Here is a 72,089-nt window from a genome sequence, read left to right as displayed (position 1 = left end):
TCAAATGAAATATGTATTACGTATTTCATTTTTATTTTCATGTCTTAATTTTATCTTTATTTTCGAGAAACATAACATAAACACATATAGCCTAAGGTTTGAATTAAATAGATACATTAAATTACAGTAAAATGATAATGTTAGGCCAGAGTGGGGGGAATTTTAGGCCCTTTATGTTACCACATTGCTGCCTGCCTCTCAGCAGTTCCACGTAGACCTGGCCTCCCTGCTGTAGCGACAGCAGTACTGTCTGGGAGGCGCTGATGTTTTTGGAATCCTCTCTTTTGTCTTTCCAAGTGGATTTTGTCACCTCCTTTTTTCACATGAATTGAGTCGGTCCAGAAGAAAGACCCGTGAATATACGTTGAGCACATTGCACGTCTTCATGACATTTATGATTCAAAAGTCCGTCAGCACAGCACCAATCCTTGTGTCATCAGGTGACTTATTCTACACGTAAAGCCTGGAAACAAACAAACAAACAAACAAACAAACAAACAAAAAAGGTCCCTATGACACGGCCAAAACAAAAGAAGCAAAGTCCACTCCCTTCAAATTTATATATTACAATTGTAGTTCATTTTAGTACAGTGGGGAGCTAAACTGCATTTTTTGGAAACTCATCCTCATGCCCAAACAACAGAATAGCCAGAAATGACCATTAGCACATGTACTTAATGTCACAGGTTTAAACGTGCGGTTAACACTATGAAATGCCAGGAAGAAACTGGTACTATTTTACATTGCATTTGGGATTGTCCACTCATCCGGCCCTTTTAAAGTAAAATTCTTAGACACATGAGTAAATGGCTAGGTAAGACTTTGCCAGTGTCCCAAAGACTGTGTTTATTTGGGAGACAGATCACAAGTACATAGGGATGAATTCACCGTAGCTATGGTTGGAGTCATTGCAGCTGCTAGAACAATACTCAGGTACTGGAAGTCAACGAAACCCCCAGAAATAAAAGAATGGGTCGACTATATGACAAAAACTGCCTCTTACAAATCCATGCTGACTAGGATGACAAACCGTGCCCAAGGACCAATCAGGAGGGACTTCTGAAATTATTTTGCATTGTCTGGGGGCCTGGAAGTGCGATTTTTGATTTCTGTCTATTTTTTTTTTAATTTATTCCTTAAAAGAAAAAAAAATCACTATTAATCTTCGTGTGCTTATTTATTCAAATTTAATTTTGTTATTTTGATTGTTTTTTTTGCCAGACTGGGGCTGGTGCTGTATCCCCTCTCGTATGGATCTCTATCACCCTGTATAGTATTTTTATTTTTGTTTGTCAAGATTGAATATCTAATTTGATGTGTAGAACTGTCATGTAACCAAAATCAATAAAAACTTGATTATTAAAAAAAAACCACTGTGTAATGGTTGTAGTGGAGCACTTAATACGTTTTTAGCACTCTCACTATAAAAGGCACTTGAGTCATGAAAATCATTGGAAAACATTAATAGCAAAATAGAGACAAACATCAGAAAATGTACTAATATATCAACGATTAAAATTAAAAGAATTAAAGAATTTGCAGTGTGTACAGAATACAAATTTTAAGCACTTTAAAGTAAATTAACAGAAGTAACAGTTAATAAACTCAAAGCCCTAACTATTTTTCTAATTTGGTTTATTATTTTATTGGAGCAAAACAATGAAACCATTTCTACAAATGCACTTTTACACTTAAGATATTCTTACATGACTCATTTGTCCATTTATCCAGTGCAAATGATAAGGAAATGCAAAAGATTACCATATAAGTAATTAAATTTCAAAATATAATACAGAGAAGAGGCAGTAATATAATTCAAAAGAAGATGACAGAAAGTCTACCTTGATTGTCTCTTTTTAAGACAAATATCGAATTTGTTTTATTGACAGCCAAAATAATAAATAAATCAAATATTAAAAACAATAAAGTAGTTGTTGATTGAACAATACATCATTCAGTCTTCAGTGCACTATACACCATCATGAATTCACCCCAGCTGAAGTGGTCATACTGACCATCCATGCACAGACTATGGTAAATACCAAAGAAAGTTCATCCTGTGCAGCGTGAGAGCTCCTCACACAGCTTTATTGTAAGGACATCTTCCAGTCTTTTGCAGGTAAATGAGTGGCTGGATGAACCCACTGGCAAAAGTAATGGAAGTGCAAGTATTTATGACTACTCTATGAAAACCAAGTGCTTAGATTGAAGAGAATAGCAACACACCAAAACAGGTGCGTCCCCACAAAGGACACAATGATCACTACGATGGTGAGAAGCTCCTCTCTTCATATTGTTGTCTCTCTCCTGTCTCCCCTGGCCGAGGTCTTTTTAGAGCCACAGGGAATGAAAAGAAGCACACATTCACTTACAAAAACAAGACACATCACCTGGGAAAGATATCATAAATTATAGATAAACCAATAATTACTGCCCAAACCACCCCGGAGGAGGCCACCTTATACCTCAGAGGTTTGTACCTGAAGAGCACCACAGGGTAAACCACATCCACAAACTGTTCTATACTTCCACAGAGGGGAATGTAATTTGGAAAAACTTGCCAACAGAAAGCAAGCTGTAGATAATCTCAAACACAGCCAGGTTGAGGGGGAAGAACTCTGCCGCCAGCGTACCTCCTGCTCCGGTTGCTATCAGCCACACAATGTAGTGTTGGCTAGCAGACCCAGGACCAGACTGACTGTGATGGAGGCGGCTGATAAAATGTAGGTGTCAGAGGACGATGATAAAGTATATGAGTTCATTTTCCTCGAAATTTCGTTAAAAAGCATTCAGTTCAGCCTTTCAGGGTCAAGTCTTCCAATTAGAATCAGATTGAAAGGAGAAACAGAATAAAGAGATCAGCATCATAGTTTTATCAAATCTTAGACAAAAAACAAACAAGGAATACAAATGTAATTTTATCAATAATATTATCAATGTAACGTATACAGTTATTTAACAGAAATGAACACAAACTACATTTCTGTCTGGGCAATGCAGATATACAGTACAGATGATCTCATCAGGTATGACGTCCTTAATGAAGTCTGTAATGCAGCTACGGCTCAACCTCAGTTCTCTCACTAAACATAGAAATTATAAGCAAACAAGTCCATACCCATTGGTAGCTTTGTCACCTTCTACCTATGCTAATCCTCAATGCCTATGTGCAGTTTCACATAGATTGACGTTCTATGTGAATGGACAGACAGAATGACACACTGACATTCTAATAACGTTCAATTTTTGGTATGACTTAGTCATACCAAAAATTAGAAAAAACAAACAAACATTTGGCCACAGGGGGAGCCACAAGCAATCGGTCACATTTTAGCCATTTTTAAGCATTTTTCTGTTGTTATAGCGCCACCCAGTTGCCAATTAGAGTTAAGTTTCTCCAGTCACCTTGAGGTGTCCTGTTCTACATCTACCAAGTTTAGTAAAAATTGATAAGGCCTAGATAAGAAATTAGCTCTCTAGCGCCCCCATTTTGTTTGATCGGGTCAATAATGGAGGGGTCCTCTCAGATTATGTGTGGTCATATGCCTACAAAGTTGCGTGGTGATTGGTGAAACCCTTGGGATGTTATACACCTTTATGTGATGAGCCACGCCCTCTGCAATATTCATTGCCTTATAGAAGCTCAGTTTTAGTAAGTTTTCCAACTTTTGCCAAGAGGGAACTTTAGATATTGGTCCCTAGATTATGGTCACTGAGTTTCATGCAGATCGGTCAAACTTCCTAGGAAGAGATCGATTTTAAGTGTTTTTCAAAAAATTCAAAATGGCAGAAAATCTATATAACCGGAAGTTATGGGTTCTTGAGGCTATTTCAATTGGTTGCTATAGCGCCCCCCTTTGGCCAATTGATGTAATATTGCTTCATTTGCATCCTCCCATGACCCTCTACCACTGTGCCAAATTCTACATAGATTGACCAAGTCAGTCAGGAGAAAAACGAGGAACAGACAGACAGACCATCACACCCACAGACAGAGTTTTCGTCATTATATAGTAAGATGCATACAGCCTGTCTTTCATTCATCAAAATATTGTCAAAACATTACAGAAGAACAGCCGAGTTTTGAATACTGTGAAGTCTATTGTCACGATCCAAATCCAATTTATTTGATTAAATTCACAGGCGTGTCTGTGAATTTAATCAAACAAATTGGATTTGGATCGTGTGTAAGATTGTATATATTGTATGTGTATTATTGTATATTTACTCTGTGGGGTGGGAGTGTTGGCTCTGACTGACAAAATGTGGAACTGACTTGATGCAGACTTTATTTACAAAGGACAGATATTGTCTAAATCTCTCATAGTTAATTACCTGTGTGGTAAATGGATTATCCATTCTGGTCTGAAAGACTGTGAAATTGATTGACAGATGTGATTTGATACTGATACTGATCACGCCTGATCTCGTTAGATCTTGGAGAGACCTAGCCTGATCCACGGGTTCTCTCTAACTGGTATGCAAATCGCACATAGCACTTTGAATTGCACTTATGAACTCTGTCCCCCACCCCCACCCCCATGCAAAAATACTTGTCTGACTGACGTATGCTCTTAGGTTTTTATTTTTATTTATCTGTGTGTTTTGTTTCTCATGCAAATGTACTTTTTGCAAAGGTACTTTCTGCAATTTGTTTATAATGCCTGTGCCTGCTGCAACCCAATTTGCCCATATTGGGACATAATAAAGTTGAAGTGAAGTGAAGTGAAGTGAAGTGAAGTGAAGTAATGGGAGTGACTCACACCCCTGTTTGGTAATCCCACTTCAGGTTTTCTCAAGTCAACAAATACCAGAAAATCTTCTTTGTTTCAATCAAAACAGGAACAACATGGTTTTAAACCTACGTTGATGTGCATCAGCAGTTTTCACAGTTAAGTAATCGCCTCCTAATAGAGAGAGAAATCCTTTTTTTTTTAAATGATAGAAATTATATGCATGGACATTTACATTGAATTGGCAGGCATATTTGTACCATCTCAGCCCACCATCCCTGGGAATGACCCACATATTGTGTTATGTCACACCTCCGGCATAAAGTAACATAAAGTGCCAGTGTGGGAAATAGTTTGTCCTATAGTTTTAGAAGTGAAGGGAGAATAAAGCTGTGCAGGTTGGATTGATGGATGCATGGGTGCCCTCTTGTTTTTCTCAATTTTGAAAATTCATCATAAAAGGACGTGATGGTAGAAGTAGTGCGGTAGCTTTTAGATTTGTACCTCAAAAACTGAATTATTGACAGTATTTTTTAAATTCAATCCTCATGTAAAATATTGCAGTTAATGAAATTAAGATGAAATATCAGTTAGTCACTTACGGAGCGATCAGTCTTAATTGAAGACATGTCTATGTTGTCTAGATGATGTACAAAAATTCTCAGAATTTTGTCTTGTTAACTAAAGTTTTAATGCTAGTTTGAAATCTGCCTTTTCATGCAGCCCTGATGATTCTCCGAGTCACAGTGTGAGGTCAGTCTGTGCTGTGCTTGGCAGGTAGCTCAACATGGTCCTTGATGTCCAAGGTTGTGAGTTTGAGACCCAGGTGATGCAAAATAAACATGCTAATCCCTGCTGTCCCTCAGTGATATAGAGAAGATCACACATGCTTTTATTTTGTTCTAGACTTGACTCAACTAGTTATATTTCAATCAGGAGAGACTCATTCTGAGTGAAAGGAATATTTGTTTACATATGTACAAGAAATGTGAAAAGTCTTGGGTGGTGAAGCTGTAGTAGAAAAGGGAACCCCTCTGGAGTCTGGACACTGGTGGTGGTAGTGGTGGTGATGAGATGAAGAGGGTGCTGAGGATCTGGATGTGAAGAGGAGTGGGTTTTTGATGAGCTCATCCTGGGCTCTGGATACGCTGAGTGTAGGTGAATGGGGTGGAGGAGGGTGCGAAGACTCAGCCTCAAACGACAGCTGACGGGAGCAGAGAGGAGAACAGATCTAAAGTTTGACAGTAGTAACTCAAGCAAGTCCAGTTGCCTATGATATGGCACTTAAGATTACCATGACCCGGATGACTGAGTATCTTCACCAACATGTTAACTAGAGGAGCAAATGCCCATGGTGTGTGTGTGTGTGTGTATACGACCATTTGTCTTGATGTATATACATATATATATATATATACACATTTATGTATATGTATTTGTTTTTTATCACCTTGTTTTAAGACTTTACTTTTTACAGATACCTCGTTGTTGTTTTTTTTACTCTGGCTTCATTGATCTATTTTTATTGTCTTGTGAAGCACTTTGTATCTGTTTTGAAAAGTGTTATATAAACTAATGTATTATTATCATCATTCAGGCCTAGCCCTTTTTCACAGCAGACATTTTAACTTGTCGTTGTAGGAGAAGCACAGGTGTTACTGATAACACCAAAGATGACTCTGTTCTATTCAGCTGCTCCAGGGAGAGTGACAGTGAACACACATGCAGGATACAAGGATCCTGAAATCAAAGCATCTGGAATTCAGCCATAACTGATTTCATTATTTACATCTGTGTTGTTCCTACTGGACATATCTCCTGTGAAAAAGGCATATTGTGCTGTGTGGATTAGAGACACATGAGGCACAGAGGCAATTTATTTATTTTAGATGTTATTTAAGTGGGGCGGCATGGTGGTGTGGTGGTTAGCACTCTCGCCTCACAGCAAGAGGGTTGCCGGTTCGATCCCGGGCGTGGGAGCCCTTCTGTGCGGAGTTTGCATGTTCTCCCCGTGTCAGCGTGGGTTCTCTCCGGGCACTCCGGCTTCCTCCCACAGTCCAAAGACATGCAGATTGGGGACTAGGTTAATTGATAACTCTAAATTGTCCGTAGGTGTGAATGTGAGCGTGAATGGTTGTTTGTCTCTATGTGTCAGCCCTGCGATAGTCTGGCGACCTGTCCAGGGTGTACCCTGCCTCTTGCCCAATGTCAGCTGGGATAGGCTCCAGCCCCCCCGCGACCCTCAAGAGGATGAAGCGGTTAGAAGATAAAGATGAAGATAAGTTTTAAATAGTTGCAGACCCTTTCACTGTTTTTTAGTGGGCGGGGCTTAGCTGGAGACAAAACATTAGATAGCCAGCAAGTTCTGTTGGCTTGTTTTAGACAGTAGAGAAAGATGATGTGTGCGTTGCATTCAGAAATACTCATTCCAAGTGCTGGAGCGACTCTGGTACAAACTGGACCGTTCATAAATTCAGAGCACTGTAGGAATTTACCGTTCAGTTATCCAGAGCATTGCAATCTGGACTGGCAGAGTACATGCTGGGCACTCTGTCTGGGGAGACGGAGCAGCGAAGCACTGAGTGAGTAAAAGTGCGATTCACTTAACCATTCGTTAATTCATGTAGAGATAAAACACTCTGTTCAGGGCTCTCATTTTAGTGTCAAGCATCAGACTGAATTTACAAATGCACCATGTCACTCACTCTCCGCGAGAGTTACTTGAATAAGTAAACACTGACCAGTGGGACCCGACTGGCCGACCCGTATGCTCTCACTCAGTGGATGGATGATTTGACAGGATTGCTGAAGGTGGGATGGTCGACTTTGTGGTTGGTTACTATGCCAGTCTTACAAAGGAGGACGACACTTGATGGAGAAATCCAATATTCCTCTTCATACCTCCCTAGCTTCTGATTAGGTGGACATGATAACCCTTAATACACAATGTTATTCATCCCTACAACAGTAAATACTTCTTCCCTAACCTGATATGAATTTAGATGATTGAGCTCTGTCCAGTCCTTTCGTATTATCACATTTAACCACAGTTGTCTTTGTTTTTGTTGACAGGCAGTGGCAGCTGGTATGTGATAAAATTTAAGTTTTGAACTGTGACTGCTTCTATTCTGGCCCCCATTAACACAGCAAGACAACTTTTAAGACTCCTGTGTAGCCTACAGCCCTGTGGTGGCGAGTTGTGTTTTGCCTCCAGCTAATAAAATGACATTATGTGACTTTGGCCCTAAAAGGGTCTATGTTTCAAGCAGTTTGCTGACAGACCCTCCTATATTTCTAATTTCTCTTCCTCATCAAATGCTCAGCTGCACAGCAACTATAATTTTGTTTGTGTTGCAGAATCTCAAATCTTAGAGAACTGTCAACTCATTAATAATTCCTCACACTCATTGAACCTGAAAAGAATACACTGAGTTGAAACAAGTAAAGTATTTTCACTATCACCATCACATTATTTACCGAACATTAAAATAAATGAACCAATTAAATCTTAATACAGTAATGTACAGTATACATTTATTGTACTGTAAATATGTCACAACCAATGAAAAATCACATCATTAAAAAAAAAGGATGTCACCATAAGAGCCACGTGGAATCAAGGTAGAAAGAATACAGTTTTTGAAATATACATTTTTTGAGTCATGAGCACGGACTTTAAATAAAATACAAATTCACCAGCAACCAGAAGACACGAGAACACATTACATTACATTATACAGCACATATATAAATGGGTCTACTGACAGTGATAATTAGATCTTCCTGAAGCAGAGGAGTTTTCTTGTCCTGTGGAAGTAGAGGATGGGCTGTATAATCCCAGTTAATAAAGCTAAACTCATGCAAACAGTTGTGGCTTTAAAAAACTCCAGCGGTGTCAAGCAACACTGCAGAGGAATCACAGCCATATACAAAAGGAAATTAATGGCCAAGGAAATCATAATAAGCAAAATGATTTTAAAAGCCGTTCTTTTCATTTTATTGCTCTTCTTCTTCTCTGTTTCTTTCTCTCCTGGCCCAGGACGTTTCAGAACCCTGAGAACTGAGAGGCAGCAGAAGAGCATTGCTGAGAAGAGGAGAAGATTCTGTATGAAAAACGCATACATATGCAGAGCATCTGAATAGGTGTACCAAGAGTGGATGCAGGAAACCAAGATTATTGACCAAATAACACAACAACAGGCCACCCTGTACCTCAGGGGTTTAAACCGGAGAAATAACACGGGATGGACTACCCCAAGATAGTAATCAATGCAGATGCAACATAGGAAGAGCGGACGGGCTGAAAAGAGGAGGCCACGTGAGAACATGAAGACTTCAAAACCAAAGGGTGATCCAAACTGTAAATAAACCATCAAGCCTATGCAGGACACAGCGAAAAGGATTTCAGACATAGCCAGGTTGAGAGACATTAAGTCTGAGGCCAGAGTCTCTCTGGCACCTGTCAGTATCAGCCACACGACATAAACATTCAAAGGAAGACCCAGGATGTTGTTTAATGTAGCTGAAGCCATGATTAAAGCCTTAAGATGAGGGTCAAAAAGAGGTGAGGTGTCGTTCATTTTGTGTCTGTAAAGAAGAAGAAAAGACAGCTTCAGAAGTTTTAACCTAAAATTGAAATTTTCTCTGATCTGGGGCTTAACAAGGTACAGGATGCACATTAACTCTTTGTCAGCAAATACCAAACACTTACAACAGTTTGAAAAGGCACAGGGATAACATACTGTATGTAATTTGACAAATTTGCCCCTTTAATCTAAAGAATAAAGTCCTTGATTCAAACCTGGTACAGAGTTGAGCAGTGTCTGGATTCTGGTGAAGCAGCAGTGAAGTGCAGATCCACACTGACACACAAATAACCTTCCAGGCTCTTATTACTCAGTTCAGTATTGACATAATCAAGTATAATACAGAAACAACAATAAGCAAATAGGCTGCAAAATGGAAATTTTATTCAAAACAAAAATGGTTCTAAAATTGGGATCACTGTCTGCTAGGACTGATCCAGCCACTGTGACACAGTACAGGAATACCAAAATGGATGATTGGACGGATGTTTGACTATTATCTGGCAGCGGGTTACTGTGTATGCATGCAGGTTACACTACACATTTCTGCCAGTGGGTTTATAATTAGGTTCAAGACATCAAATGTGCGATCAACTCCTCAGTGCCAAATAATAATGTGCCCTCACTGCAGTCTTCCCAAAGTCTGTCAATGACAAAACACTGGAAGACATTGTCTCCAGTCTCAGTTCTTCCACTTGCTGCCTTGATGTTTTACCCAGTATCCTGGGTATCCTGGTAAAACAGCTGACTCTTATAGTTAATGACTCTCCAATCTGGCACTTTTTTAAATGCTTTGAAAACTGCAGTCATCATGCCTCTCCTAAAGAAGAGCAGTCTTAATGCCACTGTACTGACAAAACTACCAGCCTTTTTCAAACTTAATGTTTTTTAGTAAAGTTATTGAAAAAGTTGTAGGTGAACAATTGCTTTGATAAGTTTCAGGCAGGTTTTCGGCCCCATCACAGCACTGAGACTGCACTCGTAAAGGTAATAAATGACATTCGTGTGAACATTGACTCAAAGTCTTTGTTTTAGTGCTGTTGGATTAAAGTGCTGTTTTTGACACAATGGACCACACAGTTTTGCTACAAAGACAAGAAAACTGGGTCAGACTCTCTGGAACTGTCCTCAAATGGTTCAAGTCATATCATATCTTATATCTCATATCTTCATGACAGGAAGTAATTTGTCTTGATTGGTAACCATAAGTCAGACCAGATGCCCATGAGATGTGGGGTTCCTCAGGGGTCCATTTCGGGACCCCTCTTGTTTAATCTCTGTATGCTTCCATTAGGCCAAATCATACAAAATGATGAAGTAGCCCACCATAATTATGCAGATGACACGCAAATATACATAAAGTATAACTTTCACCAGGTGATTATGGACCTGTAGAGCTACTGTGATACCGTATTGAGCAAATCAGTGATTGGATGAATTAAAATTTACTCCAACTCAACAGAGGTAAGACAACATAATTGTCTTTGAGCCACAGAAAGAAAAACAGAGCGTCAGCTCCCACCTTGAAATCTCTCTCTCTCGTATAACTAAGAGTCACACAATGAACCTTGGTGTTATCCTGGATTCCGATTTAAATTTCCACAGCCACATTAAATCCATAACGTCGCCTGCCCGCTAGCATTTAAAAAACATGCTAGAGTCAGAGGAATAATGTCAAAGCAACACCTTGAAAGGCTCACCCACGCCTTTATTTCCAGTAGATTAGATCACTGCAATGGTCTGTTTGTAAGACTTTGATAGTAAACTGTTCGGCAACTTCAGCTTATTCAAGATTGCTGCTGCTAGGGCCCTGACAAAAACTAGGACCACATTACTCCGGTTCTAAAATCCTTACACTGGCTACCTGGCACTTTTAGAATTGATTTTAAATCCTTGCTGCTTGTGTATAAATTACGCTGTGGCTCACTGCCCAAATATATCTGTGACACGCTTGTGACATATGAACCTTCTAGGACAATGAGGATATCTGGGACTAGCCTACTGACCGTCCCAAGAGTCAGAACAAAACACGGTGAAGAAGCATTTTGTTTTCATGAAGCACAAACCTGGAATAACCTCCCAGATGATGTTAGACAAGCTGCGACTCTGAGCACTTTTAAGTCAAAGCTAAAATCATTCCTTTTTTGCAGTGCCTACTCTACCCTGTAATGACTGTAAACTTATTTTTAAACTCATTTAAAATAATATTTTTATCTTTGCATCTCTTGTCTGCACTTTTGCTATTTTCTATAATAATTTTTTTTATTACAAATCATTTAGTAAATAATTTTACCTTTTATATTTTTTCTCTTCACTCTTTTACAGTAAATCTGTATCCTTTATTATGTTTTACATTTTATTGCTCTGTAAAGCACTTTGAATTGACCTAGTGTATGAAATGTGCTATACAAAAAAAGATGCCTTGCCTTGCCTTTATAGTACAGTGTGTCCTCATACAGCAGTCCGTATGATGACGTATGTTAAAATGACTCAAAGCTCACTTGGTTTCACATGATTCCCAACACTGGTCTCCTGGGGAAAGTCCTGTGTTTTGTGACCCATCCACCACCCCAATCTATCACCTTAAAGGACTGCTTCCTTCCTGTCATCTGCGCATTGGTCATGTGATTGCAGCCTTCTCATATGCGTGACTTATACACAAACTGCTGGCTCATGGTTACATGGGATATGTGCTAACTTTGGTGCATTACTGTTTTTTGTAGGAAAAGTTATGAACATTGCATGAGAACAGCCTGTGTACTATCCCACTTACGTACAGGTGGCGGTAACATTCAATGTGTAAGCTAGGGCAGCAGCAAAGACGACTGCTAGCTTGTAAACATGGATGCGGGATTTAAAAAAACATTTTAAAATCTGTTTTCGAGAACACTGAATGCAAATATAAACTCTGCAGGCCACATTTAAGTTTTGGTTGACAAATCCAACAGTGCCTCTGATATCACACTTTACATTCAGTATGTTTAAAGTTTTACACTGCAGTACACACAGTAGAGGGTAGAATAGGATAGAACAGAATAAAAATAATACAATAGAGTAAGAAATACCTGTGTATATTTAGAATGTGACCTCCATCTTATTATATATCTGTAGTCATAGGCAATTCTGCCATTGACATAAATGTCAGCTGACTCATCTGCAGTGTTTACCTTAATACAACAGTAAGGCTTGTTGTAATATACACATAATATACTCTTGCACTCAATGTGAACAATACAGCAGTTGGATTTCTACAATTATTTAGCAATTCACTGGTTGACTGCTTCCTTTGTCTGCAAGTTTGCATATAGGGCCATGGCCGTGCTTGGTGTCTGTTACATGAAAAACATGCAAAGCAGTGTTGTACGTGCCTTTGAATGATTTCTCTTGCAAATCATGTGAGCCAAAACAGGGAAGACTAATCTTTCTCATGTGGGTTGCTGAGAAGTCCACACAAATTCCAGATAGATTAAAAATATCCACATTCGTATGTAAGCATATAAAGGCAAAAACATTTAAAGATATGAAAGATGATAGTGTGTGACTCTGAGATCCTCTATTATGTCCCGCTAGCTGCTTGCTGTAACAGCTACAGGCTATCAAAGAAAAGGTGGCAGGAGCAGCTCCCAGAGCTCTCAGCAGACACTTTTAGTGTACATAAGCCTTCAGGATTTTGGCATTTTTCTGATATGATGAATGTGTTACAGCATAATTAAATTAAATTAGTAAATTAAATAGGGGAGGTCACTAAAGTTTTTTTTAAGGTTAAGAGTTCATGCTTTGGTTGGTTTAGCCATATGTTTTTAGTACATAGACTCCTATAAATATGACTAGGACACCTTTTGGGGTACCCCACCCGTATGGTGTCTCCTGCCGTACTTCTCCCCTTTTGCTGCTGTACTTCATGGGAGAGGTAAGAGACATTGCACTTGTTGTAATTTCTCTGTTTTAGCACTGTTAAGCTGTTTATAAGTTCATTTTTTTGCCTAAATGTATTGCGTAATATGCTAACATATTCCGGGACACTTCATTTGTGTAGGGGCTCAGGTTATATGTCGTAACTGACGGAGGATTTTGTTTTTACCACTTGCTGTCAGGTGTGTTTTCTGTGTTTTGTTGCACTGGATTGGATGTAATATGGCCGCCCTTCTGCTATTGTACTTCATGGGAGAGGGGCTGGAGTTATATGGTAGTAATTAAGGAGGATTAAGTTAACCTCTTACTGTCATAGTTTAGGCCTCTTCATATCAGCACATCACAGACAACACAAGAGTCCACCAGTTACATATTTTTTTGTATTCTATTTTTTTATCTGAACACCTAAGCAAATGCCTTGTATGTGAAAACCTACTTTGCACTAAACTGGATTATGATTCTGCATGTGATGACACTTGATCATTTTGAAGCTTGTTCGGTTGTTAAAATTGATGGAGCAGTTTGTTGAAGGTCATGAACAATGTTAAGGGTGCAACATGACTATTTAGAGAGTCTGTTCAGTGTGTTTATGTTAAGTGTATAAACATGTAAAGAATATGGTGATGCTGAAGGGTCAGAGAAGTGATTGAGGATTTACAATATCCAGGTAGGAGAAATGATATTTTATGCTGTTAGAATATTATTAGTAGAAAAAGTTGATTAAACAGTCCTTTTAACTCATTTCATATATAAAGTCATGGTGGGTTGAGTAGGTTTTGAAAAATGGAAAAAAATAAAATAAAAAAAAAGCAACAACATCAAAAAGCCTATGATATTTTATTTCAGATTCTTAACTTCAGAAAGTACATAATGCTGGTGCAGAATGAATGCTCTTTTACAGATGAACAGGCTTTTTATAATATGAAATAAAGTAGTAAAGAATAAGACTGTTATGTTAATGACAGTTTTGTGTTTCAAATAATACAGTTGTGTGTTTGTGTTTTCCATTGTTTGTTATTTATTGACAATTATGACTTCTACACTTTGATATTGACAATCTGTGCATTACTGTTTTATACATCATCAACAAGAATAAGGTCAGTGCCCAGTGTTGATTAGTGTTTATCATCAGGATAAATGTAAGAGAGTCACTAAACAAAGTTAAATTATTTACAAATGCAGTCATTAAAATGACTACATCCAATGACTTTTTTAGAATATTTGTATAAATATGAACACTTAAAGGTCCAATATGTACAATTTAGTGACATCTAGTGGTGAGGCTGCAAAACTGAAACTTCTCCCATGTGCCAGGCACGTGGGAGAAAATGCAAATGGTTCTATTTAGAGGAAGCATTTGATTTGTCCATTCTGGGCTACTGTAGAACAATATGGCTGGCTCAGTGGCTCAGCTTTTCTTATTGACAAGTGATTATACACTGAGGAAAACATAGTTATGAAAATCATATTTTTGTTTTTACTGTACATACAAACACAATATTTTAGTCAGCGATCTGCAGATGAATGCAGCCTTACAATGTTAATGCTCATTGAAACAACACAGCTGAATATAGGTTACTAGCATTAGGGGATTGCATTACATGCCATGTTTGTATTAAATCAACATATATTTCTCCGAACAGGAAACAGGAACTTATATTCAATGAGATCACTATCACTATATATTACAGGAACATACAGAGTGTGGATACAACAACAATAAATGAGAGTGATTTAAAAATGTATTTTTACAGAAAATAACTCTGCACTATGAGTTCTATACCTTTCACAATGGACTCCCCACAACGTCCCTGTCAGTTAGGGTGCTTTCACACCTGCCTTGTTGGTTTCGGTTCAATCGAACTCAAGCTTGTTTGCCCCCTAAGTGCGATTCATTTGGGCAGGTGTGAACACAGCAACCACGCTCAGGTGTGCAACAAAACAAGTGGACCAAAACCTTCTTAAAGAGGTGGTCTCAGTCCAGTTACAAACAAACTCTGGTGCGGTTCATTTGTGGTGAGAACGTGTTCCGACCTTGATCCGAACCAACTGCAGTCACATTACACATTGTTTGGGTTAAACAAGTATGAGCATGTTACAGTCCTGGAGGATTATTAATGTGCGCTTCCTCCTGTACTGCCTTAATATGCACATTCAGCACATCCAGTGCATCAAAACATTGTTTTCTAGTTGGAGCCGCGCCTCGTTTTCAAACTGTATGGTTTGCCTAAAATGAACAATGCAAGCAATATAATACAAGATGAGCAGTGCTAAAATCAACCTGCGTAGTTGCCCCTCCATTGTGACATTAGAAAGTGCCACATTTATCTCGCAAGTGTACTCTTCTTCAATGTTTTGTTTACTTCCTGAATTTTTCCCATATGGAAATTCTGGCCAATCAAGAGCAGCTTTCTCGCGCGAGGGATTTAAGCTGGTCCGCTAGTAAATGCTGCGGTGAGAACATGAACCAACTCTAGGCAATTATGCAACTTTGTAACAAAATTAGTCCCCGATTCGGACCAAAGCAAACAACTTAGCAAACAACCTTAGTAAGGTGTGGGATTCTGCTTCAGCTGGCAGAGGGTAACAGAGGAACCCACACCAAAACCAGCATACAAGGGCTCACTGAACTGAGCTTTGAATCTGTGGATAAGATCCATAGTCTCTGATATGGAGTAAAAGGCCACAGTGTTTCCTGCATAATCCAGGTACACACCAATACGCGTGGCCCTGCGTGCTTCAGGAAGGTCTTTGTCTATTTTGTTGTGCCAGGCAGAGTAGCCTGAGTCTGAGCAGAGGAGACTCCAAGACTTGTCGTTATAGCCCAGAAGGCTGTGCGAATTCTTCCCCTTGCGACTGATACTCTTATAGGCCACCCCGATGGAAAACTCCCCGCTCCACTCTGCCTCCCAGTAAAATCTGAAACCAGTCAGAGGCTCTTTGCACAGCACCTGGGAGAAGCCATCGAAGCGCTCTGGATGATCTGGGTAAAACTGGACTGATTTCTTCCGTGTGACCCTCTGGTTTCCATCTGACAGGACCAGCTCTTTGTAGACTGTGTTTGGATCGAAGGACATCTTGCAGGAGTCTGAGCAAAGACAACACACATTTCTCACTCTGTCTGTTTTTCATCCACAACAACTAAATATCTGAGAATGCAAAATGAATAAATATAAATTGTTTTTTTTTACTTTTGTCAAGAAAACACAAGTCACAGTTTTGTTTGTGACAACAGTGATAGGCACTGAAAAGGCTGCATTTTAAACACTTTACTCACATCTTAGGAAGTCTGTCCTGGACTTTGGCTCCTGAAAATCAACTCTGGAAGGAACTGTTTAGATATGAAAACAGGGACATGGGTTATATTCTAATACATTTTATCATAGTTTATTTTTTAATAAATCCAAAGTGAACTACAACAATACATACATCTAATCAGACATCTAATCTACATCTCCCTTGATCTCTACCCTAAAATAAAATCTATATAATCTTGTATACATATTTCAGTAAACAGACACTTACCTTTTAGGCGTTTGTCTCCATTTCTTGGCAGAAGTATGTACACAGGGGTTTCACTGACTGTGAAGATGATACAGCAATACGTTAACCTGTCACTGGCCCACTTTATAGCTTTCACAGTAAAATGATATTTTGTTAATAATATCTACAAGGCTCAAACCTGTCTTGGAGATTTTGCTCAGTTCCTTCTTACAGATGTCATCCAAATGTTCCTTCATCTCGGTGGCTGTCTTGCTCATCTCTCCAAAGGAGAACTGAGGGTTGATGAGAACTTTGGGCACCATGGCCTCAGGAGGGACGCACAGGGTTGGAAAATTCTATATGACAAGAAGATGGAGCTCCATAATCCAGTCAACAAGTCAGAAACACAAACGTAAAAGTGAAGAAAGAAAGTTCTTGGAAAGAAAGTAGAAAAAAAGCATCAATGATTTGTTTGTGGGACTCTAACCTAAGCAGTATTTTTATGTTAGATACAATAAAACTGTCTGGTCATGTGTAACTAACAAAAGATAGCTTTGAGAGTTATGCAACTCCCAGATTCTAGTGTCTGATGTGTAAACATCTCTGACCGCAGTTTAAAGTCAAGTCAAACTTCACTGCAAACTGTCCTAAACACCAGTGAGTGTACAACCCTCATCAAGTAAATGTAGCATTCCATCAGTGTCACATTATATAACAAGAACTAAGACATAAATGTTATCATTCTTGCAGCCCTGTATGATCTTAAAGCACCTGCAGAAAGTGAATGTTGTCCTCTGTTTCGAGGATCTGTCGTAGCTCTGCATCTCTGCGCTGTAGCTCCAGTATCTCCTGCTCCAGACGGTCCACATAGCCCTCAGCTTGTGACATTGCTGCCTGCATGTTGGCCGTTATCATCTGATGGATTTCAGCCTTCCAGCGCTCCACCGCCTGCAGCATTTCATGGAAGGTCTTATCACTTTCTGCCTGTGCTCGCTGGGCAGCACTCTAAAAGGGAAGACCAGTTTGTAGAGAGGTTTTAGGACAGGGTGGGGTTTGATATTTAATACCACCATCAGATGATGCCATTTAAAAAAATCTCTACATACTGTACTAAAAGGGATAGTTAAGATTTTTTGAAGTGGGGCTCTATAAGGGGGTGGGGTTCTTTTCCATAGTCAGTGTATTTCCTTCAGTGGATAACACTGTCTGCCCCAGTTTGGAGAAGCAGGCAGGAGTACTGCCACGGAAGCTAAGCAATGGATTGGGGATGGGGGGAGCAGCACATTGTATTTGTGCCATCTAAAACAAGAATTACCTAAAAAAAAATGACATTAGTTTAAGTGTATACTCTATTTTGAACAGGCAGTCATCTCCAGGGAGAACTAAAGTGGTCAAAGCCAGACTTCATTGACAAAAACAGTAATTTTACTTGCAGAGTTGCTGCTCTATCACTGCCTTGATTAGCTAGTTTGTTTATATTATCGTATGGCTTTGGTGTTTCAAAGGGTTGGTTCAGATTCACCAAGTCACACTATGACACAAATAAACTAAATGATTGAGGCAGGGGTAGACCAGCAACTCCTGTGTTCTGCAAAGTAATTTTGCTGTTTTTGTAAAGGGAGTCTGGTAGCTTTGAAGAGGGGAACAGCTTCAGTTCCCTGTCAGGAAGGGCTGTCTGATGGCAAGGTAAAGTGGTGAAAATATTCTAGATATGGTGTACACTTAAACTGACATTGAATTTTTCTAAGGTGGCTAAAATACAGTTTGCTGCTTCCCTCCATCCACAGCAGTACATTGCAATGTTTATGGCGGTACTACACCATCTAGGAAATACGTTGAATATGGACAAATACTTCATATAACCCCACCTCAAAAATATCTGAACTATCCCTTTAAGATGAAAATTTTTGTAAAATATTTTGGGTCATATTTTCTTGCCTCCCAAATACACAATGTCACATTGCATCATAAATTTTTACAGATGTAATTATTGATGTTTGGTTAGGCAACAGCTGATCTTACTTTGAGAACATCGACATTATGTTTGAGCTCCTGCAGCTCCTTCATCCTCTCCTGAATGATGTGCTGGACTTCAGATTGGGTGACCACCAAGACTTTCTGTTGGAAGAACATGACAATAAGAGGACAGGTTTTTGTCAGTCACAGTCACATAAGAGAACAAAACATAGACAGGGTCTCACAACCAATTCAGACTCACTTGTTTCTCGATGCGCTCTTCTTCTGCTGAGGTAATGTTGTGGCCACGGTGCTCTCTGACAGTACAAAGCACGCAGATACACATCTGGTCAGAACGACAGAACAGCTCCAGGCCCTTCTCATGCTGGGGGCAGATCTTCCTGTCCAGGTGGCCCGTCTCATCCACCAGCTTGTGTCTCTTGAAGGTGGACGACTCATAATGTGGCTTGACGTGCGTTTCGCAGTAGTAGGCCAGGCACATGAGGCACGACTTAACGGCCTTGTTGCGACGGCCAACGCAGAAATCGCAGAAGGATTCCCTGTGCATGTAGGGGAACGGAGTGAGCTCCGGGAGCTGGCGCCGTGGTTCGTGGTGCACGTCTGGCAGATTGCGTCTCAGCACGGGCCGTGGTGTGAAGGTTGCGCGGCACTGTGGGCAGCTGTACACACCCATGTGGTCAAACTGGTCCCAGTAGATTTTGATGCACTCCAGGCAGTAGGTGTCACCGCAGGGGATGGTGACTGGGTCTCTCAGTGCGTCCACACACAGAGGACAGTAATCGTCTGGTGGAAGAGGGAAACTAGACTCCGCCATGATGATGCTGGAAGAGACAAATATGGGACCAACTCAGGATCAGAATTTGTGTCCTGGGTGAAACCCCACTCTATTAAGATATGAGTAAGTCTGCAAAGTGATGGTGAGTCAAGTTCTGCTGTGGTCCAGAGAGAGTCCAAAATACACTCCTGTGATCCTACAACTCCTTGTCAAACCAGAGGCAAAGCTTATCTCTGGTGATATTTAAAGGGAAGGCGGTGTGTTTACTGTAAACACAGTGTCTTCCCACAGAACCCTTTTCCCAGCATTTAAAAGAAACAAACTGATACCATGAAGGAATCTGCACAACAAGCAGTGAACTCACAGTGAAGTTAAGTTGTCAGCAAAAATACAAACTAACATAGGCAGAGGCACACGGTCAGGAGAGGCAAACCAGGCAAATGTTTGGGGCTCTCCAAGATGATTTGGAAGAGAGGCCCCCAATGGCAACTGTAAGGCCCCTTCAATCCCCCTTTAAGGCACTATACGGTGGTTGCTGCCACCAAAACACCTAGCTAGCTTAGATAGCTATCAAGATAGCTATCTCAGTTAGGACAGGGCTACAATGGGCTTCTTTTCCTGGGGTTCCTCAGGGTCTAGGACTGCCACTGACTATAAGCCATCAAGAGCATGAATGATTAAATCTCATGGAACAAAGCATGATCACCTGCTATCATTGGTGATAATGAGTTGATACCATGACACTGTGATCTGTTTAGGCATGAACTTTTTCTTGATATTTACAAAACAGGGTTTGTCGTAATACCCGATGTCAGCACATTGTGAAATCACAACACTTAGAAACCAGTCAGTCATTTCCTCAGGCATTAGTGTTACTGTCTACTATTGATTTACTTAGATTTCCCCCTAAAACCAGCATTCTTCATTAATGAGGCATTCACTGTACTCGTTAGTATTTCCAATGAGGGGACTCTTGGTCCTTCACACCCTTTGGCTTTCCATGAATGACTGAGCAGTGAGTTTCATGATGGTGCATGATGCCAAAACAACTTGTTCTGTTTGTCTTGTGAACAAAACACAGAACATGAGCATCAGTATGTGGGTACCCACAGGAGCACACTGACATCCTGAAAAACAATTGCAGTATCACATGTGCTGAAACAACCAATACTTTTCTCTCATTCTGGATTTATTTAAAGGCATAATCTGTTTTTACATTTTAAAACTTCATTGACTGTCCATTACACAGACTAAGACTACTGAACAACATAATCTTAGTAAATAATATTTTTTATGCTTTTACCACAAAATGTTTGTCAATGATTTCAGTAAACCCAGGAGTAACAAGTCTATATTTTAAGACCAATGAATGGAAAAATACCTTGTTTTTATCTGCTTCAAATTGTTGAATTAAATAACTTATGCCTATGACAGTGTGGACAAGAAATGTCTCAATGGGACAAATTTGCGTGGAAACCAGTGGCAATTAGAATATAAATGGCTTTGGAAATACTGTGGTTTCAGCAAAATGAATATAGTCTGAGCTTTATTTACACTGACTCAAAGCCAGCTGCTGGCATAGGTAATATGATAAATACAGGGAAAGAAAGAAAGAAGAAGTCAGGTAGGGTTAGACCTGCTCTTGAAATCTAATATATAATAATTAATACATATTATTTAGGTTCTGCCTGGTTTTACCTCCAATGGTTTCTTCCTAAGGGTGTGACTGATTATTTTAGCTCATCCCAGTTATATTAATTCAAGTTTCTTCTAATTTTCAGTCATTCAACAAATAATCTGTTTTAAACACTTCAGTTGTAAAACAGTTGCTCTAACCTTTTAAGAAATACTGACCTTGATACTATCATTAGACAGTCAATTCATTTTCTTTGAAAAATCCCCCATCCCAATGTGATCTGTTTAATTACAACCAAAAGCATGAGGCAGGGGAGTGTATCAGCTGCTCAAGGACATGCTTATTCCTGTGAAGCTAACACTTTAAACGAACTAAACTCTCATATGGCTTCATCCTTTTCAGGTACAACTAATTACTAGTCCTTGTGCCCAAAGATCATTTACATTCAATAACTACCAGTAGCCATTAACTTTCTAAAGCTGTGGTTTCTGACTGGTACAGCCCCAGGGTCCAGATTTATCCTTAGTCATTAGTTCAAGGTCCACACAGTTTAATATATTCAGTGTCATACTTGCATTTGGCCATGTTGTTTAGCTAGTTTGCTGTCTCTTTCAAATAGTTGTGCATTAGTCTATCAATCTCAAGCAGGAAATGGCACTTCAAAATAAAAGCTCTGTGCTGCAAATTCACAATAACTAAGAAATAAAGTGTGCAAATTTGTGAGTCCATTCAGAGTGGACCCGCCACCTACTTTGGGACTGTGACCCAGCAGTTGGGAACCACTGTTGTAAAGGAACTGCGCAAAGAAAAAAGTGACAGATTCATCACTGGTAGCTGAGCCTGAATGCTATTACAAGTGCAGACTGATACTCAGACAGAAGGTAAGAAAAAAAATGCAAAAATACTTAAAATATTTTGCCTAGGGAATTTACAATTGTGTAGTGCCAACATTTCATTAAGTACACTGAGACATAAAAAAAAAAGTACACTGAACGACGTCCGTTTACAAAACTACTATTGTGACAATATGGTGGAAATGTGGTGGAAAGGAACATTTCTTTTTGAAATACACTTTCAAAATCGCTCTGTGTTACTTACTTTCCCCCAATGTAAGTATGAATAATATGTTATTGAGTAGGATTGAGTCAGGGTGAAAACAGGTGCACATACTATATTTTAAAATAATGACAGAATACCGTTTAGCATAACAGTTGTAGTATAATAATGTACTAAATCAATTGTTTGAGTAATCCCACTCTCATCAGTGTGTAAAGAGGCCTGCTCCGTTTTCCTGGTGATATTCAGTTTGATTGAAATGAAGCTGTGAGATGGGATAATCTCTCCTGTAATGTGTCAGCTGTCATGGTGCTTTGTGCTTTGAAGGGCCGCTCTCATCTTTGTCCAGACAACAGGGCTCTTGTGACAATGACAGTAAGAGGGGAAAAAAACAGACAGGGCAAGAGGGTGGGTGTGCAATGAAGAGCAGATAGCTGTGAGTTGAGTTCAGTGTTATAGAGGGGAGAATGGAGAGAAAACTAATCTTTATTGATGTTGCACCTGCCTCAAAACATGGATTACAAAAGGCAGAAGAAATGTAACACACATAAATAGACTACCGCATTGAAATAAACACCATGGTAAATCTTTCCACAGAGGGAGCAACTGTGTGCACAGAGGCGAGGAGCTAATGAGAGTGAATAGACACAAGAGAGGCTGAGTGCCTATGATGTCATTGACTGTGCTGGTCGGTACTCTCTCCCTCCTCCCTCCCTCTTCCCTCTCTCCTCCTGCCTCTCTGTATCTCTCCATCTCTGTCGTCACTGTGAGAAAGCCTGGGAGTGGCAGGAAGGAGGAGAGGCAGAGGAGAAAGACGAAGAGGTCAAGCAGCTGTACGTGAATCAGGATTTCCCTGAGTATTTACACAGCATCCTTCCATTTACGGCAGCAGGTACACTTTATTCTCTCTTTTTCAGCATCACCGTTTCTTGCACTAGCACTGTAATACAACAGAGGGGCGATGGGGACAGCAGCAGAAAACAAGTCTTCGGACTGCCATAGCTACATGTCTCATTTCATGCTCCACTAACAACAGACAATCTGTAATATTTATGTGGTCGTTTTTAGATGCAACAACACGTTGATATCAGATTTTAAAAAATGATTCAACCTCATATTGGAAAGTGCATGTAGCCACGCAGAGCTGCATTGCTGAATCTGCAGTGTGATTTATGTACATGCTTTATGTTTTGGTTTAGTGCTTGGCAACATTTGGCAGCTGTTTTTATTGTCATCCACCTGCCCACCAATAAAGTGTCTAGCCAAAGACTGTAAAATTCAGTACAAGCTTAACAAGTGTATTTAGATGCTCTTTTTTTCTGCTATGAAAAAAAGAAATACATTATGAAATAATGATGAAATAATTTTCTTTGAAGTTTTGTTTTTATTATTAAAAAATCTACTTTTTCTTACTGAATATACATCCTCACCTTTTTTTTCCGCAGTAACAAGTTATGGTCGAGTGTGTGTCAGTGTGTCTTTGTGAGTGTCAGAGAAAGAGAGATTGAGTAGAGAGGGAGAAGAAGAGAGAGAAGGAGCATGTTTGTTCATTCACTGTAGATCGAACAGCAGAGCAGCCATTTGGAAATTGACCTGATTGAATTAAATTGGCCCGAGAGCAGCTTGAGTAACAAGAATATAATGATGGATGAGAAAATGTGTATCTGTGTGTGTGTGGGGGTGGGGGCGAGAGAAAGCAAGAGAGTTCACTTAGACTGACTGATGGCAGCCCTTTTCTTGGCAGGCCCGGTGGTCAATCAGCTAATAGAGTCATTATGAATATGTGTTCTTTAATTTCACAAAATGTCCTCACAAGAAGAGAAAGTAAATGACCATCAGCCAAAGTGAGGACATTGTTGAAGGGCTTTTTAGGGGTTAGGACAATGCAACCATTGTCGACAATTAATCTGACATGTTGAACATTATCAGTTTGATGATGTGTGTATACTGTGTGTGTATCCATTAGTATGGCTGAGGGCTCAGTGTCTCTGGCAGAGGTGGAGACCTCCTTCCAGAAGTTTGCAGTCCATGGTGACACTAAGGCCACAGGGAAGGAGATGAACGGCAAGAACTTCGCTAAGCTCTGCAAGGACTGCAACATCATCGACGGCAAGAACGTCACCACTACAGATGTTGACATTGTTTTCAGCAAAGTCAAGTAAGATTTCACTCAGGCTCAACGTCCCGCAGCTAAAACATTCAGCAACCCAACAACCCTGTCACAGTCTAACAAACAGCCATGAAAGGCAGACGTCAATATCAACGGCACAAAACCATGACGACAGTAAACATTATAGGGTCATTAAAAATTCATCAATGCTAATCTTAGCATGCTAACATTCACGCTCACGTTCACACCAACAGGCAATTTAAAGTCACCAGTTGAGCTAACCTGCATATCTTTGGACTGTGGGAGGAAGCCGGAGTACCTGGAGAAAACCCAGAATGACATGGGGAGAACGTGCAAACTCCATACTTTAATAATAAAAGTGTCTAATCACACTGTTATACCCACTGTAGCCCCCTCCTGCATCAGTATGCAAATAGGTGCAGGGCATTATTCAAATAATTTTGTTATTTTCCTCAGAAAACATTTGCCAATGCTGTGTGTTTCCTCAGGGCAAAGTCGGCTCGTGTAATCACATTTGAGCAGTTCAGCCAGGCCCTGACAGAGTTGGCTCCCAAACGATTCAAAGGCAAAAGCAAAGACGAGTCGCTTCAGCAGCTCTATGGTCTCATTGTTGGTAAGGAGCCTGCCAACGTTGGAATCACTGTGAGTGTTTTATTTATCAGTTATAACCTCAAGATACTCACCTCTCACCACTCTAAGGCACACAACACGCCTTAACTAACTAAGTTTTTGTTGTGGTTTAATATGTTTATGGTTTATGATCTCTCTTTCACTGGGATTCATAACAATGTGTTCACATATCTGTTAGTTTTATTGGTCAAATCTGGTCGATATGCCATAGCCAAAAGGTGCATTATTGTCTGCCAGTGTCTTTCTTGATTATACCACTGGATGGTGCCAAAGAAATTTCAAATCCAGTGCAGTCCAGCTCTGTTACTGGGATTATTTGGAAGTGCTGGAAGAAATAAACAGTTGAGTTGAACAGAATTTATGAGAAAGTAAGGGTAGCAGATGGAATACAGGGATGTGTGTGTGAGTGTGTGTGTGTGTTTGTGTCATTACCTCAGGGAGTGAAATTACTGCTTTTTTAAATCTTCTGTTGTTTTCAGAAAGTAGCAAAGGCAGCAGCAGTGGACAGACTGACCGATACCACCAAATACACTGGAGCGCACAAGGAGCGGTTCGACGAGTCAGGCAAAGGAAAAGGAAAGGCCGGACGCGAGGACATCCCCGACAACAGTGGCTACGTGGGAGCTTACAAGGGCAGTGGCACTTATGACCAAAAAGTGAAAGAAGCATAATTCTGACAGAGTATGAAACCTTGTTTTAGTAACTTAAATTAAGCGTGTTAAAAAGCAACATGATTAAATTGGCTACTATATTTTTCAAGACAAAACTAATGTTCTGCATAATGTCTCGTGGGCCTAGCATTAGAAACACTAATTGGAGCCATGGAAAAAAGGGAAAAAACATATAATTGGAGTTTCAAGGTTTTTATAATTGACAACCAGGATGAGCAACTTAAAGAAACAATTTCCTGACAACAACCCAAAGACAATGAAAATGCCTCGGTGCAGTTAGTACAGAAATTTTCAATGGGTCATAGCATGAACGACTGATTGCTCTTTATATTTTCAGTGATTTTAAAAGGGACCAAAAGATAAAACTGTACTTGCAGACAAGCATGCTTTATAGACACTATCTCTGCTTTGCACTAACACTGTGCCTTAGTATAGTATAGCTGCTAGCGCAAATGCTTCGATATTCAGTATTGTGCTGCTATTTTCACTTATCTTGATGCAATGGATGGTACTTTAGGGGGTTTCAAATAAATGACACTGTGCTCGTGGTCACACTTGCTAAACTTATCACTTTATAGTTCAGTGCCTTTTGCTACATGACCAATCAGTGCCCATTATTATCCTCAATAAGTTTATTCATATCATGAAATTAATTCTACATTTATTGACAAACAGTGAAGAACAGAATTATTCTGTAATGATGGAGCTACAGTGCAACATACATCTTTATTCCTCTTGTTTTTTATGATACATATTGTACATACTTGTCTGTTGCAGCCATGCTACCCTTAATATATATCTCTGTAACTTAAAACAGTCTTCACTGAGCTCATATATTACTGCCCTACAAAGACTAACTGCAGTAACTATGCTAAAACTGACACTAAGAAAAATGACTTTGACATGTTTTGACTGTAAAAGGCTCACTGCGGTTTTCCTTGGCCCGATAGAATCTCAGATCTCCTGGAACCAAAGGAAGGACACAGTGACTGCATTTACTGTGGTTTACCTCGGGGTTTTGACTGGATTTTGTAGTTACTGCATTTTTTTTTCATCCGAAAAAACAAGACTGAATCGGTAAATTTTGTCACAAAATAGAACAGCTATCCAAAGGTTGTAATCCTTAGGTTGTAATAGTCCGCCTAGTCTTTTTTTGGGGGGGTAGAATAGGTGACATTAAAAACAAACAAAAAAAGGAGTGAATTTACATATCAGAAAATGAAAGAAAACTATTTCTCAGGCATAAGTTGTCAGTGAGTAACTGTTTAAAGCAATGGAGATTATAGCAAATAACCCTTGCCTCCAACCTTCCAGAAATAGCTGGGATACAATTTCCCAACATAAAGGGCCCTTGAAGAACAATAAACACTCAGCGTACACTCATCCTCCTACCTGGACCCTCCTTGTAATGTGACACTGATGGCATTTATGGGGGATTCATAGGACCAACTTTAACAATGCTCATGGTATGTTTAAAGATAGCTTACCTCCTCTGTATCTCACACTATAGGCCTGAGCTGATAAGCATCACCTTTGTGTGGATCATGCCATTGAATTCCATAATAGCCTGTATTCTACACTCATGACTCACTATAATCTCTGATATTTCAAAAGATAGTGAAGAAATAAATCAATAAACGACTGCAATATAATAGAATTTTTGTGGAGTAATCATTGTGTTTTCTGGGTTGAAACTTTTTCCTCATTCTTTAAATTTAACCCTGCAGGAACTGCTGTTTAGGCCACAACAAGCTGTAGACAACACTGACTTCATATCACCCAAAAAAGCAAACATTATCCTGCATTTGGAGTCGTGCTCAAGGTCACCTGATAAGTTCAATATTCACTCTTTACCAGGTGTCTTACTCTTTAGCAGCAAAATGCTCCACTCTGTCCACCAGCTAACTGTTAACCCTGGCATTTTGGGGACGGGCAAGTAGTGTACAGCTGGCTTCTCAGTGAGAGAGTGAAGATTTGGTCTGTAAATCCAAAACAAAAAAAAAGCCAAAAAGCTCCATGTGGGTTCATCACTAAGCAGAATCTTTCAGACTACATGTCGTAATCCAAGTCACTGTTATGGCACCATAAAGAAATATGATGATTTAAGTACTGTAGTACAGTATGATTATAGTAGCCTTAAACATTGTTCGGGGACACCTAGAATAAGAAGGTATTTTACTTTTACAGCAGACAAGACAGACAAACCAACACCACAAAGTAGTTCAAATATAAGAAAATAAATAATTTTGTGAAGGGATATAATCTGAATACTTTGAGAACAAAGATAATTTTTTTGTACTATTCTTATGTAAAAGCACAAATCAAACCCTTTAAAAATCAAACCCTCTATATAGTGTAGACACTACAGGCGAAAACATGTTTTTTTCAGGCACTGGGCAGCTTTGAGATTTTGGGCCATTTTGCTTCCATAACATGTCTTCTATAAGACTAGTGAAAGAAAATGTACAAAATACCCTTTTAGGTGTTTATTTTGTTCAGACTGTTCTGGAAGTGGATGGAAAACGTGCATTTTTAAATTAGATAACATTCATCATTTCAGAAGACTTCATAAGTCTGTGTCTCAATGTAAGTAATCAGCTGGGGAAGTTTTTATGGTGATATCTGTTAGTTAAAATGTTTACCTTGTAGTGTTTTATTTTTTTTCTCTAAAAATGTATGGACTATTACAAAACGTATCTGTAAAGGCCATTTTCTTAAAACGAGTTTTATCTCATTCTCTGAGCCAGAAATCTCCACTTCAGTAGCACGTACGTTCACCAAACTTTCCAGTTTTATTCCTGTCTATATTCTGAAGGTTTTTATAGAGAGATTTTATTCATATATCATTCATAGCCTGATTTATAAGATATTTTATTGCCAAAAGCATAGTTAAAATATTTTTTTTAAATGGCTGTTTTTTAAATTTATAGTTATAAAAAGAGATATCTAAAATTCTGAAAACTTGTATACAAAAAATAATTGTTGTTCAGTAGGTAATCACTTAGGGACGTTTCATTGTGGAATCTTTTAGGCCTAGGTAAAGGTTTTACCCTCTACACCTGCAGTGTGACACGTGGATCATTACCACAAAAGTGTAATGCCTTAATTGTAAGTATGATAGAGGACGCAATAAATCATTTAGTTCCTATAACCTAGAACATGTCTTTAAAGACTTGTTTATATAATACTAGTGTCAATATTCAATTCAGCATTTTCCATTTCAAACCATTTCCCTGCAGTTAGACAGAAAGACTCACATACACCATCAGAAACATTAGCCTTAAGTAAACTAGGACCTTCCTTGATCGGGTGTCATCTGTTTCCAGTAGGTGCAGAGGGATAAAGCAGCCAGCTTATCATAGACAACAAACTGAGCGATCCTATCAGCCAACCTGACACCTCTGACCTCATAACCAACTTACACACACACACAGGCCCTGTAAGATACAATCTTTAGGAGATTTTGATATACACTAGGGAGCTTATCAGGATGATCCCTGCTGAAACCTGCCCTCACAGGTCACACCTAGCCTGTGGAGCACGGGGTTGAAAATGCCAATGGGAGGGAAATGAATGAATTAGGGAAAAGAGCAGTGGGCTGCCAGCTGACTGGACAGTGGACACAGAGATTTCTCCACCCACTTGGAAATAAAAGTGAAGTTAAAGTTACAAGCCATCATTGTGTGTATTACTGCAAGATCCAAAGACCCTTTTGAGTGTTTATCAGGATAACTGGTGGTTTTAACGCTGGAATATAAGATTTTACGTGGACATACACTGAAGAGGACGTTCTGTGCTGGACTGCAGTGAGTCAAGACATTTGTTACTGAAATGAGACAAATACAAAGCTACATCTCAATTCTGTTACAGGCTGTTAGTGTGGCACTTTATGCAGGCTGTTCTTGTAACATTTAAACATTTGTTTTTAAGCCTTAAAAATGCAAAACATTGCTAAATTTAAATTCCTTCCACAATTAAGAACAGAAACATATCTGCTAATTGAAACATTTTACTTGACAATAAGATTGATGAAGATATTTTTGAAATCCAGTGTTATTATATAACAAATAAACAATAACATTTACCAAAATAAAATTAAAAACTGTGAAGAAGTACTTTCAGCAATGTTCATTCTCACAAGCTCTGTCTTTAGACATTCCCTTGTGTTGTGAGATGAGAGCTGTGGCGTGCACTCTGCTCGTCTTGGGCCTGCTGTGTGACAACGTGAGTGGTGAAGTCACTATCAACAGTCTACGGGTGGCAGCAGGTAAACTAAATTACCTTCAACTAATGTTCTGAGGACAACCTCACATGTTAAAAACAACTGAGGGTTATCAAGGCATGTTGGTGCCAGTGATACAGTGGAAGAAAGAGATAATCCTGCTCAGAGAAAACAAGTGTTGACATTTTGTCCCATTTCAGTATTTGGTTTTTGCTTTGAAATATCATTGCAAGACTCTGCACATATTACATCACGGAAACAGCAGCTAACTTCAAGACTCATAACCTCTTTTCCTTCCCTTTCTTCCACATTTGTAGAAGCATGGGATGGGGAGCTGCCATGCAGAATATGGGACTGTGAGTGTGTGTTCAAGCACCAGCGAGGCTGCTGCTGTGCCAGCCATGAGCTCCAAGAAGTGAAGGATCAAATGTTGGTGAGAGTGATGGACCTGTCGAGGAGCGTGGCCCAGCTGGGTGGCAGCCTTCTTGAATTCTTAGGTACTTTGGATGATGGACATTAGTAAAAACAGTCCACAATATGAATTTTGGAGACAGATGAAAGAATCATTTACAAATTGCATGTTACATTGACTTTGTAAAAAAAAGTTTTCGAGCATGCCTCCACGGTGAACAGAAAACCCACAAAAGGCAAACAGTAGCAGATCTACACCAAAACATGTATTTCCAAACTCTCACACAACTGGTGCAGTATAATCCAAGACTCATTACTTCTGTCGTATACAGACATACAGTATATTTTTACTGCATCATCACATTTTAAAAACAGCTTTGCATGCCTTGGCACATGTGTGTGTGTTTGAACTCATAGCTCAGAGGCACATGCATGCTCAGCCACGCTCAGGGCACACTACTTAAAGGTGGAAGTGTTTTATGTTGTACAGTTTTAGTGAAAATGCATGTGTTTGGGAAGTTCTGAGCATACTACTGGATACGTGAGACATGGAGTTGTGTGAGATTATGTAAAAGGATGTTTTGCTTTTTGTTGTTCGTAAATGTGGTCCCTAATGACTTAAATTCATAAAGAATTTTTTGACTTTTTTTGATTCTCTTTTCACCGTGGAGGCATGTGACAAAAATGTTTTCTTAATCAATTCAAGGTCACACGCTGTGAGTAACTGATATACCGATGGTCATTTTGCAGGTGTAGTATTTTAAGTTTACTTAGAATACAGAAACAGGACCTCTTCCGTTTCAAGCGCCATCTTGGAAGGCAGCCTGCTAGAATTGCTCATCATTGTCTTGTCTCTTTTCTCAGTCATGCCCAACACTACTTCTCATTAATATATCAGATTCAATATAACACTGATTAACAGGCATAGTCTGTTTTTTTTGTTATTTTCGTTCATTTTAGTGACTCTTTTACATCATACTCCTATTGTTACTCTAGTAGGCACTGGTTTTTGCTTTTGCTCCTAGAAAACACTTCCTGTATATTTGTATAATCTGCCAGATATTTAATACTCCATTGTTTTAAGACTGGGCCCAGTGAATGACCCTGACCCGGGGAGCCAACTGGTTATCTGGTTGTTACTGGTTGTGAATCGTTAAAATTGTGGTTACTGCACTTAGTGTTCCTGTAATTTGAAGCATTCTCTGGCACAGGAATTTTCTAAGGGATAAATAAAGTTCTATTGAATTGAACTGAACTTAATTAAATTGAAAACTTGTAGACCTGCTTTGATTTCATCCACACTTGTCGCCATAGTTATGACTCTAAAAATGTAGCTAGGTAGTTTTATGTAGAAGGAGAATATTGTCCCCAATCTTAATCCCACCTACTGAGATCTGATTGGTGAACAGATTCTCTAAATAGCCACTTATGGGCACAACAGCAGACCTATTTGAACAGATCTGAGATGTGCATTGTAACTAACAGGTCTGGAGCTATGCAAGAGAAGTCCTCAGATTTCATTTTGAACAATGTTGAAGACACATCTGACAGTAACAACATGCGTTTTTCCTTCCCTGTTGGCTTGTCTCTGTCTCAGGAGGGATGAGGGTTGCATTCACAGCCTCCATGAGCTTCACAACAAGCTGCTTTGGACCTTTCACCAGAAACAGCTCCATCCCTTTTGATGTCGTCACCCTTAACCATGGAAGGGGATATAACCCCACACTAGGTAAGTGCATGTGGTATATATATTCATTCATGTGATGGCTGGATTTATGTCTGGATTATTAGCAACTTTAACCACAGATGAGTAGCTGGATTAAGTGCTTAGTGATTCAAAGAGAAGTAAGTGAGCAATTAATCCCGAGAAGTATTGGTTCATCAGTGTAACTCAGTTTATCCAACCAATATTTGTATTATGATTATCATCATTCATTTTAAAAAATGCATATTTGTTCCAGGTATATTCACAGCTCCACGTTCTGGACTGTACTCGTTCTCCTTCTCGGTCTATTCCAAGGTTGGTGGGGAAGGCACGAGGATATACTACAAGATGCAACTCATGAAAAACGGGGAGGTGGTGGCATCTACTTGGGAAGACAACAGAGACGACTCAGAAGACAGCAGCACCCAGACAGTACTGCTGCCACTGCAGCAGGGAGGTCAGGTCTACGTAGAGCTGCTGAGCGGCAGGCAGCTATGTGGGAATGTCAAGGGCCTGAACACCTTCGCTGGCTCCTTGATTCACCCCACTCTGGCCTAACACTGATTTATTTCACTGTGGACTAACATGTCTGCCTCATTTGGTGTCTCAAAAGTAATATTGTAATTATTACAGGGTAATGCCTTATATGTAACTGCACTGTGTGGCCTTTTTAAAAAACTTTAATAAAAACGCATGAATAAAAGCATTTCTGAAACTTTATTTATATTTTTGTTTAATATGGGCCCTAGGCCTTTTTTGGGGTATTTTTTACTGCCTTTACTTTTAAGCTCATATCACAGTCATTATAATGGCTACATACACATGCTATATCTTGTTTTTTTCAGGACAATCTGGGCTAACCAGATTTGCCATCATTCCATGTCCTTCTACGTGCCTGTATTTTATATTAATTTTTATATCAATGAAAAAAACAAATCAGTGTTACTAAATTCTTACATTTTTACATGTATCTCAACATAGCAAATTGGAAAATGACATATTCTGCTATATATGAAGAGGGGAGACTCTCTGGAATCTGGCAATATAAGAACCATGATGGTGGGACATTCTGTCACTTCACAGTTGTCCAAAACATGTGGTTTGTGCCAGGCGGACATGATTACCAGTATTTTTTAATTATTGCAAGAAATTCCATTGACTCATTCACAAGTCAAAAATGTGTTTTATCTGAAGGGAACATGCAATATTCACATCTAAGAGAATAGAAAAATAGTCAACCAAGTGCAATGATGTCCTCCAAGATAATATTTGTTTTTCAGTTTCAGTTATATATTAGGGGGACATTTTGGGCATTGGGGGGGACATGTCCCAATCAATGTATATGGTGACTACGGCCCTGTCAGCATGCATAATTAGGCTGCAGTTGTCTGGGTGCACAAAGGTGAAGTGTGCTGGTCTTGTCATACAAAGTTTGATGGAGTGTCAGCTGGACAATATGGAGATATTTGCATCTTGAAAGCCGGACTACAAATGTGGATAGACAGGGAGAAACACACGCAAGCCTAAGACGTGGTAAGATACGATATTCCTCACTATATGAAGTGACTGATAACAAGATCTGTATAATGGATTGTGAAGAAATTCGTCAGGTTTTAATTTTGTAGACAATTGATCTTTAATGATGGGATGACAGCACAATGATGTGTGTGGTATCACATGAAAGCTATGCTCCTGCACTTTCATGTGATATGCGAGGCATTTCTGTGAGAGCCTGCGTTCTCGAGTAATCCAAGAGTAATGTGTGTGCAAAGCTGTATGAAAGCTCTGTTATACATCATTTTAGTGTAACTTTTTTTTTTTTCGCTGTGAAAACATTGGACTACCGACAAGTGCTTGGTCTTGTCAGAAAGCTACGGTTCTGCTGTGTCACTTGATATGCGTGGCTTCTTGCTATGACGCGGAGAAAATCAATAGAGAAGAACAGATGTGAATTTGGACGCACTATGCGTTGTTCAGGCCCATAGGGTTAAAGAATGGTCATATGGTCATATGGTGATATTTTAACAATCGTGTCTTGTGAGACTAGCCTAAGGGCCTTCAGTCTACTATGATTCAGGACTCACTTGATATTTTGCTCCTCCTAATCGTTTATGGATTGAGTTATTATCCTGCCATGCTTTCATGTGCAGTGTAAACATAATAATGTTAGCTAACAGCATTAGCCTACCTCCACTCCTCTGCAGCAGGTAAATCCGCTGTGGGAACAGCAGTTGTCTTTAAGAAAGTAAACTCTGGATTTCTTCTCTTCTTTGACAGACAGTAGTCATCCCGGTGGTCACTGCGGACCTGCAGGTCTTCATACACAGTTTGTGGACAGGAGTGTTAGGATCCATTTGTAAGGCAACTAGCCAAAACCTTAGCGCGTCCATATCCAACGAAGTCTTTGACACCTATTTGAAGTGACATCTGGGGTGCTTTGTTTGGCCTGCTGCCCCTGTGACCTGGTCTCAGGTGAGCAGATGAGGATGGATGGATAGATGGATGGAACCCTCAGCAGTTGAAATAAATAAAGGCTCGCTCCACTATTTGAGAATTTACTGTATTCAATTTAGACCACTGGCTCCATGGTAGTTTGCTGTTTGCAAATTATTATACCAGCTCACATTTTGAAGCAACCAACGGCAGATGCATGTAGAGTAGCTAACTTACAGATAGCTGGCTAACCTCAGCTCAGGTTACGGTTGGCTCTTTGGCCGCTCATATGATTTACCTCAAATGAGACAAGAATAGAAATAAGCTAGCGCAGCCCATTGACCCTACGGCATACCCTGAGTTAGATTTAGTAGAAAAGTTTGTAATAAAACATTCGAATGGCATAAAGGCTATGACACTTCTAGTGCATCACTTTCTCGTGCTTCCACTCCAGAGATTGAGAGCGTAAACGTAACCATAAAAAACTCACTACAGCTGAACTCAAGGCAAGAGCATCTTCAATACTACTGCCAGTTTCACAGATAATGCATGGAGGAGAGCAGGGGAGAGTCCCTGCGCTGATGGCAGAAGAGCCATAGGCTGCAATTGCTCCGTATATCCTGGGACTGAATTACAATAATATATTTTTCTCTTTTTCATTGATGATCTGAAAAGTCACTCAATCTAGTGAGAAGTCGCCTAGATGGCAGCAGTGTGCAAACCCCAGCTCCAGGCTTCACAACTGGCTGGTGGCTATGTTGGCAGCGTCGGTCTAACTGTGCGTTCACACTGGACGCGAAATCGCAAATTCGCGCGTCAAGATTACATACAAAGTCAATGCAAAGACGCGATTAGACGCGAATTCGCGCCGGGCGGCGCGATGGACGCGTTTAGCGCGACCTGATGGACGCGATAGACGCGATGGACGCGGCGCGATAGACGCGAAATTCGCGTCCAACGCCTCATCGCTCGAGTTGAAAATATTGAACTTTTGAGGCGAATTCGCGTGACTCTGTACCGCGAAAGCCAATCAGCATTGAGATTCTCCCGACGTCACTGGCGTGTGTCAACAACAATAAACTGCTACTCACCGGAGACAGATGGACAGGCGCACCGCAGCTGAAATGGAGCGGCTGTAATTGGTGTCCTGCCCGGAGATCCTGGCGCCAACCCTCGCCAACAGGTCCTCAAACTGGGCCCCAGTCAGCCTGAAGTACCGCTGAAAGCGGCTATCATCCAGACGGAGTTCCTGGAGGAGGTGGTGAAACTCGCCGAGCTGGATGCGCTTCTGCAGGATAGGGCGAACCCAAAAACGACGGCGTTTGGCCCTCCGACGCTTCTGGGACTTCCAGAGGAGGTAAACAACAAAGCAGCGATGGTGGTTATCTTGCCATGGTCGTCAGTGACGTCTTGACGCCCTGACGTCCAGTTGTTGATGCCGGGATGAAGGAGAAATTTATCAGCGGTGTGCGGCTACCCGGAGCTATATGATACTACGTGTCTACTCTACAGAGACCGCAACAAAAAGGAGCAGGCTTGGGTGAAAGTCGCCGAGGAAACTGGTCTACTTGGTAAGTTCTGTAAATATGTGTCCTTAATTAGTTTGCGGAATGGTTGTACTATGAACGTTAGCACTAGCTTAACTCCAGTTAGCACAGCCGGCTTCCCTGCTACTCGCACGAATGACGCGATGACGCGAATGAACAAAATGGTCAGGCGTCCAAACTTGGGCGTTACGGGCGGCGCGTTACTCGCGTCATGCGCGTGCAATTCGCTTCACTCGCGCCCGGTGTCTTGTAGCTGCAGCAACTGAAAGTTGGATTATTTGACAGGGACGCCAGGAGGTTCACCATGCTGGGATTAGACTCCTGGTGCTCGGGTGCTAGGTCTTGTGCTGGCTGAGTTCAAATTTTATAGGACCCTAAGTAAAGATCTGTCTCCGCTGGGCCGCCATTGCAAAATGTATATAACAGTAACAGAAATATGTGGACTTTGTTGTAGGTGCCAGTTGTTTGCTGACATTAGTGGACTTCAGTTTTTAGCTAATGTTAGCTATTGTTGCACACTGTTAGCGCTGTAGAGGAGCTGAGAGAGACAAGGCATAATGTCACATCCTTTGAATTTTCCCCAGAATATTCATCCAGAGTCTTCAGACAAAAACAGAGTTTGAGCAAAGAGACTGATGTCCCAAAAACAAAAGTCAGCGCTGTTGTAAAATAAAAATTACATAACATATGTCCGTCTGTGTCGTTCTGACAATACTTGCTTGACGTATTTACAAGCTACATACTTATTTTTACTCAACACATGTTTTCAAAATCTAATCAAGTACTTTTGTTGTCTTAACAAACTGCGAGCATTTGACAACGTTAACTGTGTGTTACAAGTTCTACCCAGGATACAGCTTTGTGTCACATACAGATGTTAAAGGCTGCATCTCACAGAGATATGCAGAAGTGTTGACGTCCTTTACATAAAGTCAGTCCACAGACTGCGGGCCTTTGGGTAACCAAGTGAGGCAATAAAAAACAAGTAATATATGTAAAAAGTTACATACAGAACCTCTAAGGTCTGTTTAAATTTGTATGATCTCAGCAGTTCGCAGAAAACAACGTAAATGAAAACCAATATCTTCTAGCAAAATGCATGAATGACTTGCTCAGCATTCACTGTCAAAGTTTAGAAATGGCCACTGCTATTTTTAATATGTATAGTAATTTTAGCATAAGCAAGTTGTTATTTATCCCAGAATGCCCCACTTACCCTGGAATCTACAGACAGCACCCAGCAAAGGGGCAAACACAGAGGAGCAAAGATCAGCATGTTCATCACTGCAGTTAGGAAAAAACCCTCTCAATTTCAGACACACATACATGTACTTAACACAAGATGTGTTTTACATCAAGCAAAATAGACAACATTATACTGTTTGTATTTTAATCATAAATATGCCAAACATTTGACAGCTATACGCATCTGCTTGGATTTAATATGTGTTTGGGAGCTGTATATATGATAAGTGCACATGTTTAGGCAAGCTTTTTTTGCATGTGCAAAAGATGGAGGGTGTGTTATGAGCATTCTGTGGCTGCTAAAGGAAATAGTGTTGGTGAAATGTGAAATGACATGTTTCCTGTCATGTGGTTCATGGTCTAACAGCTCAGATGGGCTTACAAATCATTGTGTTACAAACTATTTTAATGCAGAATCATCCATACTACTATATATATATATATATATATATATATATATATGTATATATACTTTTCTATAAGTTGCCAGGCAAAACAGAGGATAAAGGAAGATTTCTTAGTCATCTGAGCCCAGGTTTCAGGTGTGTGTAGCAATAACAACAGTCCCACAATACACTGAACTGATATCTTCATCAGGATGCAGGTTTTAAAAAACTATGATGGTGGTTTTATATGTTGGAGGCCATTAATGTAAAATCACCCTCACTGCCATCAGAAAACTATTCCTCATCACAAACACAAACCAACCAACAAACAAACAAACATAAAAACAGTCCAGTGGTACTACTCAGTTTGCAATTGTGACAGTGATGCAAAGCTGCCCCCTACTTTTCTTTTGTCTAGCATAAAAAAAACAAATATTTAATACTGTAATACAATGTAAGTGCGTGTGTGTGTGTGTGTGTGTGTGTGTGGGTGTTGACTTCACTGGCACAGTGTGTGTTTATTTTGACCACGTTTCTTGCTTTTGTGTCTACATGTACTTGCAATTTCAGAACCAGGCCACTGAATGAATATATTTGTTTTTGTTCTACTTTTGGGTTTACAGTGATGAGGATGAGGATTATGAGCCACCCCTTGCCAGTGACCTACCCTGGAAATCCAGAGTTCTCGTTAGAGGACAATTTGAATTTGCTCAGTGAGTCACTCTGGCAATCAGTAATGATGCTCATTACCCATGCCGTTGGAGTCGAGCTGCACCAATCACATCAGTGTATCTGATATAGGCGGGCCAGAGGCGAGCTAAACAGATGACGATAGCGCTGCAACGACGAAGTCCAGAATCAGTCAGTAAACACTGCAAGATGGCTACGGATGAACACCAGTTGTTTGAAACAGCTTTGGCCGCTACAATGAACGAGTTAGACTTGGCTTTTTCTCTAAAAGAGGAACAGAAGACGGCGCTCGAATCTTTCCTTTGCAAGAAGGACATTTTTGCTGTTTTGCCGACCAGATACGGCAAGAGTCTAATCTGCCAGTTAGCTCCGCTGGTAGCTAAGCGTATACGTCACCCCGTGTATTGTTCTGATTGGTGGTAGTGTTATCCAAATGCGTGCAGTGATATTTTCAAATGCATGCTTGGTGCCGCCCCTCGAGTTGGGCCATTTGCATTACTCATAGCCAGACCCTAAATCTTTCTAGATTTGGGTCTGGATTTCCAGGCTACCAGTGATCCAGGACCGTCAACATCAACACAGCAAACAAAAGCTGGGAGACAGTTGGCTCCTGAGGGGTATTCCAGAAAGCGGGTTTAGTGAAAACTCTGAGTATGTTAACCCTGAAATGAGGGAAACTCTGGGTTTTCAGTTCCAGACAGAGAGGTAAGTCACACTCTGAGTCAATCACCATGGCAACTGACTCTGTGAACCTAACCTGCTCGCTGGCAGGTTTTCTATAAGAAACCCTGAGTTCACTCTGTCTCCTCCCTACTGCCGAACCTGAAGCAAGCTGGCAGACAGACATGGGTTGTTGAATGTAGGAAATCCGATCAATACCGAGGCAGAATTAATTCACAATGCTTTACGCCAGGAGAGGATCTTCAGACCCCTTTTAGATGTGCTGTCATTCCCCAATGAATATCTGTTTGAATGGTACTGTTTTTCATTGGACTCAATCATTTATCTGCCACACATATCAAATCTGACACACCGCAGGCGTGCGCTCTCATCAGAACGGTAGCTTTTTATATGATATTGGTGATGCAGAACACATTGGACAGGCCATAGTGTCTAGAGCTGTCAGAAAGGTGACACTAGCTCTGAAACGCCTGCTGCCCATAATGGTGGTGTTCCCTGGACACAAACCTCTTAGGAACGTAAAAGAGGAATTCCACAGGATTGCATGTAGCCAATGTAGAAATCAGTTAATATATATATTCTGTATTCTATATTATATTTAAGATTATGTTAGGATTATGTTAGGGACATTCTGCTGCAAACTCAGACTGAGATCAGTAATTAGCTATTATTTTACAGGGCTTCCCAACGTCTCAGGGTGAATAGATGGCACCCAAACACCCATGACTGCTCCAGCAGAAAATGAGGGGGACTATGTTAATAGGAAGTCCTTCCACAGCATTAATGTTCAGGTACATTAACTAGCCTTTTATCTTAAAGTGACAGACTATACATCACAACATACTGCAACTAACATGTAGGCCTATGCTATTAAATTAATGGACTAGTGCATTCAAACTTACGTGTTGGCTCATATTCGCTATAGGCGTTCATGAGCACCTCCAGTTCCACAAGTGTAAAATAAATTGATCGCTTTTTCTCTGCGGTTGCCATGGTGAATCGAGGTATCAGGGCTCCATTGATAATGGCTTTTTATTGTGGTTGTGCACGCGCTTAACTCAAGGTGTACCTACTCAGAGTTGACTGAACTAATTCAAATCAGCTGTTCTGGAACCGGATACTCAGAGTTTCCCAGCTCAGGGTAAGTCAACTCAGAGTACAGGATTAGACTCAGAGTTTGTTGAACCTCTTACCTGGAATACCCCCCAGGAGTTTTACAACCCCCACAGTTAACACCTCAGTCATGCCCAGCAGCCCCTCCCCCCACCACTCAGTGGAAGAGAGGACGCTCCTCTCGGGGAACTTCTTCTCCAGCTAGCAAAAGGCCTGGAAAAAGGAGGTTGACACCTACAGAGAGTGAGGAGGAGGACAGGTGGCATGACAGAGAGGAGGAGGACATCAAACCTGACCCTCCCAGATACATGCCGGCCAGGAACCCTGGACCCACATTTGACACCACCACAGCATGGTCTCCCATCTTCCAGCTTTTCTTCTCTGCTTCTGTTGTCAGAAAAATAATTGAAAAACAAATGCCAACGCTGCCAAAAGAAAGCAAGCCGGGATGCGTTTCAAGTGGGAAGTGCTCACAGTGAAGGACTTTTATACATTTTTAGCTTTAGCTCATTTTCACTGGCCTTGTGACAGTCCACCACAGATCAGATTACTGGACGAAGAAATGGCTGTACACCTTCCCCTTCCCCAGTGAAAAGATGTCACGGGACTGCTTTGAGGCAATTTTGTGGTCACTTCATCAACCCAAAAGAAGATGAAGAAAATGCAAAGAAAAGGAACACTGCTGGGTATGACAGACATTTCAAGATAGAGCCCCTGTACACAGAGATGGTGTGCGCCCAAAGCCCATTTCCAGCCATACAATAATCTGTCCACTGATGAGCGGATGGTCGCCAGCAAAGCCCACATCAGTATGAAGCAGTATATGAAGGACAAGCCCACAAAGTCGGGATACAAACTTTTTTAAATACATATCCCCTAGATATTTTTGTGTGTGCTTTAAGTTAAAAAATAAAATCAATAATTCCAACATACCGGATATCCACAATTCAATCCTTCATTGGAATGGGGTGTACACAGGTCTTTATGAAACTGTGAAACTCTTCACTGCTTTTATTCTAAGTTTTGCCTCAGTATGTTCAAGAAAATAAAATACATTACCTTTTATTTAAAGGCAGAATGAGCAGGATTTTCCTTAAAAATGATGTGTAGACAAATATTAAAATATCCTCTCAATCATTATTCAAGGTGTATGGTGATGTGTGTATCTGCAGGGATCCCACTCTCTGCCTATATTTTCTTATTTTGCTGGGTGTCAGTCTTTGGGCAGTGGTGCATTCTCCCCTGAACCAATGACAATATGCATAGTGTCAGGGACGGACTCTATAAAAAAAAGTAGCAATCAGGTGTTAGATCATAAACAGCATCCAAGAGGAATCGTTGAGCTGGGGAGGTGGGGCTAACTTTGAATTGTGGTGTGAGCATACAGCGAGGTGTACAGCGCTGCACTGGCTGACAGGCATTTTCTCACAGCCACCAAGTTTATTTCCTCAGCTGCACTGGTTTGATATTTCAGTGACTCATCATGCACCCCAGCTGGAGGAGATGCACAGTATTCAGTAGGTGTAGCGATGCCAAAACAGTGGGTCTGCAGTCTTACCCTGCAATCCATTACAAGTTGGAATTCCCAGCCTCTATAAATGCATTATTAAATATTTAAAATTATGATTATATTACAGAATTATCATCATTTTTAAGCTCCCTTTCCAGGTCATTTCCTCAACTTTTTTTGTCCTTTTTTTTAAATTTATTTTTTACTACTTTTTTATTTTTATTTATTTATTTATTTATTTATTTATTTATTTATTTTTACTAATTTCTAATTTTCTGGGTAATTTTGCCTTCTTCCCATGTTTTTGAAAGAAACCAAGCCAATTTGCTCAGGTTTCAAAGGGTTAATTCTGATGAAATCCAGAATTGTGCAGCAAAGAGAGGCGTATTAAACAGTAAATGATATTTACCTTTATCAGCTTGTTGGTAAATAATCCACTGCTGTTCATCAAGGAAGACAAAACAAATGTTGATGTTTAAAAAATGTATTTATTTCATTCAGAAAAAAAAAACAAATATTTGTTTCACATAGAAATGCTGATAAATGCAAGAACACATAAAAAAAGCCTTTTAGAAACTGTAACAAGTTGTTGCACATGTTGTACAGTATGCTGGGGAAGTATGAAAACTTGAGTCCACAATAATCAAAGAGCCTCCAAGCCTGAATTTAGGGATTGAGGAGAATGTATGGATATATTGTAATGAGCTCGGATTTTAGAAGGGTTATGTGGACTTTTACTTTTACTTAAAGTTAAAGAAACCTTTGGTCTTTATTTTGGTACACAGCATGCAGTTTAAATTGCTTTGAAGCCCTACACTTTGCAGGATATACACAACTTCACAGTCTTCTAGACCTTTTACAGATGCATCCTTCTTTTTCCCAGTTATCTTGAAAATCTCATAGGGGGGGATGAGCACCTCTTTCTCATCCGCTTCCTCTTTCTTTCCTAGGTGTGGATATTTTTTCAGGTAAGCACCTAAACAGGTCATAATTTTAAAGCAGGTCTTCCAACCAAATTGGGACAGTCCTGGATCTTTAGAGCTGGAGGTAAAGGAACCAAACCGAATCATTTGGTTGACATTGCCAGTAAACACAACTTTGCTTCTGCGGTACGTAATGTGACAGTTATTATTTTCACTGAGGATCTTTACAGCCGATGTCAGCCAGAATTGTAAGGAGTGAAATGGAAAGGAAGTGCCATAGACTTTTCTGTTGGTCCGGACTGCATCATTGAAGATCTGATGAAACCCTTTATAACCAGATGTATAAACACAGATTGCCTGCATGTGCTCTTTAGTTAAAGCCTCATCCCCTGTGTCTTTATTTTTGAGATTATGATTGGCACAGCTTTCTGCCTTTTTCCAGACGTCTTTAAATATTCCCTTGTTCTCCTTTTGAAAGTATTTGTCCTTGACCATTTTTGCCATTGTCTCGTTGCAGCCAAAGTACATGTCATCCACAGCATCTTCAACCATGCTCATTTGGATGCCTGAGTTTGCCTCTGGTAGACTGACGATAAAACTGATCTAGAGGGGAGGGTATGAAAAGATGAGAGGAAAGGTCATGAGTTTGATGCAGTTTGTACCACTGCGCATGAGTGTCTGTAGAGAAATCTGGGCTAAGGAAAAATGAGATTTTTTTTCATTGTTCCCAAAGGGCAAATTTGTCTCCATGGAATGTGCATTTTACATTTACACGCAACGTACAACATAAATAACATGCATAACAACAAACTCACTTGCATAGTTTGATAAAGTTCAGCATACTTTTTGATGACTAATGCCTTTGAAGCTAAGACATTCAGTATAACTGAAAACCACCAGGTCCCGTTGTGAATATCATTGTCCTTGACACTACCATATAGCATATATCATACTGCTAGTCATGGGCTCCCAGATTAGTTCCTGGATTGTTCATGTGCTTGATCGATAAAACAAGAACATTTAATGTTGAACCTTTTTCTGACTTGAAGTTTTCAAATCAGCATCCAGGGTAAGCAACACATTCAATGTATATGTGTTGATACTGTGTTCACATTTTTCAAGTTTTACCAACATCCAGAGATATTCACAATGTTTAGATTTAACCAGGTGGAATAAACCACTCACCTTCTTCGAGCCTACAGGCAGCATCCAGCAAAGGAACAAACACAGTGAAACACAGGTCAGCTTGTTACCCTTCATCACTGCAGGTGGGCAAACAGCTTCTGAATTTACACACACATAACATAAAAATGCGGAAGATGATAGTTGTCCCATAAACTTTCATAGTCATAAAGTTTTGAGCTCACCAGTTTTTCCGAGAAGAATGCGTTGACGACCCCTCAGATCAAAAGTTTTGACCAGACAGTGGGATGTCAGTGAATTTCCAAGACTTATATAGCCAGTCCCAAACTGCTCACCAAATATCAAATAACCATACCACACACACACACACACACACACACAAAGACAAACATTTTGCTGATGCACTTTCACACTTGCCTCCTCTGAATGTGTGTGTGTGGAAATGTGGTTTACTTTTACCAGACAAAGAAATGGGCCGTTGCCGTTTCATCTTGACTCACTAACCAATGGTAAAACCCCAAGCTTCATGTCTGATTTCAGAGACATCAGTGAGGACAAGGTGCAACTGCAGGCAAGCCAATTTACTCAGAGCCATACAACTAGGCTGTTTTGTTAATTACAATGCCAATTAGCAGTTTCTGTCACTGTCCACGCAAGTAGTATACTATTAATGTTGTCAATGCAAACAACGGTCTGGCTAGAGGGAACAATTTTAAAATCCATCACAACCTAGACAAACTGACTCTAACTGAGGGTTCAGCATTTTAAATGCCAAAGCAACAGAACTGAGGTCACAATTTTTGTAATATGGTACTAGCGAACATTATGCATAATCACAAAACTGATACACAGTATGTCGCAGATGTCACTCAGAACCCACTTACAGACACCATCAGTCTAAATAACTCATTGCAATTTGCAGTCAGTTGTTACCCACCCTGAATATTAAGCATTCCCTAATTTTTGAGAGTTCTTTGCAATAATGTCATTGGTAGTTTGTTCCTTCTTCTATGCAATAAACAAATAAAATATGCAAACACAGAAGAGGGGTCAGAAAGTTCTGCTTCACAGGTAAAACTACTGTACATCGTAAGTACAGAAAATGGGAGAAGTCGTTATCCTTTTGACTGATAGTCTACCTAAATTTGACCAGTGATTTCACAAGCCTTTCAGCTTGTGATAAGAGATGGGACCTTTTGAATGTGAAAGTTCTGAGCCGATAAATAAATAAATAAATAAATATAGACTTAAATGTGTCCTACATTGTAGGTGTCACTTGTCTTGGTGATAATTTCCTGCTAGAGGCCACAATTGCTGCAGAACCCAAGTGTGAAATGTGTGGGCTCACACAAAATTGCAAATGTGCTTGTGCACAGAAGACTGTGAGGTTGTGAGGACCTTGCCTATAGAGAACATCTATTTGACAAGGAAACATTCATAATGATTCTATCTGAAAACTGATATTGTGAGAGCTTATGTACAAACATGGAGCGTAAGTGGTCAGTGGTACTGCGAAGTGCATTGAGTATGAATATTAGATTAAACATGGTGAAATAGTGTATAGTGGAAGAGGAGGGTGTGTGTGTGTGTGTGTGTGCGCGCGTGCATGTACTGCCGTTGTGCACTGACTCAAAGGGGAGTCGCACATTTTCAAAATTCATATGTAATTTCCATGGTCTAAGACGGTCCAAAAATATTAGTAAATATGAACAACTCTCTCCCAAATCCCAAAACTACAGTGTTAAAACTCAAAATGTTTAAAGTCTGGAGCTGCTCCATAGGTAATGAATTGGGAAAGATGTTATGGATGACACTGACAGCACCCAGGAGAACATTCTGAGCATATGCAGGGGCGTAGCACCAAAATGCTGGGCCCTATGCATAAGCAGTCTCCATGGACCTCAGGCCCTCCAGCTCCCTCTCTTAATCCATCACTATCTCATGCAATTTTTTATTTTCTATTTTTTTTTTTTTTTTGCTTATAGCCTAAAACAGACTACTTCATAGTCGTGTTGCTAAGCTCCTTTCAGTTGAAAGTGCTTGAAATGATTGCTCAGAAGACCTTTAAGTTTCCACTATGTAAACCCACCTTGTCTCACGTCCTCAGTAACACAGGAGATGATGAGGGACCTGCTGCTCCTCCACTCTTTGTGCCTGTTTGGCTGTTTCTCGTAAGTGGTGCATACAGCATTGACATAGCCTCCTAATCCACTCATAGTATACATTATTAACCTTATGTGACAGACATCTGCCTTTTTCCAGGACTCTTTTGAAAATGCCTTTTTGAAGATCATATATTGTTTTTTATTAAGAAAGAATTTTATTTGGCCAGAACCGGCTTACACAGATCTGGTAAACTTCTCTCTGACTACACAACAGTCCCAGATCATTTTTCATTTTCAAACTTGTAGTTATCAGCCAACCAACACTGACTGAAGTGACATCTCTTGGTCAATTTGACAGAGACACTGGACTCTTTTGCATCCCCTTTAGGGCTGTCCCAAACAATTATTTTTCTAGCGAATGATCTAGCGATTATTTTTTTTTTTTTGATTAAAGCTACTCTAACCTATCTTGCATTTCACACAGCACGTAGGAAAAAATCTGAATACAATACCAGAGTAGAGACACACATTGGTCAAGAAGGTTGGTCACGTGCCCTGTAGTGGTGGGATAGCACATTGCATATGCGACCAGGAATTCCATAATAGGAGCATCAGTGACCCGTTCACAGGTAAATATGAACACATAGTGGTCATTTATTGCTGTGTCATGAATGACTGCTGTTTTAATAATGATATACTTTCAAGTGGTTCCACAACTCTCTCAATGGCTAATGTGTTAAGCAAGTTTGCGTGCTAAATTTACTTGTGTTTGTGTTATGTTAGCCAAAATCTGTCGTTTTCTTTATTATTGGCCCTTCATCTCAATATTAATTCATTGTTAAAATAACATTACCGTTAATGTTACTTGCATGAAGTGATGTGGTAACAAGGGATATTTTCATTGATTTTATTAATGTGCCAAGACTGTGTGTCAACATTTAGTCTGGGTTCATAGCTAATACCGACTCAATATCAACTCCAAGTTGGCTGCTAGCTCATGCAATAAAGTGCATATTAAAAATAACTTGGTAATTGCAAAATTGCTGTTTTCTTTCATCCAACCACAATACGGTTGCTCCAGTCCTGGTCAGTCTTGTGAACAATCCCTCCTTCATGTGCATGTGCCAGGTCAGAGCCTATGGAAATGCCGTCTTTATAACAGCTCAAAGTGAAAAAAGAGGTCAGAATGATTCAGGCTCAACAGTATTTTCAGTTCAGTATCTCTGATGTACCACCCCAGCCTCCATTAATGCCATGCCAGCTAACATTAATATAGCAGGTCAGTTCAAGTTTGAGTTTGAACCAGGAACTGGAGATGTAAGATGAGGTCAAAAACCAGGAGGCAGATGTGCAGGAGAAAATCAAGGAAGAGAATCCACTGGGTGCTGTTGAGGAGAAGCTGCAGGGGTGCTGACAGTGCATGAGAACTCCTGAGAGAACTACGAAAATAATCAAAAGGTCCTTTTGAGGTCATCACTAAACCTAAACTTTGGAGCTCTCTCCTGTTGGACTGCAGGTCCTTTATTTAGTTTTTAGTATGTCACTTCATTTCATAATTTGTATGTTTCTGGCATGTTTTATGTCTGCATGTTGTATCTGTTGTGCTGTCTTTTATTTGTTTTTTGTCTTCAATTGTGAAGCACTTTGTGACACTTGCTCTACACACAGAAGACACAGAACATCAGGAGAGCCCCAAACTGTGATTTCAGTATCATGAAACTACATCTGATCTGAATGACGTTATATTTGGAATTCCTTTTGTCCTTCCTTTTATCAGGAAGATAAATGTTTGACCTTCTGGAAAGGGGCTGCAGGCCATCAAAAACAAAATCAATTTCTAATCAATTTTATAACATTTACCACTGCAAAATCAATGGATTACTATACGAATCTGTTATTAATACTTCATTAACATGTTTTATAATTGCAGATGACTGATGAGCTTTTGCTGATGGCTTATTGGGAATTGAAACTCAAGACTCTTTGTAGTGACATACTAACTGTAGTCAGCAGACACTGATGACTTGTAAGAAAGTGACAGACAGACAAGCATTTTCAAACCAATTCAAGCCAAATTTACTGATGTGGAGCCAAATCATGATAAAATCTCTGGACACTTTCATACAGAGCAGGGCGGATGTCTCTGCATGGGGAAGTGAAATAAGTTTCTCTGTTAGAAAATGTTGGGGGATAGAATTGTCCTCGCAGCCCTTAATCAGCTCCTGGAAGTCTGTTAAGTCCAACAGGGCCTGCAGAAACGCACAAAGAGTTTGCACTTTACATATTATTTTTAGATATTCAGTTACACAGATATATAGCATCCCTGTCTCCACTTGAGAACATCTAAAGGTTTCATAACGTCTAACATGCATTCAAAAATCAGGTTAACTGGAAATTCATGGTTTAGACACTAAGACACTACCAAATATTCCACAGTGTTATGCACCAGCCTGATCCACAGGACCATGAGCTCAAACCAGTTGGCAGAAGAAAAGCTCGTTCTGGTGGATGAAGTTCAGCATCTTGGCATGTCAGATTTCTGTTGATGGCTGGGTGCTCTTTCACACAACATTTGGAAATACCTGTTAGAGGAAGAAGATGATGTCAACTGAATGTAACAGAAAGGTGGCTTTAATTTATCAGCCCAGGTATGCTATTATTACACAGCTATGATTGTCTATCTTACCTGAAAGGTTATATGTATGAGTGCATCTCTGCTCTCTGGTCCCTGGTGCATCTTTGGTCCCTGGTCAGCTGAGGTCTTCACACGGCAAAAACATAGGATTCAGCAGCGTAGATTTCTGGATGATGCTGTAAATGAAGAATTGGCCAAACCTGCAACACTAGCAGCCTGCTGACAGAGGCTCTAGTTGGAGGTTTGGCCAAGCTGTTTGTCAGAATCTGCAGGTGGAGACAGGGGCTACAGGTTGCTGACAGAGACTGTTGTTGCAGGTCTGGTCACAGCTGTCTGCAAGAACCTGCAGGTGGAGGTGTCATTGCTGCAGGCTGTTGCAGAGGCTGTAGATAGAGGTTTGGTGAAGCTGTCTTTCAAAACCTGCAGGTGGCAGTAGCGGTTGCAGGCTGCTGACAGGCTGTAGATGGAGGAGCTGAGCTGTCTGCCAGAATCTGCAATGGGGGGGCGGTGGCTGCAGGTTAATGGCAGAGTCTTGAGTTGGACATTTAATCAAGCTCTTGCAAGAATTTGCAGGTGGAGGCTGCAGCTGCATTCTGCTGGAAAAGGCTTAGTTTGAGGTTTGGTCAAGCTGTCTGTCAGAATCTGAAGATGGAGGTGGGGGCTGCAGGTTCTTAACAGGCTGTAGATGGAGGAGCTGAGCTGTCTGCCTGAATCTGCAGGGGCGGTCTTTAGTTGGACATTTGTCCAAGCTTTTGCAAGGGTTTGCAGGTGGAGGTGGGGGGCCACAGGTTAATGGCAGAGGCTGTAGATGGAGGAGCTGAGCTGTCAATCTGCCAGTGTGGAAATACCTGTTAGAGGAAGAAGATGATGTCAACTGAATGTAACAGAAAGGTGGCTTTAATTTATCAGCCCAGGTATGCTATTATTACACAGCTATGATTGTCTATCTTACCTGAAAGGTTATATTTATGAATGCACCAGGGACCAGAGAGCAGAGATGCATTCATAAATATAACCCTTCAGGTAAGATAGACAGTCCCTGGTCAGATGAGGTCTTCACATGGCAAGGGGGCAGGATTCAGCGGAGGCTGCAGATGGAGGCTTGGCTAAGCTCTCTGCCAGAATATGCAGGTGGAGGCTGCAGCTGCACACGTTGTTTGCCAAGGCTTAGTTGTAGGTTTTGCCAAGCTGTCTGTCAGAACATGCAGGTGGAGGCAGCGGCTGCAGGGTTGTGACAGTGGCTGTAGATGCAGGCTGCAGAGGCTGCAGATGGAAGAACTGAGCTTTCTGCCATAATCTGCAGGTGAGGGTGGTGGCTGCAGGTTGATGGCAGAGGCTGTAAATGGACATTTTGCCAAGCTATCTGCGAGAACATGCAGGTGAGGCGGCAGATGAATGTTGCTAGCAGAGGCTTAGTTTGAGGTTTGGCGACAGCTATCTGCCAGAAACTACAGGTGGAGGCGGCAGCTGCAGGGTTCTGGCAGAGGCTGTTGTTGGAGGTTTCGCCACACTGTCTGTCAGAATCCGCAGGTGGAGGCGTCAGCTGCAGGTTTAGATGGAGGTTGACAGAGGTGGTTGTGGTTGAGGTGTAGTTTGAATGCATTTCAAAATGTAAAATTCTTGTAAGAAGTTATTGGTGTATTGTGGAGCAGGACACCTTGAAGGAGGTAGATGGCGGCAAGGCTGCAGCTGTCTGCCAGAACATGCAGGTTGAGGGTCAGGCAGCAGGCGGCTGCTGCAGTTGGAATGCAGAGTTTAAAACTGGAAGTGAATCTAAGAAACTAGTGGTGGAGTGTAGAGCAGGACACTTTAGAGGCAGTAGATGGAGGTTGCTGGTAAAAAGCATGCAATTCAAATAAATCTAACTAAATGTAAATAAATGTGATTAACAAAATCATCTTAGTTAGAAATCAAAATCAAGTGTTTGGACGGAAGCGCTTACCTGAAGATTTACCTTCAGGTTTGGCTGTCCTCTTCTGCCAGTTGCTGCCTTCCTGTTTTCTCATTCTAAAAAGATTTTGCACCCACCTTGGCTTGGGGCCATTTGGCAACGACTTAGGCTTACCTGGAGCCACAGGTCCTTTAGAGGGGCCGGCTTCCACAGGCTTACCTGGTGCTGGAGGTGGGTCAGAGAGACTCACCTCAGGATCACTGCCATGTGGGGGGACTGGTTCCCGCAGCGGGCTGATGGGCCTCGGTAACTACTGACTACTGCTCCACATCATGTAAACAACTTCAATTTGACTCCATTGTTTCAGTTTCTAACACTATGTGTTATGACTGTGCACTGACTACACATTTTCTTTTTATCTGCATGTTAGACAATAGACTAGATTAGGTCAGAATACAGTTTCTTACAGTGTCTCCCAGGAGACTGGACGTATCCGAGTCACCAGATGATGAGTCACTGGAGGAGTTCCACGGGATTGGAGTGATGCTGTCCCAATTGTAGCCTTGGGCCATCTGATGGAAAAAAAAAAAAGTGCGAGTGTGAGACCACAAATTTATCACATATTGAATTGGCCCATTAGCACACAGTCAACACTGCTAAAAACTGAGTGTACAGAATACAATTAAATGTAGCATTTCTGACTGCAAGTTAATGCCAAACTCAGAAAATTCAGTCACAATCTACTTTTGAAAACTAATTCAAATTGAAACCTTTCTTTTAGTCACAATAATTGTGTTATTTCTAAATCTAGTGTTCCCTTCTAAGAGTCTGGAAGCTTTCTGACAGCATACTTATAGTCATGGATGGATTACTAAATGGACCTACTGGGCACAGGCCCAGGGACCCAGAGTGTCAGGGGCCCCTCTGGCCTTCACCTGCAAAATATGACTCAAATTAACACATATTGACCAGGAAGAGACTCAAAATGACCACAAAAAGATGCTAAGGAACTGCAAAGAGACAAAAACACCACAAAATAGGCAACTACAAACAGACAAAAAAAAATAAGAAAAAGACACAAATTGACCTCAAAGAGACACAAAATAGCACCAAAAAAGACAAAATGGGAGGAAAAAAATCACAAAATTATCCTAATAAGACACACAAGATGACCTTAGCCAGACACAACATGACTTAAAAAGACACAACATGACCTCAAAGAGACACAAATGTCCTTTAAGGGACACACAACAGCCAACAGAGACATCAAACAAACCAAAAACGACACAAAATGGCCTCAAAGACACACAAGATGACATGAGATATTCAACAACATGATAATTTTACGCTCTTGCTGAATGAGAAAAAGCCAGCACCATATCAGCATTTTTTTCTAGAGAAATCTCCATGACACACACCTCTCTGTTGCTCTCACAGTATGATGACATAATATTTAAATGATGTTTTGTGTAAAATACTTATAAATGAACAATATCCTAAATATTGAGAAAAAGGCTGAATCATGAGCATATTCAAATAATAAGGCTTCAGTGCTTGTGTCACTGCTTGCAGCACCGATGGCCTACATCACCAAGAAGTTAAAAAAACATATAAGCTATATTTTTATTAGCATGTTGATGCTGGGCTGTTTGTTGGACAGTTGGTAAACCAAAGACAGTAGCTTTGGATTTAAACTTAGTAACAGTCAAACGTCAGTCCAGTGTGATCCTTTTACACTAACATAGTACAGATGTAGGCAAAATATTGCAATATTGGTAATATTATGCCTACATCAGTACATTTTTGTAAAGTCTCAACGGTAAAATACACAGAAAACAACATGGGCTGTAAAAAGTGTCAGAATCTCTCGTCTACCTTGAAAGAGTCCGTTAGTCAGTGACAGCAGGTCTTAAGATGAGGTCCAGAGGCAAAAGGTCTCAGTTTGTCAGTAGTTTTTCTGAAAAATTGTCGAGGACAAGTTGAGATGCTGCTTCTCTCTCCGATGCAAAGTTTGTTCTGATTGAAATGTTTAAATGTGTGAAATAATGCACCTAGAGACCACATAGCAACCATGGAACCATCAGGTCCATAACAACACGTCTGACCTCAGAGCTGTCATTACGTCCACACCGGCCTGTCCTCTACTGCAGGAACAATAGCATCTGTTAGTGTGTGGCGATTTATTAAACCGGCCTACATGATATGGCTGCATTGCATATAAATTGTGTTTGCTTTTAATTTTCAAATTATTATTATTATTAACTTTTTATTTGTGTGTTTTTTGTTTGATGCACAAACCCTGACAAAACAACTCCAAAAATAGGTGCACTCTCTGTTCTAAACAAACAGCCAGACACAGAATATCACTTTTATTTAACATCTGTAAACCTTTACCCTTAATAAAACAGATTTTGCCTCTCATTCCTACATATTTTGCATCCCCTCTAATAAACTGTTTTTGATTTCTTATTCCTCTACACATAACACATCCCCGGGTATGGACTAGTATTTATTATTTATAATTAATGTTTTACACTTGTTTATTATCTTGTATTAATTCATTGTGACTTTTAGCACTTTTAAATTTTTTTATAAGCACTTATTTATCCATGGCGGACGAACACTGCTTTCTTTTACTATGAAATCCAACTCTCTATTTATACTTACTCTCTTTTATTTATATATTTAGTTATTCAAAATATTTTTTTTATTACTTAATTAAACATTTATTCTGCCTGCAGCCAGAACCCTCATTGAAATCTACAAACTAAATAACCTGTGTGAAAATCCAGGGTGGGCTATTTTTATTGATCATATCTTAACAGAGCAAGGTTTCATTGAACTTACCAGAGACTAATTAAGGAAATTTTATGATTTTTTTTACTGTCCTTAATTTTAATTTCTTACTGAGTTTTTTAAGTGTTATGCATGAATGTTTTATTTTAGATTTTATTTTTTATGCATGTTTTATTAATTGTTCCTTTTATAAGCACTTGTTTAATGATTTTTATCCTTTAAGCACTTATTAATCCTTTTAGTCTACTGAAATTCAGTCTCGCTCCTTTTAATTTATAGCAGCCCCGGGTGAGAGGTAAGAGACCCTTAGAGGCTGGAGGACTTTGGTTAAAATATCACTTCCCTCTGCCAACGTACCCAGTGGCCCAATTGACCTTGCATCATTTTTTATCATACTTTTTAACAGGGCCTTCAAAGATTAATTTGGTCTTTTTTACAATTTTTTAACATTATTTGTATTATAAAGCCTCTGAGAGCCCGTGCCCCCCGGAGTGCTCTTTTAGAACACTGTGTTTTCATCTTAACCTAACCCCCATATTGGAATTTGATGGCTAGAAGAAATAATTGGACTCAAAATTGATAAACTACGTATATTACTGTCTTTTGTACGGCTAAAAGGTACTACAGTACCCAAGATATACTTTTTTTCTTGGTACAATATGCAGTATATCTACCATAGTGCATAATACAATGTTTTGATGACACTTTTTCTTCTGCATCACTTCTTTTTCTTTAACTTTGCGTGCGTGCGTGCATGCGTGTTCTTTTGTCACAGATCACAGTCTGCATGATTGGTTGTGAAAAGTAAGATGTCACTCACTCACTCACTCACTCACTCACTCACTCTTTTTCTTCCCAGCTTGCTGTGGTAGACACCGACCGACGGAGGAAAAAGTGAAAGCCATTGTGGCCAAGGAGAAGTGGGAGAAAAATGTCCCCAATTTCCCGGACGTCTTTCAAGCGTGGGTCTCTCTTTTAAAGACAGCCATTGAAGATGATGAAGCCATTAGCAAATCAGTGGTTGAGCAAGAGTAGAAGAGGATCAACTTGAAAGATTTTGGAGAACCAAAGGGCAAAGGTGAGAAAAGACAGAAAAGCACAATGCAAATGTTCCTGTAATGACTTTGCCATGGCAGCAACATAACAGCTTCTTATGGGTTTTTTTTCTTTCGCTCTCCTACGCAGGCGTCATCGCCACCATGCTGTTCTCCAAAGGAGATGTCGTCTGTGATTATCACGGAAAGCTCATCTCAGAATCAGAGGGGAAGAAGATGATGGAAGAAAAGCAGGAGGGAATGAGCTACCTATTCTTCTTCAAGGGCAGGCTAGACACCAAGCTATGCATCGATGAGCAGACATTCCCCTGCGAGTGTCACCCTGGAAGGAGACCTTTGGCAGGAGCATGAACCACTCTGGCAAGGCTTTCAACGTGTAGCCTGGGGTCTTCCAATTGAACTGTCCGGACGGACAGAAGGACACTGTCCTTTTCTTGGCGACAAGAAACATAGACTGCAAAGAAGAGCTGATGTGGGACTATGGGGTGAGATGGAATTCCTTCAAAGGTGAAGGTATGGACCTGGAATGGTTAGATGACTAAAGAGACTTGTGGTGTGGGATGCTCTGAAGACTGACTGCTGCTGTAAGATAACATAACATAAGATTGACATAGAAAGGGTTACAAAAAAGTGCAAACACAAAATGAATGTCTTCTCTTAAACTTGCTTATTAGAGAAACACAGTGTTTAAACACTGAAAAATGTTACTAGAGGAAAAAACCATGCATAAAATAATGCATGTGAAACATTCCTTAATGATATATGGGCTAATTGTAATCACCAGACATCAGGATGACCAATTTCATTGCCATATAAATAAAAAAATATCTAGCCTATTTATCTATATCTATATCTATCTATATAAATGAAGGACTACGTGAATAAATAAGTTATTGCTTAAGACAAAGAGGGACAGAGAGAAAGGGTAGGCAGCTAACTATAGTCTCTGTGTTGATACGATAGCATTTCCATTTAATTTTAGGTCAAAGTAACTACTTTTTAATACTACTACTTTTTAATGGTTTGTAGGTGTAATTGCTACTTTTGTCCACTAGATGGAGGCAAGTGACCACATATCACAACAGTTCATCTGTGTTGAAGTCTAGGACCCAGCACTTGTGGTGAGATAGCATATGTGATACAAGATCTGAGGACACGGGCTTCAGCGTATGCGCTGCTTCATCTGTCTGTCTTTGCCCCCTCCTGTGGCCACCCAGTGGCACTGCAGTGGCACAGAACGCCACACTTACTGTGCGTTCCCACCAAAAGATTCATGAGTGTCATAAGCAGCCAGCAGCCATTCATTTTCAATGAACACTTGTGACGAAGGGCGTCACTCGCATCGGCTGCAGCAAGCGACCGCGAACAGCGCGATGCCAGCGGGTCAAGCTGAAGTTGAGAGAAGCTGAACTTTATGCAAATGAGCAGCCCCGCCGCCGAAGCAGCAGCCAATTGCAGACCGGGATTCAAGTCGAAGGCGGGAGAAACTGAAACAGAGAAGAGAGAAGAAGAAGAGAGAAAACAGAGAAGAAGAAAGAGGAAAATGGAGGAAAAACTTATAAATACAGTTGCAGCTTTCCCAGTCTTATTCACCTTATTTTTCACGGAAACATGGAGGCAAAACAGAACACAGCCAGCTTCCGTTTTTTTGTGCGACACTTCCGGTCCAGCACTCTTGACCGCTGTGTAAATGGGAATCTTGTTGAGTTTAGCTATATGTATATATATATATATATATATAAATGTATATATAAAACCAGCAGAGTTTAGCTACACATATATATGAATATCTCACATTTTTCATGCCACTATATCACAGTTGAGACTAATCTGATGTTTGTAAAGTCTATAAATACAATGATTGAACAAACGTTGCTATTTCTGTGTGCATGTTTTGTAATTAACATGGTTATCGTGGATTAGCTGGGCTAACCGTTAGCTGTTATCCTTTATCCGTTATCCGTTAGCGGTGTCTGTAATAACTCAATAAACAGTCCGTGCGGATGTCTTAGTTAAAACATAATTGAACTAACTGGAGTAGTTTCATGTCGTATTCGACAACGGGAGGCTTTTAACAGATGATGTCCTGATGTTAGCTTTGCTGCTAGTGTTAGCTGTCCCTGTCAGCTGCAGCCTCTGGTGCTTTCTAGACATTGTGATTTCCCAAAACTGAATAAATACCACACATAGCAACACAAAACTGCTTTGCTAGCTCAATCATGTTGTAACTAAGATATCCGCTGGAAAAAATATTTTTTTCACGGACCGTTTGAGTTATTACCTATTACAGACACCGCTAACGGCTAAGAAATCGTAATGTTTGTTCAATCATTGTGTTTATAGACTTTACAAACATCAGATTAGTCTAAACTAGGGGTGGCGAACCAGTCAGAGACCAACAGCCACACAAATTACCGTGGTACTACAAAGAGCCACATCATACACGTGTGCTTACAAACGCACTCCCTCTCTCACACAAACACTACATGACATAAAATCAAAATCCATACATTTCCAATTTTCAAAGCCAGATTTATTTATCTCACACACAAATGAATAACCATGAATAGACATACACACAAACATAGTCTCTCCCTCTCATACTGTCTTTCTCCATCCCCCCTCCACACCCACAGTCTCTCCCTCTCCCACTCTCTCCACACACATCCACACAGTCTCTCCCACTCTCACTCTCTCTCCAGATTAGTGTTGTCACGGTACCAAAATTGGGACCCATGGTACGATACCAGTGAAAGTATCACTGTTCTGAATAGTATCACAATACCACAGCACAAATGAGGCAGATGTGTCTTTTGTCATTTATAAAAAGATAAATCACTTTTCTATAATACATCAATGATAGTTCAATGGAATAAATTACTTATTGACTTATTCATACTTCAAAAACAGCATCAATAAGTGATTAACATAGGGGGGATCAAAATAAAATAAATAAATTAAATAAAAATCAACCAGCCACCCTCCTCCCCTGACAAGTCCCTTCGTAAGTAAAGAACAGTCCCTAAAGTGCGGTGAGGTTTGTGGACCGTTACTGCCACAAAGAGAGAAATGTGAACGGCTCGTTTCTCCTCTGACACTCCACATACCTGTGTGCTGCCATGGCTCGGCTGTTCAGGTATTTCTGGGCAGTCATGACGCCAATTTATTCACCTGGAGCCAGGCTTCTCAGTTGCCGGTAAGCCGTTATCTTGTGCCACGGAGCACTATGGCTGTTATTGGCCAGTGCATGGACACTCACCCTCCTTTGATTGGACTTTGAACTTATCCCACAGTAGTGGCACCATGTCATGTACCGTGGTGTTTAAGTAGCAGCCTACTGCGGTCTACCGTTGGTACCAGTATACCGTGCAACACAACTCCACACACATCCACACACAGTCTCTCCTTCTCTCATACTCTCTCCACACACGCACACACACACACAAAGACACGCATTTCTTCCCTGACATTTTTTGTTGTGCGATATTGCCACTGTGCTGTCATCCTGCATTCCTCCCGAACTCAACACCCTCTCACCTGCCTGTGCGCACTCCTCTCTCACTCGGTCCACTTAAAGGGATAGTGCACCCAAAAATGAAAATTCAGCCATTATCTACTCACCCATATGCCGACGGAAGTTTTAGAGTGCTCACATCCCTTGCGGAGATCAGCGGGGGGAGCAGCTAGCACACCTAATGGTAGACAGCACCCCAGACTAACGTCCAAGAACACAAAATTGAATCCACAGAGTATCTCCATACTGCTCATCCATAGTGATCCAAGTGTGCTGCAGCTGCGACATAAAAAATTGTTTCGAAAAACGTCATATGAACTCTGTTTTTAGCCTCACTGTAGCCTGTAGCTCTGACTGCTTCACTGTATCTCTGTATATATATATATATATATATATATATATATAATGATATTTTATATTTTAATTATTGTTATCATGTTTATTATTATTGTTGTTATTTTATTTTATAATATTTTATTTCATTCATTCATTCATCTTCTAACCGCTTCATCCTCTTGAGGGTCGCGGGGGGGCTGGAGCCTATCCCAGCTGACATCGGGTGAGAGGCAGGGTACACCCTGGACAGGTCGCCAGACTATCGCAGGGCTGACACATAGAGACAAACAACCATTCACACTCACATTCACACCTACGGACAATTTAGAGTTATCAATTAACCTGGTCCCCAATCTGCATGTCTTTGGACTGTGGGAGGAAGCTGGAGTGCCCGGAAGGAACCCACGCTGACACGGGGAGAACATGCAAACTCCGCACAGAAGGGCTCCCACGCCCGGGATCGAACCGGCAACCCTCTTGCTGTGAGGCGAGAGTGCTAACCACCACACCACCGTGCCGCCCTAATATTTTATTTATTATTTTTATTTTTATTATTATATATTGTTGTAATGTGTTCAATAAATGTTTTTGCTACAAAGTACAACGCCTTTAAGTCTTGTTAACATAAGATTGACATAGAAAGGGTTACAAAAAAGTGCAAACACAAAATGACTGTCTTCTCCTAAACTTGTTTATTGGAGAAACACAGGGTTTAAACATTGAAAAACGTTATTGGAGAAAAAGGTATAATGTAAGGTATAATTTAAAACTACCTTTAGGTGCTGCAGCTTATCAGAGAAAAAAATCCTCGCCTAGGTTGCCGACAGTAATGTTGAGTTGCACTCCAGGTTATAGACTCCCTCTGCCAGTGGCACAATAGTGGCAGTAACGGCCTTTCTTTTGTTTTATCACAAAGTGTCTGTATTTTAGATGGAACTCAAATGACTTATGTGGAGTGTATAATGTGATTATTTCCAAGCTTCAACCTTGCCATGGTTTAAAGAAGACAGTCTCTCCAACTCAAATGTTGCAGCAATTTTTTTCTCTACTTGCCATCCCCACACTTCTGCATATTTTTTTTCTTTCAACTGAAAACTTTTATACCTAGGTTCAATCAACACAAACAGATCTGACAATAGTCAACACAATGAAGTTTAAGTATTCTTATTTTTTCAAAGGGAAATTTCGGTTTATTTCAACCTGTCTCCTATCGTCCTAAATTTGTTTCAAGTGACAAGTGACATAAAAATAATAGTTAGCATGTTAGCCGTTAGCCTAGATACAGCCGGGGTGCACAGTAGTGTCAGACCTGTTAAAACCTAAGTGAACGGGCATACCTTCAAGTTAGTCCACTAAACAAGCTTTTTTTTCCACAAAGACCGCCTCATATTGTTAGGATAAATGTCAGAAAACATATAGAAAACGACATGTAAATGTGTTGTCTTACCTTACCGGTGTGCTGCCATGTTTGTTTACCATCTAGCTCTGCTTTCCAAAGCGTGGCCTTTTTATTCTAAACTGATAAAATGAATGAATCAATGTTTCATCAGCATGTCCACAAAAGGAGCAAGAGTTATCAATATGCACATATCTGAAAATAATAGAATTCACTGGATAGATTTTATGTAAAATTCTTTACATGAATTTATTTTACCTCGTTAGGAACGTAGTATTTATATGATAACAGCCGTGTTTTTTGCCAGTTAAACTCTTCAAAATGTGAGGTTCAGTAAAATTTCCCTCTGAGGGTGTTTTTGTTTTTATTTTGAAAAGTTTGACGAATATGTCTATCATACATTTCAAAAGTATTGCAGTTGGAGTTTTTGGGATTTTTTGTTCACCATCACATAAATTACTTCTAATGAGATAGATTAAACCAGAAGGGATAGCTTTGATTACAGAACTGTATTCTTTAAAAGGATTTGGAAAGTTGGGTCTTGTTGTAAAATTCTCATAGGATAATATATAGCCATATTTGACAAAACATTAACAATATTTCTTCGTAACCACTTACGAAGCGTTTTATAAGGAGTTTTATCAGGAGAAAATTTGTGGACGAAGCATAACTTCCATGCAAGAAGAGATTGCTGACGAAACTTGGATAAAGAAACTGGAAGTTTGTTGGGTGAGTAGTTACATGTTAATACAAAAGAGAGACCACCAATTTTATCAAAAACGTAATTGGAGATGAAAAACCACAGGGAATCTGGGTTTTCAGTACTGTTTTTTTTTTTTTTTTTTTAATGTATACAGTATCAATGAAATTTAACACTTGCAAACCACCCTTGTCCTACTGTTACTGTCTTTTTATGTTTGTGAAATTTATTTTCCCAAATGACAGAGAAATAACTAGTTAATTTCATTTGCTGTGGGGTCATCAACAAAAAGTGAAAGAGAGGGATAGACAAAGTGAGAGACGCCCTCTGCCTTAGATAAAAGAACTCTACCATATAATGTTAAATCTCTTTGAAGCCAAAGATTTAAGACATTCTTGGTTTTCATAATCCTTCTATTAAAGTTCAGTTGCTGTCTTGCTACAAGGTTTTTGCTAATATTAATACCCAAATACTTAACTGTGTTTTGATTGTTTGAGGTCAAAGCTAGCATCACTGTCCACAGTGTCCAGGTTACACCCTGGAATATATTCATCTTCACTGACTGACATAGTATTATACAGTTCTGACTTTTGAAAAGTCTTTTATCTAATATTGCATAAAAGAAGTCACTTAGACATATGTTCTCTAAACTAGACACAATAGCTATGTTTCCATCCAAAAGTGATTCAAATCATTGGGAAATGTGCATTAAAAGAAATACGAATCCTGTGTGTTTCCATTAAATGTACAGACTTTGGTGAAATCTACGAACTTGCGCGAGTTTCCTGCAGAACCGGAAACAAAACAAGTCTCGCATTCTTCTTCTTCTACATTTTCTGGCAGTTGGCAACCAGCTTGTAAATGCATTCCCGCCTTCCCGACCGGAGTGTGGATATCACCATGGAGAGAGGTGTGCTACGTCAGACTTAATTCGAACATAACTGTTTCCATCCCCCGTTTTGCGAATCAAGATTTTTTCGAATCAACCAAAACCCAGCTAAAGCAAGCATATTTTTGTTTGTGCGAATCAGGGGATTTTAATTTGAATTTTGGCGTTTCCATCATAATTTTCCAATGCGATACTTCTAGATGCACGTCTAAACAGGCTGATGGAAACATGGCTAATGACAGTAAATCATGTGCTGTATGAAACATTGTGGAGCATCTAAAATGTTGATCCAGCCATTTAAGTGAGGAGTTACTATGATGCTTTTTGTCCATCTCAGTCTTGGTAAAATACTTTCATTTTGTAAAATCCTTCAAAGTCTGTAAAAAGAAGCAAAATCTTATCTTCAGTAATTATACTGTAAGTAAATCAATAAAAGTAAGTATAAATCAAATTTGGGTATGAAGTTGAATTTCTGAACTTTGCTTAGTCTTGATTGTTCGACTTAGACAAGCATGAGCTTGCTGGCTCAGGTTCACAGTGTGGACATCTTTCTTGTCGTAAAAGATTACATATGGAGTGTAATGCAATGACAATACTTTTCTCTTAGACTGTGACTTAAAATAGGTTTGGAAATTATGTTAACAGTTATTAAAAAAATAAACTATGTTCAAACAACATTACATATTGTTGAAAAACTAAGGATGGGCATTATTTCTTTATAGGTTAACACTGTTCCATTAAACTGACTTGAAAAATATTTCAAGCAAAACTTGGACAATAAGAAGTTTGCAAGTAGAGATTACCAGATTTGGAATTTCTATGAAAAGGTAAAACAAAGACAAATTGTGTTGTGAAGTGAACAGCAGAGAGCCATTTTTCAAATCTCATTGCCAACCTAAAGTTTATAAAGGATGAAAAAATACCTAAAATAAAATATTGGTATATATGATGTAAACACTGCATAATTTTCAAGTAGACTAATGCATGTTCTTAAGGACCTTTTCTCTGCGGGGCAGATGGACACCGACACAAACACTTAAAGGAATCGTGGTGTTCATGTGTTTCTTTTAATGACAGCAGTCGATATAACAAGTGAACAATTATTAAGCTATTTCACACTTTATTAGCCAGTATAAGCACTTGAATGCCCCCACCACAACCTCATGCTCCAGGACAACTTTGGTCTCAAATGATGCAAGGCCAGTGTTGCTTGAAATTACATGCATCTTCAGCAATAAAGAGACAGAGTTATTAATCAAATCATAATAAAATAAACCTTTTTTTTCCTGCTGTCAAACTTGACTGGTGCTGACAGGCTATTCTGTGATGCTCAGACGCCATGTGTTTGTCAAGTTTGTCCTTTCTGTAGGACTGGCAGGGAGACAATAAATGGCCCAGGTCTTGTTTCCTCTCACAACTGCCTGTTTATGCTGTCTACATATTTGACAGAACATTCCTTAAACCAAAATAGAAAACTGAAATAATTCCCTATTCATTCTCTATGTACTATATTTTATCTATGGGGGGGCCGGGCACCCCCCTATTATAATGGTAGGGGAAACACTGCTATGGTCAGGGTGTACCTTACACCTGCAAAACCAATCTTACTCCAATTCAAATTAATATACCTTCTGTACTGATCGGTGCATTTAGGCTACATTTTGTACTGTGTGTATGTGAGAGAGTGATTGAGGGGTGCCTGTGTGTGAATGAGTAAGGGGTGTGTATGTTAATATGTGTGTTAGACTAATATAATAATGTGAGTAAAGCTAAGGCAACAAATTGACCACAGTATTTTATTTTTCTCTAGTACTTGGCTAATACACATTTTCACGTTAAATATTGCCAGGTAACGTTAACCACCGCACTAATTTCTGTTACTAGTCAGCCATTATAAAACAATAGTACACGTATGTTCTTTACATGCTTTATGAATCTCAGCTAGCAATCAGGTTAAATGCAGTTAAACGTGACGTTAAAGGTGCTCACAGACTCGGGCGTACTATTAGCGGAGTGGAATGTCATTCAGGCTTCCATAGTCGAGCGCACTTGTCCATGAAACACTACATTACCCACAATTCTTGCGTGTTGTTTACACTCTTCTGTCATGGCGTCCTTGCAAGTGTACAGGCGATCTCTTTCCAAGAGTTGTTGCTCTGTTGAAAGTCCTTGTATCCTCTCTGTGACGTGTCGTACAGGTGTGGGTACCTCCGTACCTCATCTGCCAGTCTCTTCTCAAAGCTCGCCTCCATCGTCAGACACTCCCGCTCTGTTCCACCACCCGATGGTGGCAAATACAATATGCAGATCGATGTCACATTTATTGGAGGTCGATGTGAAAAATACATGCCGAGCAGTCTTTTGTGTGACACTGGTGCACGGAGCGGAGTCCGTGCGGTCGTAAAATCTGAGCTTTGTGTGCACAGGGCTTGCAGACATCTGGTTTTAGTCCGTGCGGACCTCCGCAGAGTCCGCTCCGTGTACGTTCCGCCCGAGTATGTTTGGGCGGGTTACCTTGTTGTGTCGGATCCACTCGGCGAACTTGCTGCATACACTGGATGTTTTCTACTTAAATGTCGTAGCACCTAGGTAGTGTTAATGTGGTACACTAACTCTGTTTTGCAATACAAACACTGAACTATGCTGTCTTCCTTTTAACTTGTAATGATCCCAGTCTTGACACCTTCTGTCGTTTTCTTTGGTGTGTCTCCTCTTGAAGTCTTGCTGTTTTCTTGCTACTCTTCCATTGTTTTGCTGACCACGCTACACCCACATTTCAGCTGTGAAGGCTATCAACAGGGGTAGTAACATAAGCGCGTTGTGCAAGAAAAATATCCATCCGTGTGAAACACAATGCATTGTATTGTTGTACTGGATGTAACAAAGCCTTGAGGCCAATAGTTTGCCTTAAGGCTTTTTAGTAATCAAATTATTTGAGGAATCGTTTCAGCCCTATTTTAAACACCATGTTATCATCCTTTACGGGGACAAACCGTCTTTAGGTTTTAGGTTATTAAAGTTGAAGTGAAATAGTAATGTAAAAGTGCACTTTGGGGATGTTGTGAAAGGTTACAATGATAATTTGGCCAAAAGGAAAATGTCAGTTCTGTCCTAAGTGTCCCAAATATGTGAAAGCATCCACTTCAAAGAAGGGACACTAACAACTCAAAGTACACGTCAAATAAAATTTCTCCAAACATGTTTTTTGTTATTTTAGGTAGTTATCATGCTAATGTATGTTCAAGTGTTTATTTCCCCCGATAAGTTGGTTTTAATAAGTTATTTGATTCTATAAACACAGTCTGACCATCTCAAGCTTTTATTTTGGTACTTCCGGTGACCGGCAGTGTGAATTTACATATTAGCTAAATATTTAGTTTCACCCAGAACATTTAGATTTAACATTTAGATTTAGATTTAATATTTAGATTTAGATTTAGCATTTAGATTTAACATTTAGATTTAGATTTAATATTTAGATTTAGCATTTAGATTTAACATTTAGATTTAGATTTAATATTTAGATTTAGATTTAGCATTTAGATTTAACATTTAGATTTAGATTTAACATTTAGATTTAACATTTAGATTTAAATTTAGATTTAGCATTTAGATTTAGATTTAATATTTAGATTTAGATTTAGCATTTAGATTTAACATTTAGATTTAGATTTAACATTTAGATTTAACATTTAGATTTAAATTTAGATTTAGCATTTAGATTTAGATTTAATATTTAGATTTAACATTTAACATTTAGGTGCCACATTTAATATGTAGATTTAACTATTTAATATATTTCTAAGTTAACAAATATTGCTGTAAATGTGGCAAAAGATGACGTTAAAAAATTCACAACACTTTTTGAAACATTGTTTGAAGCTAAATGTGGCAAAAATGTTTTCCCCCTCCACTTGAATGCAAGCACAAATGCAGCACATTTGGGGTGGTAAACTTTTCCTCTCTTCTGGGCTTCAGCATAATCTATCAAATCACCCCTATATTCAACTATAAAATACCCTTTGCAGAATTAATGTAAGGTGAACAAACCATGTCCAGCAAGAAAAAATAAAGGTATTTTTGATCAAATCAAGAAACCAAATCATATCCACTACACTGGTTATTTCATCCATGGCAGCATGTATTGAAGAACCAAACATTCCAAATAAAGAGTAATTAACATTTTATTTGACTCACTGGCAGCATGATTGAGATGAGTTGCCAACTGGTAGTATGTTAATGTAGTTCCAGTAGTTTACTTTACACTGAAGATTTGCAATGATAACCATGCTGCTTTATTACAGAATAATTCTCAATAATTTTTGACACACTGCTTCCCCGCCATTGACAAGATATTCCGTCAATCCGTGTTTTAACTGTTTAACTGCTTGCTCACACTCACCCATCTGAATCCCAATTACAATATGAAAATAAATGTTTTAAATGTTTTGTTAAATTCATGAAAGATAGACATGATGTTGGGCCTACAAATCTGCTACTGTACATGTCATCATTCTTAAGTTTCAAACTTGTTGAATTAAAGACATCATCTGTCCAAAAACGTCTCATATCCCTTTTTCTTTTAAGACATGCAAGAGCCCAAAACATTATAGAGAGGGTGTTTGGCATGATGAAGGCACGGTGGCGAGGGATTTTCTTCAAAGCCCTGGATATGGATCACACTTTTGCTCCAAAAGTCATTGCAGTGTGTGCAGTGTTCTATAATGTCTGCATCACTGCTGTGAATAAATGGCTTTTTTTTGGTGAAAATTTGTTTTCAGTTAATAATTCAAGAACTTTTCTTCAACATTTTGGTTTGCGCATTAATAAATCAAGAACTTGCCTTTTCTTTCACACAGTGTTTGTCATATTTATTATAGTGGATCTTTCTGTGAGAAATGCAAAGACTATGGGCTGCCTAAGCTACCAGTGGTAAAGGGGCATACAACTGGTCAAACTATTTTAAATAATGTAGTGTCTGAATGTAAATGGATGTATTAAGTAATAGGACGATATAGTGGCTATGTTCTGCATTTATTACTTAAATGTGTTACATTCTAGACTCCTTTTTTCCATCTGTGTAGTCATTCTATTTAGCTTCTATCTATTTAACAACAGTAGGTTGGTCACTATGAATTTGACTTCTACCTTTATTCACCAGGTAGGCCCTGTTGTTGAACAACTTTCAATGTGCATCACAGTAAAGAACACATTATGTTGCATGTACAACAGAAATCGTGTTTGAGGTGTCAGTTCTGAAAAAGGGGATCCTGACTTCTATTGCTATTGATCATCTTTTAAGAGGTGGGAAGAAAAGGCTTGCACAGTTCAATGAGTTGGGCAGTGGTGAGAGCAGTGGTAAGGGACAGCTCGTACAGGTGGGCTAATTTGTGTTTGTGGATTGAAGCAATGTATTGCTCAGTACTATTCCATTCTTTCAACAACTGAAGACCTTTTGTATTTCACTTCTTTCAATTAACACCACAGCACTTAATATAGGTGTTATTTTTTTTTTTTTTTAACAAGATCTGCAGAGAGGGCCAGGAAGCGCTCATTTTGTTCATACAGTGCAGCATCCCTGGCCTCTTCCCTTTGGGCTTGCACTTTTAAAAAGGCTAACATGCCCGCACCCCTCTTCGGCCTTTTAGAGGGTGGCTGGGAGCTGGTACCTGGCATGGACTCCTTCTCCTCCTCCTCCGATGCCGGTGCCAGTTGGTGGATTCTTCAACTCCTATTAACACCATGGATAATAGAATGTTACTGAAAGGGCAGTTGGGGCAGAATGCACAGTGACCAATAATGGAATAGTCTAACTGTTAGCAGCCATTCAACTTTGTGACTAATGATAATTGCTTTGACCTAAAATGTTTAAAAGTTCATCAAATGTGTAGATAACTAATTAATAGGCACATTACAGTTCCATATAGAATGCTGGGGTAGACAGTGTAAGCCTGTTTTCATTGTACAACATAATATCCAACATAACATCAGCCCACCACAGTGCCCAGCCATCTAATTTGCTTTACCTTTTATTTGGTTTTTAGGTTATCCCACTTTTTAGATGCCTAACTCGGGGTCACTTGACCCTCCAGGCCCATTTCCTTCACCATCTGCCTGTAGGTCAGAATTAGCTTTATTTGCCATCACCATTTATAATATAAACATTTTAACACACAAATTACTCCCAGCCTGACATTTTCTCTTCCCACTGAAGAGATGATCCAGCTTCATTCTTGCCTTGATTATGGCAAGAGTGTTGGCATCTGTGACTGAAGTAATACTAACTTTAATTGTATAGGCCTAGCACTTTTCAAAAACATAGCTACAAAGTGCTTTACAGAATAAGATAAAATACACAGTCACAATCAAAAGTACTAACATAAATAAAAACAGAGACATAAATACAAATATGAACCTGAGAAAACAGAGTATAAAACTAACAGGCAACATAGATTAGCAACAGATTTACTGTAGGAACATCTTTCTGTAAGAGTAAGTTTTGAGGATTGATTTAAAAGGGGGCACTGAGTTTGCTAACTTAAGTAGTAAAATTAATTAATGATATTACTAAAGGCTGGCAATACAACAAAAATAAATGACTGATGCATATGTTACAGGTGTGTGTCCACAGCTGTGTTCAACTTGTTTGTTTTATAAACAAATATTAAATGCATTATTTTGTTTTTCCATGTGAATAAAAAATAATGGAAATCCACATGCTTTTTCAATCTTCTTCTTCAAATGGGCAATTGGAATAGAAATTAGACCACAACCAGTACCCAACTTGTGTTTGGCCGCTGCAAGTATTTAATAACCTCAAGCGGATATCTTTTAACGTTACAGTGTTTTGTATAGTGCCCAATTCTCTCTTTTAGTTATAATCCGTCCACTGTAGCTCTACAGGGAAACACTGTACAGGGGAATATAAAGTGGGAAGCAGTAACTTCATTGATTATTAATTATTTACGCACGAGGCACAGCAACGTTACTTCATTGATTATTTTTATTTTATTTTTTTTTCAAGTCAATGAAATTTTATTTATATAGCGCAGAATCACAACAAAAGTCATCTCAAGGCACTTTCCACATAGAGCAGGTCTAGATAATACTCTTGAATTTACAGAGACCCAACAATTCCCCCATGAGCAGCACTTGGCGACAGCAGTAAGGAAAAACTCCCCTTTAACGGGAAGAAACCTTGAGCAGAACCCCTAGGTGAGTGGCCATCTGCTTTGACCGGTTGGATTGAGAGAGAAAGGGGTGGGGGGGCAGAGAAGCAGAACATCTATCTATCTATCTATCTATCTAGCCAATGCCAATGTTTTGAGATGCAGTAGGGGCAGATAATATAGATATAACAATAAAGGCGAAAAACAAGTAGGTTTCTGGTTTTGGTTTCATTTCTATTTCAATTAGCCATTTGAAGACAAAAAGGGAAAAGCACGTGGATTTCCGTTTTTTCTCATTCACATGAAAATCGGAAAATTAAAATAATGCATTGTATATTTGTTTATCCTGCTATAAAACAAGTTAAACAAGTGGACGGAGGGTAGCCTACACCAATAGTAGCAGAACGTTCATAGTTGGCATCAAGATGTAGGGACCTACAAAATACAGAATTAGAAGGAAAGTGTGTTTTAAATCATATACGTGTATATGCATTGAAAACTACATTTCCTATAAAGTTGCTGTGGTGAATTGTAAAGCTCTGTCTAGTCAGCCAATAGATTTTCTGTAAAGCTGCACCTTAGCCAATCAGAATTTACTTTGTTGGTTGGTGGAAGTAAACGAGGAAGAGAAAAAAAAAACTGGCAGGAGAGGAGGACATGTTGGCAGGAGAGGAGCGTGGCCGTTCAGCGAGCGAAGCAGGAAAAACTAAGTTTAATATCGAGGTGACTGATATTTGTAGACTTAAATACTTTTAAAAATACTGGCACAAGTATTATTTTGCAGTTAAATGTCTTGTGTGACACACTGTTTAGCGACTCATTATACCGCAGTTTGAAGTGAAGTGCAGCTAGGCTAACTGCGTTTATTGTTTTCACTAGCTTTGGAAAAAGTGTTAAGTGTAAACTTGAAAAGCGTGGACGTTTAAGCTAGTATCGTGGTGAGGGACAATCAGCTATAAACGCCAGCTGCCGCTTCATCTGAGGACTGAGAGAGACGAGGACCGTGCCGGCTAATCAGCCTGTTGCTGCCGCCTGTCAGGACGGACCCTGCCGCTGGACCTGCGTGGACACAGACGACTACCTGCTACACCTTGCCTGCTGCTGCTGCCGCCGTGGCTGCTGCTGTTGCTGCCGCTGCCACTTCATCATCATCATCCTGGCTCGCCGACTCTTCTGACCTGCTTCCTATTCTGTGTGGATTCGTGAGTAAGAGAAGTTTTTCTCTGAGACACGGAGTGTGTCGCTTCTCATTGAAGGATCGAGGATTTGTGTTTCTTTTGTGCACCAACTTAAGGGCCCCAACGGTTAGAAACCCAAGCGCTTGGTAATAACTGGACACGTTTAAAAAGGGTTAAGTTAACGGACCATGAAAATATAAACTCATTGAGACTGTGTCTTGTTAAAAATATATTTCATTTGGAGTGTTAAGAGTTCATAAGTGATTCTAATCTAAAAACTTGAAGGTATTTCATTTGGTACATTTTTTTTTTGTCCTGGTAGGATAAAAACAAAAAAATAAGGTAACATATTTATTTTAAGAGATAAAAGTGTTTCTATTTTATTTACAAGACAAACTTTGAGTTTAAAGGACACGTATTTTCAATTTAAGCTAAAAAGTTAAAGGTCAACTACCTGAGTTTGGTATTTACTTTTAAAAGGTTAAAGGACACTTGCGTGAAATTTTATTTGATCCTATTTCACAATTTAAGGGTTTTTGGTACATTGGTACTTATTTTGATTTTATTGTGGTCAACATTAGATAACATTTATGTCTGGACAAGGATCAGAGAAGAGAAATAATATTTTGGTTACAAGCATACAGAAAAGATACCAAGATAAAAGAAAATAAATTAATTCATGTTGTACATTTTACCAGTGTTGTCCTGAGCATTTTATCTTCTAAGGTTTATTCACATTTGTGATATTTAACATTGTTTCTGGGGAATTATAAGTGTAGCTCATAGAGTTTGAGTTAAATAGTTCCACAGTGGAGGCACCGCGCTGTTATTACCTTTTAGATACATACGCCTGTGAAGATAACATCTACTGGAAAAAGGGGATTTAGCCAATTCAACATCAACCGCTAAGCACTCAGGATCCTGTTCAGTAAATTTGAAATTGTAGCCCAGATTAATATCATACTTCCAGTGTTAGGAAGGGGTTACAAAAGTTCAACATAATGTTTAAAGTTCAAAACATATAGTATATGATGAGTTATGGCATGAGATGTATAATGCTTCATAAACAACAGTAACTGACATGGTGATCTCCTTCCTTTCTCGGTCATGTTGATGTTTTTCTTTCCTAATCATTTGAGTTTGTGAATGGTGCGTCGCTTGGTCGCTTTAAATATTGATGCCGCAGGGACTTGTGGGACGGAATTATCTCCTTTCCTTTCTTTTCGTAAAAGATGGTCAAGTGTACCCTATGTTAAAGGAGATTAGAAAGGAAGCACTGAAGCACCTTTCCTTAAAATTTAGAGACTTCGACCAGCTCTTATCATAGCTGCCAGTTAGATACTTCCGGGTCATTTCACTCAGTTAGGAACCTTCCTTCACCCACATCCAAGTCATAATGCTCCGCAATCCGCACCAACTGCTCACAGGAACAACCCTCCAACAGCTCCTCTGACGGCTCTTCCAAAAACTCCTCTATGCTCACCATTCCTCCCCCGCACTTTTACTCCACTACACAACAAATCAGCCACACCCACACATTGAGCTCATACAGTCCCCCACACAGCCTGAACATCGCCGCTGCCCTGTCCCGCTAACTGCCTAACAGAAAAAAAGCTCCTCCCTAGTCTTAGGTGTTAGTTGTGGCAGGCATTTATGCACTAGATACCGTAAACCCGATGAAGCCACCAACAATTGGCAACTCCACCGCAGCCTCAGCTGTGCTCCCAAGCTTATAGCTCCAACCACTTTCACACCACGCTAACAATCCCCCCAAATGAACTCCAAAGGGAATCCACACTAATGCCTAACCAGGACAGAAAAAACGATAACTTACTGTGGCTCTACCAGACCACTGAACACACTGCCACGAGTGAAATCTACAGCACACAAAGCCTCGCGACACAAACAAACAGCAGACCTACTGAAACACACAAAAACAAAACACATACCTCGTCAACACTACTCCATGAATGCGCACTCATTCACATAACACTGCCGTAATTTGCCACAGCTGCATGCTGATGTCACGGCCTGCACCACGCTTCACCGGGTCAAAAACCAACAAGCCCCCATTTGTTACAGCCCCCCATTTGTTACAAAACTGTCATGGCATTACGTTGTATTTTAAAGAAATAAACAAACAGGCCAGTGGCTACACTTTCTTTGGTGTCTCATTGACTTCGACGGTGGCACGGTTGTATGCATAGACATATATACATAGACGCCGCATTGACTGCCGCTGCCTATTGGAGCCGACGTCCCAGCCGGCCGCCATCTTGGATGGGTCTCACTTCGCCTCCACAGTGCATTTACTTCTATTGAGGAAGGAGCTGTATGCACAAGTAAAATAGAATAACTCACTGAATTTTCAACTGATTTTCACGCGGTTTGGTTTGTTACAAACGGCACACATGTAGTTATGATACAGGATGCTTTCGCACATTAAAAATGCGGGATCTCATGCTTTAATACTTTCTGCAGATAGCAACTGCATGTTGTTTAGGTCACAACACAGTTCTTTCTTACATCTGTGTATATATATATATATATATATATATATATATATATATACATATAAATCTATGGAGAGAGAGAGAGATGTATATACTGTATAAACACAATATACACAATACAAAACACAGTATAGCATATTATATATAGCACACCTTTGTGCACATATTCACTTTTCCACCAGCTGTGCTGCAAATATCCCCTGCTGCTCATCCTTCTGTATCTTTTTTCAAATTATCTTGACCACAGTCCAATTTTCATAGTTATAATACCAATACCAAAATTAATTTCAGTGTTTATGTAAATTTTGAAAAC

General features: G+C 39.8%; 4 protein-coding genes across 5 annotated transcripts; 2 read left to right on the top strand and 2 right to left on the bottom strand.

The window, feature by feature from the left end:
* Positions 1-14,049: 14,049 nt before the first annotated feature.
* Positions 14,050-35,628, bottom strand: ftr84 (finTRIM family, member 84). Of its 2 annotated transcripts, none has more exons than XM_049572373.1 (8): positions 35,453-35,628; positions 18,933-19,512; positions 18,737-18,832; positions 17,486-17,719; positions 16,914-17,070; positions 16,757-16,813; positions 16,509-16,562; positions 14,050-16,319 (listed from the first exon to the last, which is right to left on the bottom strand). In XM_049572373.1, the coding sequence occupies exons 2-8, from the start codon at positions 19,503-19,505 to the stop codon at positions 15,778-15,780; spliced, it is 1,713 nt and encodes a 570-aa protein (XP_049428330.1). In that variant the 5' UTR covers positions 19,506-19,512; positions 35,453-35,628; the 3' UTR covers positions 14,050-15,777. The 2 variants fall into 2 exon arrangements, with proteins under 2 accessions (XP_049428330.1, XP_049428329.1); XM_049572372.1 differs by lacking the exon at positions 35,453-35,628 and adding an exon at positions 34,117-34,248.
* tppp2 (tubulin polymerization-promoting protein family member 2) lies at positions 22,931-25,712 on the top strand. Its single transcript, XM_049572376.1, has 4 exons — positions 22,931-23,050; positions 24,125-24,316; positions 24,778-24,931; positions 25,399-25,712. Exons 2-4 carry the CDS (start codon positions 24,126-24,128, stop codon positions 25,588-25,590), a joined length of 537 nt encoding a protein of 178 aa, XP_049428333.1. The 5' UTR covers positions 22,931-23,050; position 24,125; the 3' UTR covers positions 25,591-25,712.
* On the top strand, positions 29,385-32,577 carry LOC125886292 (complement C1q-like protein 2). Its single transcript, XM_049572375.1, has 5 exons — positions 29,385-29,396; positions 29,744-29,857; positions 30,130-30,309; positions 31,821-31,952; positions 32,185-32,577. The coding sequence occupies exons 2-5, from the start codon at positions 29,764-29,766 to the stop codon at positions 32,484-32,486; spliced, it is 708 nt and encodes a 235-aa protein (XP_049428332.1). The 5' UTR covers positions 29,385-29,396; positions 29,744-29,763; the 3' UTR covers positions 32,487-32,577.
* A 6,476-nt stretch (positions 35,629-42,104) lies between the features above and the next one.
* Positions 42,105-43,925, bottom strand: LOC125885801 (ecto-ADP-ribosyltransferase 5-like). Its single transcript, XM_049571585.1, has 3 exons — positions 43,824-43,925; positions 43,642-43,739; positions 42,105-43,059 (listed from the first exon to the last, which is right to left on the bottom strand). Exons 2-3 carry the CDS (start codon positions 43,714-43,716, stop codon positions 42,274-42,276), a joined length of 861 nt encoding a protein of 286 aa, XP_049427542.1. The 5' UTR covers positions 43,717-43,739; positions 43,824-43,925; the 3' UTR covers positions 42,105-42,273.
* Positions 43,926-72,089: the final 28,164 nt, after the last annotated feature.

Source organism: Epinephelus fuscoguttatus, linkage group LG3 (genome assembly GCF_011397635.1).
Source record: "Epinephelus fuscoguttatus linkage group LG3, E.fuscoguttatus.final_Chr_v1".
Classification (NCBI taxonomy): Eukaryota; Metazoa; Chordata; class Actinopteri; order Perciformes; family Serranidae; genus Epinephelus; species Epinephelus fuscoguttatus.
Note: the sequence above shows the minus strand (reverse complement) of the source record. Positions and strands in the feature narration are given on the sequence as shown.

Coding starts and splice junctions, on each gene's coding strand:
- ftr84 (XM_049572373.1), bottom strand. CDS start 19,505: ATGGCGGAGTCTAGTTTCCCTCTTCCACCAGACGATTACTGTCCTCTG. Junction 16,814..16,913: donor GAGCAAAATCTCCAAGACAG/GTTTGAGCCTTG, acceptor TCATCTTCACAG/TCAGTGAAACCCCTGTGTAC. Junction 16,320..16,508: donor CAGGACAGACTTCCTAAGAT/GTGAGTAAAGTG, acceptor GTCTTTGCTCAG/ACTCCTGCAAGATGTCCTTC.
- tppp2 (XM_049572376.1), top strand. CDS start 24,126: ATGGCTGAGGGCTCAGTGTCTCTGGCAGAGGTGGAGACCTCCTTCCAG. Junction 24,317..24,777: donor ATTGTTTTCAGCAAAGTCAA/GTAAGATTTCAC, acceptor GTGTTTCCTCAG/GGCAAAGTCGGCTCGTGTAA. Junction 24,932..25,398: donor CTGCCAACGTTGGAATCACT/GTGAGTGTTTTA, acceptor TGTTGTTTTCAG/AAAGTAGCAAAGGCAGCAGC.
- LOC125886292 (XM_049572375.1), top strand. CDS start 29,764: ATGAGAGCTGTGGCGTGCACTCTGCTCGTCTTGGGCCTGCTGTGTGAC. Junction 29,858..30,129: donor CAGTCTACGGGTGGCAGCAG/GTAAACTAAATT, acceptor CCACATTTGTAG/AAGCATGGGATGGGGAGCTG. Junction 31,953..32,184: donor GGGATATAACCCCACACTAG/GTAAGTGCATGT, acceptor TATTTGTTCCAG/GTATATTCACAGCTCCACGT.
- LOC125885801 (XM_049571585.1), bottom strand. CDS start 43,716: ATGAAGGGTAACAAGCTGACCTGTGTTTCACTGTGTTTGTTCCTTTGC. Junction 43,060..43,641: donor TGCCTGTAGGCTCGAAGAAG/GTGAGTGGTTTA, acceptor CCTCCCCTCTAG/ATCAGTTTTATCGTCAGTCT.